The sequence below is a fragment of the Sturnira hondurensis genome, unplaced genomic scaffold (assembly GCF_014824575.4).
Source record: "Sturnira hondurensis isolate 20B ecotype Veracruz unplaced genomic scaffold, ASM1482457v3 Scaffold0016284, whole genome shotgun sequence".
Classification (NCBI taxonomy): Eukaryota; Metazoa; Chordata; class Mammalia; order Chiroptera; family Phyllostomidae; genus Sturnira; species Sturnira hondurensis.
In genome coordinates this window covers 3566331-3638419 of record NW_028088915.1, presented here as the reverse complement: position 1 = coordinate 3638419, position 72089 = coordinate 3566331, and the positions used below count along the sequence as shown (strand labels likewise).

Genomic DNA, 72089 nt, shown 5'->3' with positions numbered 1-72089 from the left:
CCTTGTGCTAAGCTGTTACAACACTGATAGTCAAGGTTATAACCATCAAATTAGATAATTACTTAGAGAACACCTTACTCCTTTAAAAGACAAGATCTCAGAAAACTACATTTTGGAAGTGCTACCCAAGAGGAAAAACAACAGCAGTATTGGACAAACTCCAAATCATGCACAAGGCTACCAATGCGCAGAAATCCTTTTGCATAAAAAACAGAAGGCAAAGTAAACACAACAGAACTGGAAGGAAGCAGAGAGGACACTAAAGAGCAGAAGAAAATTGAGTAACTAGAGCAGCCTCGGAGAGGTAAAAAGAAATGTATCCATGAGGGAAAAAAACAAACAATCCAGAAAAACAATCCGGTAAAACGAAAAAGAAGGAATATTCAAAATAACAGGGAAGAGTGCATGGAGGTTAAAAATATGGGAACAGAAAATTAACAATAAATATAATAATTATAATGTAAAAATAACACTTAGGACTTCTGCAAGAAAGAAGAATAACAAAAAACTCGTGGGAAACAGCAGAGAGAAGACAATAAGAAATAAATCCAGAATATGAAATATCTAATACATAATAGGTGCCCTGATAGAATAATAGAATGAAATGACTAGTAGAAGTTCCAGGCATATAGAAAAACAGAGAAAAGACAAGTGAGAATAATATTTAATATAAATATAAATCTTCTATTAGTATTATACATTTTATATATTACTCTTTATATATAAACAAATTTACATATATTTACATATAATCTAGATTACATTAAATATATATTATTAAAAATGTTAAAAGCTCCATAAGTTTAGAAAGGTCACATACCAAACAACAGACATCAGAACAGCTTTAGACATATCAAGAGCAATCCTCAAAGCCAGAAGCCAGAAAAACATGTGCTTTCGAAATTATACTTAAATGTTATCTCTAACTTAGAATGCACTACACAATCAAATTATTAGGTGTAAAGAAAAAAGATAAAGCCCTTATGGTGTGAAAAATGTTTCCACAAATTTACCACCAATATATCCTTTTTCAGAGAGCAACTACATGATATGACCTATGAAAACAAGATAGTGAAAAAAAATATGTTTCAACACTGGAAGGAAGTAGAAAAGTTTCCCTTTTTTTTTCAATGCACAGCTTTTATTGCAGATTTAAAATAGTGCAAATAAATGTAAGGAATATCTTAAATAAGTGTGAGGAATCATTTGGCATCTTGCTGTTTCTATAGCTGGATAACTTGGATCTTATTCATCAGTTTGCTGAAATGATCTTTTTTCAGCAACTTAGATAACATTCAAGAATTTTCTGATATCCTTGTTTTTCATCGATGTTCCTTGCTCAATCAACAAGTTCATTCTTATTTCCTTCAGGAATCAACTCATCTTTCTGGGTTTGAGATTCTGAATAAGCCACACCCAACTTTATCTGATTCCTGCACATGTAATTTTTGCCCAAGAAATTCCTGATTTTTTAAATATATTTTATTGATTATGCTATTACAGTTGTCCCATTTCGCCCCTTCATCCCCCTCCACCCTGCACAACCTCTCCCTCCCATATTCCCCCTTTTTAGTTCATGTCCATGTGTCACAAGTTCTTTAGATTCTGCATTTCCCATAGTATTCCTGCCCTTCCCCCTGTCTATTTTCTACCTACCATCTATGCTACTTATTCTCTGTACCTCCCCCCCTTCTCTTCCCACTCCCCTGTTGGTAACCCTCCATGTGATCTCCATTTCTGTGGTTCTGTTCCTGTTCTAGTTGTTTCCATAGTTTGTTTTTATTTAAATTCCTGATTTTAACAAGAGAATGATTCTGCTTGATAACAACGTCGATGGGGAGGTGAGCGAACACAGACCTGATCTTGTAACAGAGGCCCCGCCTAACGCCCTTGATCCCGTTCAGTACCTGGCTGCGTGTAGAGTGAACAGCAGCAGCCAGTCCCTTCCTCTTTCACCACTGTTGTCAACCCAGAGCCTCTTCTCTCTTTTCCAAGGAGACTGAGTTCTACACTGAAGTCACTCTGCGGGGTGCCTCTAGGGCCTTCACAATAACTGGGAGGTCCTTCAGAGTGATGTCATCATTTCCTGGAGTGTCTACAGTCCCATTGCTGAGAATGGTCTTCATCCTCATGGTAGATGCAGCAAAGAAAGTAGAAAAGGTTTCGATGATGAACTCAAAGCTGTCCCAGTACAAACAGGTGTGCAACAGGCCTATCCTGGAGTAGGGGGTTGAGGGGGCGCAGGGACGGGAAGAATGTCATCCAGGCACAGAAATGAAAGGGAGAAATGTCTTGCGTGTTTGTATTGAAAGGGTTTATGTAGTCTTCTAACCAAATATGGGAATCAATTAATGATACTTAGAAACCCAAACAAATGGAAAAAATGAGGCTGTCACTCAAAAATTATAAAGGAAATATAACCTTGACATTTTTGTTACTCAGCTTTGTATAATATTTATACAGTCACAGTCATGTATAGAAAGAATGTTGATTTAAGCAAAAATTGCTATTTTGGGAGAATGGGGGAGGCAATACTAATGCTCAAGAACATTGCTGTGTAACACAAGGAAGAGGAAGGAAGTATAAAATATTTAAATGCTTGCTTTTTAGTAAGACTTCAATAGGTACCAAAAACTAAAAAGTTTAACAATATTTGTATAATAATTTGAAATGTGGAATCTACTATTAAAAGAAACAACTGAAACAATTAGAATAATTGAAGTTTTTTTTTTTTTTAGGGATCAGAAATCAAGAATGGAAAAGAGTGAGGAAAGAAATCTGTTTTATACTACAAGCTCTTGCTTTATTAAACAATGTACTGGTTTTATGAAGTCAGAAACAGAAAAAAGGCAACATTTTGAGAATAGCAGCCATGATTTCTTCGTGTATAATAGATGGGCTACTCTTCCTATTAAATTTAGAATCAAATACTTTAGTAAGACAAGAAAGGAAAAGTTGGTAAACTGTGGCCGATGGGCCAAATGTGGACCACCACGTTTGTGTATGACTCACAAAATAAAGTTTTAAATGTTTAAAAAAATCAGAAAAGCAGTATTTCATGAAATGTCAGAAATATATAAAATTCAGTTTTCAGCCTCCATAAATAAAGGTTTTTGGAATGTAGTGACAGTTGATTATTTCTGCACTGAACATGGTTGCTCTCACAGGACAATGGCAGAGTCCGGTCGCTGCAACTGCATGGCCTGCCAAGCCTACAACGTTTACTATTTGGCCCTTTAAAGAAAAAAGTTTGCCAACTCATTTGTATTGAGTTACTTAGGTTCCTCCAAAGTTCACGTCCACTCCAACCTTGTGAACATGACCTCATTAGGAAATAGGGTCTCTGCAAATGTAATCAAGTTAAGACAAGGTCATATTGGAGTAGAGTAGAGCCCTGAATCCAATATGACCTTTGTCTATATAAAAAGAGAGAAATTTGGACTGAGAGACATAAACACAGAGGGGAGAATGCCACATGAAGACAGAGGCAGAGACTGGAGTGGTATTCATACAAGCCAAGGAATGCCAAGAATTTCCAGCAAACTCCAGAAGCTAGCAGAGAAGTGCAGAACAGATTCTCCTTCAAAGACTTCAGAAGAAATCAACCTTTCCCACACCTTGATTTGGACCTCTAGCTTCTAGAACTGAGGGAGAATAAATATTTGCTCTTTTAAGCCACCTAATTTGTGTTTTTCTTTAAAGCAGCCCTTGGAAATAAATACACCCTGCAATGAAGACTTGCAACAATCGGTACATATGACACAATCATGCTAATTTTGTATAAAAGCATGCCCTATACGATTCAGTTAGCCGTCACAAAAAATTACAATCAATTCTCCATTGACTAATCTTTTGCACATAGTAGCCTCTAACTTCCTTGTCATGCTTTGATAAAACTGCCTTATTAAACTAATAGCATGGAGGATGATGACAAGGCAAGAGGCAAGCAGGGCGGGTGAAAAATGCTGGGGGGAAAAATATTTAAACTAACAACAGAGAGCTAGAAGACACAGATTGGCACAATGATAAGCAAAAATAAAATCGATGATGTCCGTATCTGTGGGATTCTAAAAAGCAACACAGAGTGCATGGACTGGGTAACCCCTGCGCATTACACCTGGGGTAGACAGGGCCCTCACGCCTCCTTAGAGATGCTGCAGTGGCAGGGGAGGTGGCCCAGCTGACCCGGTCTGTCCTCTCCGGCTCCAGTTTCTCATTTCTGTGCTCCTACCATCTGGCACAGAACAGAGTTATTATTCCTGCAACTCTTTCTGCAGAAGGAGAGAGAGGAGTCTGATGCCTGAATGATACGAGCATCTAGTAAACTAAAATATTGTGGGCTATAGGCTTAATTTCTGGACAAGAAGCAATAAATAAAGATAAAACATTCATTTCCATATTCCAATAGCATCTATGTGCCAAGGACCAGACCATGGTGTTCATACCCTTCTGGATTTGAAGACAATTATGTGTTTTTATGTTTTGGCTTTAAAGTAAAAAAAAAACAAAACTAAAGTCAAAAAAGTTTTATAAACTTTACATTAAGATTTTTGAAATACACAACTAAGAAAGAGCAATTTGACTTGGGAACTTTTTCTATTAATACATCCCCCAAATCATAGAACATAAAACTGTAGATTTTCAGAGTTAAAAGATTCTCTGCATTAAATTTTGAAAATAATCGTTTTCCCCATACATGTTCTCCATTTATCTAATTCTCTGTCCTTACACAAGTAGACAGAGAGTTTGCCTTGTAATGTTTTTTTTCAATATTGCCATCTCACAAGGTTTCAAAACTATCTAAAACTGAATCTGATTTTTCAAGTTAAACTAAAAATTGCATATTCTTGCCTATGAAATAAAATGTTACAAAATGAGTGCTTCTTGATGTTCCACATACCTTGACAGTAGGCTATGAAGAGAACCCACCAAATATTTTCTAAGTTATAAAGTTATTTAAATGACATGCCACATTAAAACTATTTACTTCGGTGGCTAGGAAGGTCTCCTTATTGCTCATGATGACTTCAGAGTTGCCCAGAAAATTGGTTCCCACAGTTCTATTTCACTAATGAAGTCATACAAACCACGAGAAAGGTGGCACCGTTGACCCTTCTGGTGCCGTATGCGTAATTTTAAAGGTAACATGATAACAGTTTTGGATATAGAAACAAAGCCAGCCTATGTGTAACCACATAACCAGGGAATGACAAACAAAGATGCTATAGAATGGAAATAGATAATTTCAGACAAGAGGAATGTAAAGTAATCCTCTTGCCCCGTTTCCTGTAGAACAGCACGTTCATACCTTTCTGTTCCCCTTCTTTCCTTTTTCACCTTTAAAGGCAAATAGAGAGCTTTGTTTTGTAACATGGAGTAAAAGCACATTAAAAATGTTACTAATTCCTCCAATTTTCAATACAATGAGACGTACAAGAACCTCAGTCTAGGTTATAAAATTACACACAATCCTTGAAAGAAATATCTGGACCTAAGATGCATTATTAAATGTCTCATTAAGCATTTATTTACTCTTATTTCAACTAAGAAACAGTTCAAATCGCCATAATAGCTTTTTCGTAGTTGAAAAACCAAGAAAATAATATAAAATAAAAACAGACTCAAATGTATAGGTGGGAAATATTTCACATGAAAATGCTTTCTCTTAAAAATGTTAAAATGTACTTAGGAGTTCATATAAGTATATTAAGATATTAAAATACCTATTATTCTTTAACTACACAAACATATATTCCAACTTACATTCAAAAATCGGAAAACACACTGCAACTATTTATGAAGAATAAAAAACAGCTTTGTGAAGAAGGTAAGGAACAGGTAAGCATCATTTTTTTCAGGACAAAATGCAGCCTGAAGTGAAACAATTTCTGCCTTCTCTACATATCGACAACACTTAGAAATCAAGATCATTTTCCTTGTCCATGGATACTCAGTTTGTTACTCATAGCAAGACTGAACCAACTGAACTAAATAAATGTTTGGATTTTACCACTGAAAAGGGGAAAGAATGGCTTTCATGAAAAAAAAAAGGGTAAAGAGAATAATCTAAAGTCTAAAATGAGTGTGTTCATTCCACATCCATATATAAGCAGATGTTTTTGTCACCACTGGGGAAACAGAAGTAAGGAAAAGCAAAACAGGAGTAAAATATGCTACAGTTAAATTGGTTCAAAGGAAGGATTAGAACAAGAAAGTAGAGAAAATATAAGTATAGAAAACAAGTCAAGACTTGTCCTTATCCAACTTATCCTAAGGTGGTTTTTTGTTTGTTTGGTTTTTTGCTGTGGTATAAAATCAGCAACTATAATAAAACAAAACACCTTTGATCTCATTAAAGCCACCACAACCACTACTGGAGATGAAGTTACAATAGTTGGATATGGATTTGAAGGCTACCTTTCCTGGTAACATGGAAAGTATATTTTCCTCATGTGTAAAATGGAGATATAGGATAATTACCATCACATGGTAATTACCATCACATGGGACTGCTGTGAGATTATAGGTTGCCATTTATATACTGCTTACCCCTTGACCAGCACTTTTTATCCATTCCACATGTATTAACTCCTATGATATCAACAAGAATACTACCCAGTAGGTACAGCTATCTCCTTTCTATAGTTGAGAAAACTGAGGCAAGAGGGGTGCAGTAACTACCTAAGTGGCCCAGCTTGTCAATGGCAGAGCCAGGTTAGACATCAGACAGTCTGTTTCTGAAACCTACACATGCAGACATGGGAAAGAATCGGGTACACAGTAGGACTAATAAACTGCTGTTTCCATCCCCAAAACATCTTTCACAACCAAGGTAAAGTTATTTTCAGAGGATCTGTATTTATAAATTATATCCAAATGTTACATGAAGTGACATGATATGAAAACACTTGCAATCTATAAAGTGGCGTGTACATTTACACTATTACTATCAGAGATGATTATTGGGAAGAGACCTTACCTTGGAATGATGGGTCACTTGTAGGAAGTTGTGATATCTTACAATAAATCCATCCATCTATAAATAATAGGCTATTTTCATAGCACACATTAGTTATGGTTCACTCCAAATCTATGATCTCGAAGGATATGTTTTGTTTTAGTGAGATGTGTGAGGGGAGGTTTCCTGTGCAGATCATGTTGAAAATAGTAAATGATTCCCTGAGGACAAATTAAGCACGATAAATCTCAAGTTGTTCCTCATAAGGCAAGAGAGTAGGCAACAAATTGTTTAAAAGTTGTTTTAAGATCTTGCTTTCTTACAGAGTTAATACTTCCCACAGAAACTGTGGCACCACAATTTGATATAATTTGAGTTATTTTTATAGATTGGGATAGATCTGTCTTTATCACAAATTCCCATCCAAAAGAGATTAATCTTTGGAAGAAAATGGAGATTGTAGATAGCTATTATAGGAATTCTGTGAAATTGAGACATATTAGTTGTATAATATCTCTCAGGGTCTCTGGGAAAACAAAGTTTTCCTAAAGCAACATACCATGAATCAACCAAGTATTTACTAAGTTCCTAGTATATATTTAACTTTTACAAAAATACCAAGGAGACGTTTGACTTTTACCTATAATATGGGAACAAAAAATCATATAATCAAGAATATTAGAAAGTGCTACATAAGTGGTTCATGATCATATCATCTTGAAGACATCAGAATTCATCAGAGTATAATTAAATCCTCAAATGTGTCTTATTCATCTTTATATCTCTGGTGCTAGGTTAGTGTTTTTCATGTAAGCAGAACTAAATTTTACAAAGGCTACTCAACATTTTTATTGAGTGAATAGTGGGTGGGAATGTGCAGACACGCACATTTTATTGAGTGAACCATGCGAGTGTGCACACACGCACATGTGTGTGTCTTCCTAATGAACACTTGAGAAAATAAAGGGGAAAGCAATAACATGGTTTATTTTGGGTCTAGAAGGACGGTTGGAGAAAAATAACTTTTCTGTGGAAAATGGGAAACACATGATTATTTCATTGTTCTAATTGTGTCATTGATCCACTGGTGACTACAACAGACATAATTGAACCTATAACAGAGGCAGTGAAGATACTTCCTCTAAGTCTAAGATCTGAAAATATATTATCAATATTGTAAATAGGATCATAAGACCTCAAGTTTCACCCTATGTATAGCCTATTTTTAACACATAAACTGGTCCTTGCTACACATTACCAAATCCTTCCATTTAAAATTGCCTTTTACTGTTCTTGAGGCTAGCAAACAATTATTTATTTGCAGCAATTCTAATATTTATCAATAAAGTGATTTCCCAGTAGAAACGGCATTTCTTTCCCAAAATTTCACCAACATCATAAGAATGAATCTCACTGGACTGTCTTTGACCATCCTTGAGCATACTAGGGAGTTGGGTGGGGAGAGAATGCTGATTGTCTAGCTTACCTGACACTCTCACTCTTTCCTGTGGGACTGGGGAAAGAAAGCTGGGAAGAGACACAGATAGCCTCACCAATATCCTATGGCTTACAAGAGAAGGAGGTGTGATACCTCAAAGACAAACCAGGGCACTATTTCATGAGGAGGAGGAATGGATGGTATTCAGGCACATGCCCATTTTGTACATTCCTACATACTCACCCTGCACTGCCTTATTTGTGTCATCAACCTAAGCATCTAGGTCAGCAAATGCCTGTCAAGAACCAGACATCTAATTGTACCGAGTAGAGAAAGAATGTTTATAAACAGTCAGGATGGCCGAGTGGTCTAAGAAAGAATGTTTCTAATTTGCCCTTTGATCTCCATTCCAAACACCATAGGTTTAATTCAGGTTCAAGTTATTGCCATCCTGATCTATGTAAATTGACATTGGTCTTAGCAACAATATTTTAGATTTAACACCCAGAGGAAAGGCAACAAAAGTAAAAATAAACAGGTGGAACTATATCAAACTAAAGAACGTCTCCACAGCTGACATAAAGTACATGCCAGCTGAGCAGTACTGATGCAAAGGTAGTAAAAACCCTGAAAGTAGAAAGCAGAGGGTTCCACCGTCACTTCAACATCGGCCAGCTGAGTAACTTCTCTCCTTACTTTGTCTCACTGGATCTTAGTATAACAGCAGTGTTACAAGAATTAAATATAACAATCCATATGAAGTGATTAATACATAATTTGGTATACATTAACTACTTAATACTTGTTAGAGGCTGTAGCTGTTAGCATGGCCACTGAAGCTGTTGTTGCTTTAATTATTTTAACCAAAGAAACTGCACCATCTAAATAAAAGGCTTAGTAAATGGTGAAGAATATTCTGACTTAATTGAATAAAAGTTGCAATCTATTTTGCAGATTCAAGTGTAAAGTTATAAATTTACTGGAAGAAATGTGATTTTATCTATCTATCTATCTATCTATATATAATATATATAAAATGTGTCTATATATGTATATATATAGACGCATTTATAACCCATGATCAAACAAAAGAAGCACTGTAACAGACACAGTTGTATTTCTGCTTGCCTGACTTGGGTATTACCACAAAGTAATAAGAAAAATCATAAGTGCAAGATCTCCATTTAATAAAAGTTAAAGACAACTGCATCCCCACACTGCAATATCTGAATGTAACTTCAAAGCTCCTCAAAGACAATAGACAAAAACTATCCAAATAATTGTGACCAAAAGGAGTGAGAAGTGATCTGACCTCAAATTTCTCCAGAGAAAAATAAAATTCTGGCAAACAGAGGAGCTCCAACACAAAGCATGCATGGAAAGAGAATGTGGACCAAGGATTTTATAAACAGTCAAACTATGACTCATATTAAAATATAATAATAAAAATTAATAAATACAATAAAACAAAAAATTAAGATTCTATAACTCATAATTCCTTCCTAAAAAAACGACTACTGGACAAAATTCAACTAAACAAAAAATGACCGGCAAAACTACTGTCCAAGAAATGACAAAAAATGTGATTTATTTTACTGTAGGGCAAACTAAAACAAATATGTTATTGATGGATAAATAACAGCCTTAATAATGCAGAAACCATATAAAGTTTGAAGGAAAGGCATAAGGAAAGTGGAAGATAGTGTAAAGATACAGATTTCATCATAATTCACATCAAGGAGAAAAGTAATATCAATTAAAGATAATAAATTAGAAGATATGTTATGATAAGCCTCGATAAGCCTATAGGTAAAGTGTAAGGAAGGTATTTCATATCCTAAATTAGACAGGGAAACCAAGGGAGGAAAATGAAGGGAATGCAACCGTATTCCTGGCATTCTTGCTCACAGTATAAAATTAGTATAAAAATATACTAATTTTATGTAGTATAAATTTATGTAGTATAAAATTATGTAGTATAAATTTATACTACATAAAATATAAATTTGTGGGTAAAATATAAAATTACAGGTATTTATGAAGATTCAATACAATGCCAATCAAAATTCCATTTGTTTTTCAAAAAATACCAGCATTATTCTAGAATTTGTGCAGAAGTGCAATGGACCAACGACTGCCAAAGGAATTTTAAAGCAGAATTTTTAAAAAAACCTAAAAGACTTAACACTGGCAGATATTGACTCACTATAAAAAAATAACGTGGTATCAGCACATCACTGACTTGTTGGCCAATGGAACTCAGTGGTGAGTCCTGAAACAGACAGGTATGTGTGGTGATGTTCAAGGTGGCACCAAAAGGCCGTAGAGAAAATAGTGTATTTTTCAATACGTAGTTTTGTGTCAACTGGTGCATTGGTTTTATATGGTGCCACATGAAATTGTCACACATTTAGTGGTTTAAAATAATCGAAACGTATTACTCACCATTCCTGTGAGCACAGGTAGGTACGAGTAAGCTGGTCTTCTGCTCGGCTGCACTGAGTGCTCAGGGCTGCTCAGGGCCAGCCTGGCTTTGACCATCCTTGAGCATAATAGGGAGTTGGGTGGGGAGAGAGCTGCTCAGGGCTGGAGGCTCCAGATCCTCTCCTGGGCACGGGGCTGTTGCAATTTATTTCTTGCAGGTGTGAGACTCAGCTAATAGGGACCATCTGTGGTTCCCTCACACATGGGTCGATCTTGAAAAATGGACGTTTACTCTGTCAAAGCCAACAGAAACATTTCTCTCATGCTCTGAATCTCTCCCGTCAAAAAAAGCCAAGATCGTCTAAAGCAGGGGCACCAAACTCATTTTCACCGGAGGCCACATCAGCCTGGAGGTTGCCTTCAAAGGGCCGAATGTAATTTTAGGACTGTATGAATGTAGCTACTCCTTAACTAGGGGCAAGGAGCTTGGCCAGATAAAACAAGGTAGAGGGCCAGATTCAGCCCAGGGGCCTCGTCTTTGCCACTGGTGTTCAACAGGTCTTGCCTGATTAGATCAGATCCACTTAAGATAATCTCCCTTTTAATTAAAACCCAGTCAGCTGAATGGGGGCCTTAATGACATTAGAAAAATTACTTTAACTTTGTATTATAACATAACCTAACCAAGGGTAAAATCCATCATATTTGTAATTCATACATTCTAGGGGAGAAGACTACACTAGATACCAGGGGAGGGAAGCTCAGAATTCTCCCATCTCCACGGTATCCATAGAGACATAAAGGAAGCTAAATCCCTACCTCACTGCATACATGAAACTCAATGAAGTCTCATCTCTCTGTATAACCAAAAAATCAATGCATTGAAGATTTAAGTGTCAAGAAGAAATAATGTTTTAACAAAAATGCAGGACAATGCTTCAGTGTTCTTGTTTTAGGCAAATATATCTTAAAAGGGAAAATATGCTCACTAAGAAAAATGGTATTTCGGATGATTTCAAAGTTAAAAACTTTTGTTTATTAAAACATAATAAAATAATATGAAGGTAAACCCAAAGCGTGAGAAGACATTTGTAATGTATATATACAACCACCAACTGACTCAGATTTACAATATATAAAGAACACCTACAGATTACTATGAGAAACAAAGTTCAGTAGCACACTGAGCAAAAGACTTGAAATAGTGATTGAAAAAACATACAGAAATGACTAATACATATGTGAAATGTGTTAAACTTGATTAACAATCAGAGGAATGCAAATGAAAAACAATAACACTTCTCAATACTCACCAGAGTGGCTAAAATTTAGAAAAGGATTAAAATGCTAAGTGTTATAGAGCATAGGAATGTACTGGGAACACATAAACAGTACTGGAAACTCGACCAATCCCACTAAAGTAGGGTAGATGCCTGTCCACATGCGGTGACCCTACTCTCAGTTTATACCTAGTAAACGTACAGACACCCAAGCATACATTCACTGTAAGACAGAGCAGCATGTTCCTCACAACAGCAATATTCCTAATATCTATAAATCATAAGCTCCCCAGCTCCCTGAACACTTGATGAATCCTGGTATATTTACACAACAGAGAAATACTCAGGATGAGAGTGAATGAACTATAACAATATATAACAAGATAAATATCCCAAATGTCGGATTTGGCAAAATAGGAAACACAAAAGAAAACACACCCTGTTTATATAACTTATGTATAGTCAAAAATAACAGGAGAAACTAACTCATGCTACTAGAAGTCAAAATAATGTAACTCTTAAGAGTGAAAAAAAGGGAAGCATGAACAGATTGTTGAGGTTTGAGTGAAAAAGGAAGTATAATTTAAATGAACAAAATCATAAAAGAACTAGCAGAAAGTGTGGTTTGATGCCAGAGTAGAGACTATCTTCCTAAGTGCAGTTGATAATTTAGAAGACATAGGAGAAAAGCTAGATGATAATACACATATACACAAAATCTTCATAACCAAAACCACAGAAACTAAATGTCACAGGGATCTCTGTTAAAGATGGTGACATAAGAAAATCCTGAACTCATCTCCTCACACCAAATTCACACATACCAAATCCATAGATATGCATAGAACGACTTCTTCTAGAAAAACAAACAAACAAACAAAAATCAGTTGGTGATACCTAGGCTTTTTGGAATCAAGTGAAGCGAGAAGACCCACATAGAAACAGGTAGGAGAAGAAAGGCCGGGACACAATCTCAACACAAACCTCCCAGCCTGGCGTAGTTTATAGTCTGGAAGGAACTCAATCCCCAAGCTGCCCCTAGCAGAGTGAGGCATTGAACCCCATATTGGGCACCCCTAAATTTTAAGACCTGCACCTGAGGGTCAAGCCCCCCAAACACGTAGTTTTGAAAACCAACAATAAACCCGCAGGCTGGAGCAACCCACACACCTGTGTGCACCAGGACACAAAGGCAGGGGCAGCATGGAGGGGCTGATGTAAGGGATGGTCCACAGAATGTAGGCCTGAGAGAAGGCATCTGGGTGACACATCTGGAGCCTGCTGGGGGCACTTGGGAATAGAGATGAGCCGGTACCATCTCCCTGCGGTGGTCCCTCAAGAGGCTCCATCTCCCTTCCTTGATTTCTAGTTCTAGTTTTTCAAATCTCTTTTCTCTTGTGTTCTTCCTGGGAGCTCTATGTGCTCCCTCTGCCTCACTTCAGAGTGCAGCATCCGGAACAGCCTGATGCCCCAATATTTGCAGACGCTCTCAGGACACCTCTAGGTGGTCTGGCTCTGGTGGCCAATAAGGGGTTTCATTGAGGGTCCCACAGGAAAATAATCCCTGGAGAAAGGCCTCTTAAGTGATGACTGCCTGAAATCCTCTTCAGAGACCTCAGAAACAGGTGCAGGACGAGGACGCTAGTCTTGCGAGAGGGTACTATTCTCATACTGGCTAGGTGCTCCCTCTGCCAGTCTCTGAAATCCAAGTTGTCTCCCTGAAAGGATTTTTTACACCCTCCTGGTGCTCCTGCCTTTGCTGCAGCCAGCAGGAGATAACCCTTGATCCCCTGGCTCTGGTGGCCATGGGCTTTTACCTGGGTCATACAGGACTGTAACTACCAGAGAGAGAGTTCTTGGCAGGTTACCACCCCCAGGGTACTACAAAGACAGCCAGCTGAGACACATCCTCAGTCTTTTCACAAAAGAAGCCTGTTTGCTTGTCCTAGAGCTTCAGCTTGAAGCCGGCCTCAGCTATGCCACACATCTAGAGGCCTACAGATTTCAAATTCTACTACAAAGCTGCAGTGATCAAAACAGTGTGATACTGGCATAACAACAAAAATATGACTCAGTGGAACAGACTAGAAAGCCAATAAATAAACCTGCACCTATATTGTCAATTAATTTACAACAAAGAAACCAAGAATATGCAATGAGGAAAGGACTCAAAGTCTCTTCAATAAACAGTATTGGGGAAATTGGACAGCCAACTACAAAAGAATGAAACTTGACCACTATCCACACCACACACAAAAAAACCTAACTCAAAATAGATTAAAGATTCAAAGGCAAGACCTGACATCATAAAACTCCTAGAAGCCATAGGTGGTAAGCTCCTTGACTGAGTCCTGGTGATGACTTTTTGTATTTGACACCAAAAGCAAAGGTGACAAAATAAAAAATCCCAGTCAGACTACATCAAACCAAAGAGCTTCCACACAGCAAAGAAAACCATCAACAAAAATGAAAAGGCAGCCTAGTGAATGGGGAAAAATATCTTCACGTCATCCATCTAATAAGTGATTAATATCTAAAATATATAAAAATGAATTCAACTTATTAGAAAAAAATTCAATTTAAAAATTCACTTGAATACAAATAGACATTATTCCAAAGAAGACATATGGCCAACAGGTATATAAAAAGATGCTGAACATCTTTAATCACCGGGGAACTGCGAATCAAAACTCCCGGAGCAATCCACTCTAAAAGGGGGCATTCCCGCTAGGCCTAAATCACTAAACTCTATGAAACTTCATTATCACTATTGATTATTCTCCATGTCTCATGCCTACATTATTCAGGTTTTGAAAGTTAGTTTTGCCCTCAAGATGAATACAGATTTGTTTTTATATTTTTAGGACCAATTTGCATACATACTTTCCTTTGTCATTTTTTAAAAGATATGGTTAAGAATAGTTTAAAGATGGAAATGAAAATTTGTCATATGAAAAAACCAAGTTCAAATAGTTCAAATAAATAGATCAACTGAAAAACTGATTTGTGAGGTTTTGTTTTTGTTATGTTTAGTTTTGTTTTTAGAAGTCCCTTGGACTTGCTATTGATAAAATTTGAGCTAAAAAAAAATCAAACCTTTTGTCAAATTTTATTTTTTCCCATTGAACATGTAGTACTTTCTTATGGCTCACTTTCTGACAAATACTAGGTAAATACTTGTGCAGAAAGTCTCTGTTTTCATGGATTCTTGGTTCCTTAGACATCCGATTTTGGGAATAGACTTACTTGAGTTACGAACCATAAATACGAATGCAGTGGTGTTCCCCGATACCTAAGAGCTCCTCGTATCAGTGTTGATGCCTGTCTCCACTCGTCAGTAGCCGTGTAATCTTTGACAAGTGACTCAGACTCCCAGATTCTCTCTTTTCTTATTTGTAATTCAGGAATCAACAGAAGCAAACTGTTCAGACATTGTAAATAATGAATAAAAATGTATATGAGGGATTTTTAATAGCCCTGGGCATATTTTACATGCTCATTGTGTGTTCAGAGGAAATTAACCCGTGAGATTCTTCTCAAGAGAGGAACTCTCAGCTCAGAAGCCACTGTGTAATATACTGCCATACTTAGAATTTCAGAACAAACACAAGCTATGAGTAGTCCTGCGTCACAAGAGTCCGTTTAACTCTTCAAGACGAGTGCAGCCCTCCCAGTGTATCTGTGGACCTAGAAATGAACGCAAAACCTGAATTCTTAGTGTTTGAGTTTACATTTTCCAAGATACACATGTGGATAAGTATGATTACAGCAATTCCACATGTAAAGATAGAGATGTAAAATAATGATCAGTAGTTTAACATACCTATCTAATCTCTCTATATTCACCTTCTAAATACATTTTTCTTAGTATCTTTACAGGTGCTGAAATTGTAGTGATTGTTACTCTACAAGACGAACATTCTTTCGAAAGACATCACTCCCAGTGCTTTCTTTCAGGTTTCATTTCAGATATTGAGTTTAACATCTTGACTTACATCAAAATGCCATCCCATTAATTGTCAGTCCTGTCTATCAGCATTTCAGATATCTGGGTTATTTTCAGTAGATACTGGATTGCCCTTTTCCCTCCGTAGTGTAATATGACTTTCTTTTTACAACCAAATGTAATTGTAGGTGAGATGTAGAACAAAACTGTGGTCTCTGGCCTTTTTTCCCCATCACAACTGTTACAAATATTCAAAATCACAACTCATGCTATTAATTTCAGCTGATATTTTCAACTCGCTTAACCCAGCACTTACATCCGACAGCTGTAAATGCTTTCAGCCATAATAAATCTCTGCCTGACTTCCCAAAGCAAACAGTGTTGAGGAGAGTGATCTCTCCAATAACATTTTGTCAGCTCAAATCACCACCACAACATAAGTGATTCAGACAGTCTGAACTGACTCCAGGCTTCCCAACCTCCGGTCCTTATTTCCTATTTTCTTTTACTTATGACCTGTGCTTAATATTCCAAAGATTCTGAAAATGCACTGTTCACTTCTCAGGACTGGCTGAATGCCCATGTAATGAAGTTTTGTTTTTTTTTTTTTTTTCTCTCTCTCTCTCTCCATGAGAGGATTCTGCGTTGTGGCCTGCCTAGTCTGGTTCATCTGAAAGTGAAGTTTATTGAGGTCTGCTAATTTTGAAAAATAATTGAGTAAACTATAATGCTGTAAATTAAAATTTTAGTAGTCAATGTCTATTTTTGTAAAGCAAGTGAAACAAAGTTATTTCCCTTGATGTGCTTAAAATTATTCTAGACATTGTAATGTCCATGCAGTATATTCCTCTCACTCATTCATGTCATAAATGTTGTGTGGGGTGAATTGATGAGCTTCCCTGGGGTTGAGGACCACGCACAGAAGCCAGGTCAAGCTCTGTGAGCCTTGTAGAGACATGTATACATTATCTAAAACTATGTTTTTCAAATAGCTAGGGATGTAGCAAAAGCACAGAGACTCTGTGTCCGACAGATTCATCTTCAAATCCTGCGCCTGCCTCTTAGCGGCAGTTTGACCATGGACACATCGGGCCTCCATTGCCTCATGTGTAAATGAAAGGTATTATTACCTGCCTAATAAAATAAAATAAAGTAAAATAAAATAAAATAAAATGTGTTTTCTTATTATTGCTGTTAGCAGTGTCTGTGTTTTAAACCAAACTTTGCTATTGACTTGAGATGAGGTGTTACCCTGAAGCAACCACAAACTAAAAATATGATATGACTCCGACACTGTAGATCTTTTCTGCCCCACTTTTATTGAGATATAACGTTGCATTAGGTGAAGGTGCACTGCATGACTTGATGTGTGTGTGTGTGTAATGTGAAATAATTACCACAATAAGTTTAGTTAACATCCATCATTTGACATAGTTAAGATTTTCTCTTGTGATAGAATTTTAAAGATTTACTCTCTTCAAAAAACTTTACTTTGAACCATTCTGTGTAAAAATGAGCATCCTTTATCTTTCTCATTATAGGCTACTTTGGAAAACATATTATGGCACTATTTACTATTTTATTTAAATCAAATCTCACAAGGATACCTATTATTTTATTACTCCAAACACTAAAATCATTGCATTTATTAAATTATGATATATTATAGACACTACCTTACTTAATTATTAGATAAACAAAAAGTTAGGTATTACCTTTTATAAATAACAGTGTTAAATAGCGCCCAGCTTTTCTATTACTACTACAGAAAAGATCGAGATGGATTTCATACCTGGCTCAATCAATGGGAAAGCCTTTATTTTTTTTACTATTACTCAATATTAAGTTTGAAACTGAAAAATCACTTAAGGGTGTAGGGAGGCATCGAGTAAGATGATTAAGAATCTGAAAGAGCTCTTGCGCCTGAATGTGTGGATTCAAATTTCCCATTCTGTCACTTACTTTACTAATATACAGGTTATTTAATCCCTCTGGGCTTGAATTCTTTCACCTATACATTAGAGATAATAACAGCATACATATCAGGATATTTATAGGACTTAATGAGTTAACACACTGCTTATACCAACACAGAGCACAAAAATTGCTCTCAAACTGTTGGCATTATTCTTAGCATAGGAGGATACTGAGTACTAGAATGTTTACTGAAGCTGCCTACAGTCACACAATTAGTTAATGAAAGAAGCTGCATTGTACTCAAAGCATCAGAGCCATATTGCATTTACTGTTCAACGACAAATATATGTTGTTTGCTATAGGCATCATGCTAGGGACTGGAAAAGCAACGATGACTCAGATTATGTTGTTAGATCCTACTGTCTCATTTTGGAAAATATAATTACATAAGTGATATCATATGTATCAGCATGCAACTCACAAAGGGCAAAGGGACACCTAGAGAGGACCCACTCCAGCATCAGAGAAGCTTCATGGAAAAATTACCTCCAATATACAAGTGAAAGACTAAAGGGATGGCCAGCATTAGGCAAAATGGCCAGGACCTTCCACTTCACTGTTTTAAGCTTATCACTAGTTTCCACATGTAGAAAAACATTAATGAGCATGGATCCAATGAAAAATGGTGAGCCCATGATAATTCTATAAACAATATTTTGAATAAAATAAATACAAAGTGCATAACCTCCTGACATTTCACCCCTGCTTCCTCTCCATCTCTCTTCCTCTCTTTCTCTCTCTCTCCCTCTCCCTTTCTCAAGGATTAATGGCTGTTTATAGAATTCTGAGCAATACCTTTTCAAACTCAGGCCATCTAAGTGCAAAGTGTGATTAATAACCCTGTAAAGCTAAATGTTTGATTATATGGGGAAAAAAGAAAGTTGCTACTGTTGGTACAAATGGACTTGGAGTGTAACAGAAAAAACATTGAGAAGTAAAGACAGACACTATTCCTCTTTTGGTTCTGGTTGTTGAAAATACACTCCATCTTTTTTGTTTGTTTATTTGTTTAGAGAACAAGCATTTCTGTTCTTCAAATAGTTGAGAATAAGCATCAACTTGTTTTCTGACACCTCAACTTTATTGGAGCTTTGAAAAGTATGAGACAGAGAGAGAAAAAGTGAGGGAGGGAGAGAGAGGCATATTAACACTTGGCATTGACAACTAGGAGAAAATAGTAATGCTAAAGATGGTTTCGGTGATAGACGTAGACTCATCTTTCAGTAACTGCAGTAGTCCCCTTTTAACTTTAGGATCCTATTCTTTTGGACATGCAGCCCATCAGACAAGGCAATAATTCTCTTAAAGATATCTCATTTGGATTTTCACATAGTACTGAGGGTAACAGAAGAATTTTCATCACATTCCACATATGTAAATACACTAGGTAACTACATAATTGAATCTGGTTTCCTTCAATTTATTCTCTGTATGTCAGTGTATACTTGCTCAATGATTTCTTTCTTCCTAAAATTCATATGTCATTTACAGAATGTATTGTTGTTCTATGATGATTATAAATAGTAATTAAGTTTATGCCAAGTAAAAAAAAATAATGAGACCGCCCAAGATGCTTAAATAGGGAATAGGGGATAAAATCTTTGCCCCAAGCAACACTTGTTTCATAGGGTGCCGCTGATGTTCAAGGCTTTATCCCACTCCTCAAAATTCTTATTACATTTCCATTACCTGTTTCATAAATTCAAAGTCATACATTAAATTATATATTTAAAATCATGGTGAAATATCTGTAAAAAATAATTAATCCTTACTTATACATCCAAAAAGTTTAATAATAATCATGCTTCCAAACATAAAGTGTATGCTGAGATGTTTTAGCCTGTTCCTTTTATTCCTTTGTTTATAAAATGACCCAAAGCAATAATAACAGAAGATTTAATGCTTATATGGCCCTTATTACATACCAGACACTATTCTAAGTACTTTGTATGTAACAACACAATTACATGCAAGTGCTTAAAATAGAATCCCAGAAGTAGATACTATTTTTATCCCCACTTTACATCTGAGTGAACTGAGGCACAAAATGACTAGATACGTTGACCTTTAATGTAACCTGTAGTGAGACTGTAGGCTGCTAGTATACACCTAACACACCCATACATTTTTTGGAAGAATTATCCTGGAGTTAAATACACTGTGGGACTCGGGGTTTGACTGCTCAGTGAAACAGTGACAATACATTATTCAAGTGCGTCTTATAAACACGAGCTCACCTCCTTCAGCTCTTTGTTCATATGTCGCCCCTGAGGGAAGCCTCTCATGATACACTCTTTAAAATGACAACCACGGTGTTCTCAGCATACGTACTCCTCTTCTATTTTTGTCCTAAGTCTTTACCATATAACTGTTAGATAATTTTTTCAACATTTAAAAAATTTGTCTGTATCTTTTACCAAGATACAGTCTCCAGGAAGGCAGTATTCTTCAGCTGATGCCTTGCACAGTGCCTGGGTAAATTGTAGATGCTCCAAAAATGTTAGAAGAATACATAAATAAATTAATATATTGTTGATATTTCCTAATCCTATAAATATTGTAGAGATTATTTACATATTGTATTTGTTAGATGTGAATAGCTATTTGCTTCAAGTAGCCAGGATTTCATTATTTAAAACTGCAGATATACTTTTTTAAATTTAGTGAGTATTTCTTATAAACAAGTTGGGAACCTCAGTTTAGAATTTAGTTTATTTCAGTCATTGGAAGAAGTTTGACTTTGTAAGTGTTTCTTGAGTCTCTGGGGACATTCTCTGCCAGTTCTTTGCTGGGATCATGCTCTCCTGGACAACTTTAACATGTCACCCTACTAATAATAAAGGAAAATGGGAGGGAAAAAAAGACTGTTGATCTGTGCCTAATAGCCCTTTGCCTTGTGATATACATATATATGGTTATATATTTATATCTCTATATCTAACCAGCTCTTACTAATAAAATTATAGCATAATGATGTTCTACTGTCAAATGGGTCCTGTGATGCTGCAAGGCTGAAGGTCTTATCAAAAAATTGCTACTGGCTGCTTAAGCAAATCACAGTGCATTACATGCCTTCAGAAAACCAGCTTTGACAAGCAAATGCATTATTTTGCTCAGGGCAAAGAGGGAAAATGAGAGTGAGAGCAGAAGCAAGAGATGGAGACGCATTCAGTGAAAGAGTAAACTTAACAGCTATGCCAGTGTCCAAAAAATGTAGTGACTCAGGCCCACATGCTTAATAAATAGTTCACATTTTTGGTTAAGTGTTGCTGGAAATACCACCAAAACTGTCCCTTGTTCTCCTATTCACCTCTTCATCTAAATTTTTTTCTTTTTTTTTCTGTAATTGGTCTTTATTTCTATAGATCTGCCTATAAGGTTGTATTCTCATGACCCCAGTTTTTTTCTAGAATATCTATGACTCATGTTAGACTTTCCTAGTTCAAAACAGAGCGTTCCCTTAAACAGCTCAGAGTTCATAGAGGAGATATATGCTTCAATTTCCAAGAGGGTTCCTGGACAAATTGTGCAAGAATCTGAAAGCACAAATAAGACCTCAAAGATTATTGAAAAATGCAATCTGAGTTCTTATTGAAGTCCATCTGTCTGCCTCCTATGGCAGAACAAAAGAAAACGGGGATGACTTCTGGCCAACATGGAGGATTAAGTAGACACATTTCACCTCTTTGGACAACCAAAAGAAGGATAACAACCGATCTCAAAATAAAATACAACCAGCACTGCCAGGAAATCAAACTGTTTAGAAGTTCAGCAACCAAGGGCTTAAAGAACAAATATTCATCCAGAAGGATAGGAGGGGCAGAGGTGGGGAATCAGGGCAGAGAGGACAGCAGTGAGGCACCAGCAGAGGCCAGTGGAATGGGCGGTCCCACATTCACCTGTGGTGGATAAAAAATCGGAGGGACACCAGGGGAGCGAGCCATCCCAGCCCCAGGCAAGACTGTGCATCCTAGGGTTCCAGTGCGAGGTAAATAAATCCTCATAACTTCTAAAAACCAGTGGGCACTGGGGAAGCAAAATAAACTGCTGCTCTTTCAGGAGAGTCCATTTAAAAGACTCACAAGGCCCTAGAAAATATGGGAACCCACCCATTCTGGGATTCAGTCCCAGGGCAGCAGCTAGAAGGGCAACAGTTTCATATGGGCAACATTTCTAGACTGGGAACAGGGCAAAAGCTGAGCAAGTGACATTGCTCTCTCTCTGACCCCTCCCCCACAGACAGTGCCACAAAGCAACAAAGTTGGTTGACCCACCCTGGTGAATACCTAAGACACCAAGCCTTACAACATAACAGGTGCACCAAGATGGAGTCAAAGCAGGTTTACATAATACACAGAAACAAACACAGGGAGGTTGCTAAACACAGGAGACAAAGTATGGCCCAAATGAAAGAATAACTCACAAATCCTGGAAAAGAACTAAGTGGAATGGAGATAGCCAACCTATCAGATTCAGAGTTCAAAACACTGGTGACAAGGATGCTTAGATATTTCATTGAGTATGGCAAACATATAAGGGAAGAAATGAAAGCTACACTAAGTGAAATGAAGAAAAATCCATAGGGAACCAATAGTGAAGGGAAGAAAGCCAGGGTTCAAATCAACAATTTAGAACATAATGAAGAAATAAACAGTCAACCAGTATGGAATGAAGAAATAAGAATTTAGAAAATGAAGAATGGAATAAGAAGACTCTGGGACATCTCAAACATACCAACATTGAAATCATATGAACGCCAGAAACAGAAGAGAAAGAGCAAAAAATTGAAAATTTTTTTGAAAAATAATTTTAAAAAACTTCCCTAAGTTGGTGAAGGAAATAGACATACAAGTCCAGGAAGCACAGAGTCCCAAACAAGTTGAACCCAAAATGGGCCACATCAAGACACATCATAATTAAAATGCCAAAGGTTACAGATAAAGAGAGAATCGTAAAGGCAGCAAGAGAAAAGCAGAGTTACCTACAAAGGAGTTTTCATAAACTGTCAGCTGATTTCTCAAAATAAATTTTGTAGGAAAGAAGGGGCTGGAAAGAAGTATTCAAAGTGATGAAAAGCATGGACCTACAACCAAGATTACTTTATCCAGCAAAGCTTTCACTTAGAATAGAGGGACAGATAAAATGCTTCCCATGCAAGGTAAATAAACTAAAGGAGTTCATCATCACCAAGCCATTATGAAACGTTAAAAGGACTTATTTAAGAAAAAGAAGATCAAAACTATGAACAGCAAAATGACAACAAACTTACAACTATCAACTGACTCTAAAAAAAATAAAAACAAAAACCAACAAGCAAACAACTAGAACAGGAACAGAGTCAGAGAAATGGAGGTCATTTGGAGGGTTATCAGTGGAAAGGGGGAGTGTGGAGAATGTGGATAAAGGTACAGGAATAAAGAAGAATAATTGGTAGGAACAAAAATAGACAGGGGAATGTTAAAAATAGTGTAGGAAATGGAGAAGCCAAAGAACTTATATGCACAGCTCATGGACATTTAGTAAGGGAGGAGTTTCTTTAGGGAAGAGAGGTACTGAGTGGGTGGGGGCTAAGGGGAAAAATTTGGACAACTGTAATAGCATGATTATTTAAAATATACTTACAAGGGGGAGGGATTTAGAGGAACATATATAAAGGATACATGGACAACAACTGAGAAGGTTAGAAATGGGAGGGAGGAGGGGAGCATGGGGGGGTGGGATGGGATGGGAATAATAGACAGAAAACTGTACTTGAAAAATAATTAAATAAATTTTAAAAAATGTAAAAAAAAGAAGATATGCGACAAGCTATTGTTTGACTGATGAAGGATAACAATGCCACTGACAAAAGTGAACTGAGGTATATATGGGAAATTCTCTACTCTTGGAAACACACTCAAGTATTTAGGGATAAGGAGCCATGATGCTTGTAATTTACTCTCCACTGGTGCATAAAAAATTCTGAGGGAGAGAGAATGAGAGAGCACGTATATGAACAAGCAAGTGATAAAACAAGTGGGGCAAATGTTAACATTTTGTCAATTAGTCACGTTAACAATTGGGTAGAGTATACAGATGGTGTTTGTACTATTTTATTTTTGTACCATTAAAATCTTTGAAATAATTTCCAAATAAAAATTATTTAAAAATGAAGAAAACGAGGACTACCAGGAAGAATAAGAAGAGACTATGGATTGAATCTTTGTTGGGTGCTTTATTCAGATGGCCAGTGATCTGAGAAGATGGTGGGTTTGCACCCTAACACCATCTTAAACTCCATTTTAAACTGACCCTTTTTATAAAGAGAAGAAAAGTGCAGGTAAGAGGTTTCAAATTCAGGTAAGTTAATCAGATAAAAGCTACAGCATTATTTCTGTGTTTCAGGCAGTGGATGTCTCACCCTGGAGTACAATGGCTCAGATACCATCTCCAGCACTTGCAGTCCTCCAGAGGCACAAAGGTGGAACTGCTTATGGTCTCCTGGTGTCGAGTTGGATCATACCTTCAGTTCCTGAAACAATAGATTTTTATGTACATTGATCACTAAGCCTATTAGCTATTACCTAACTAAAATTCTCCAACTCTTGAGTCTCTCATCAGTTAATAACAGTGGCTACAGGTGTTATTCTGAGTATTTTTATGGTTTTGTTTGTTTTCTCCCACCCCCCACTATTAAATAAATAAATAAGGGGATTGAGAGTGAGAGAGAGAGAGAGAGAGAGAGAGAGAGAGGGAGGGAGAGAGAGAGAGAAAAGGAATGCACTAAGGCAATAGAGGCTGATCAAAGGCAAAAAAAAAAAAAATAGAGAAAGTGCTCATTACAGCCTATCTCTTTTTTCCAGCGATTTCTGTGTGTCACTGCATATCCCAGCCTGCATCTCCTACAAGCAAAGCTTTAGTAATCCTCAACTTCTGTATCTTCATCCTTAAGCATTCTGTCTTTGAGACTTGGTCTATGCTTTGTCTAGGATATTAACACAAGTTTATGATTTTGTCTGTTTTTGCCAACATTACCTTCACCGAATTAAAAAAAAAATGTGAATAGCCTGACAAACAATCAAATAGCATTTCCCCTTCCTAGAATCCCTCTTACTCTCTCTGAGGCAAATCCTTACAACATTAAGTTTCTGTCTTTTCTGATCAGAGCACCTAGATTCAGCCTCCCCATCTCAGTCTGGCCATTCACACTCTTTGGTCCATGGTTACTTTCATTGAGACTCCAGCGAATAACTTTTATGAATTGCTCTCAAGATTTTTCACATATGTAACCCCCGTTCTGAGGGACATTGTGAGATTTTTAGGAGGCTAAAAAGACATACACCTTTATGTGTGTCCCTCAAAATATCTCAAACAGATTGGGGCATGTAGGGGATTATTTGTAGATGTTTTTTGAACAGTCTCAACCATCTATGTAAATATTATAAGAGGTATGCTATCCCTTAGTCTCTGTGTTTTTATATTTAAAAACCATACTATATAACAAAATCATTTATGTTACATTTACTTCTCTAGATCTAGTTTAAGTTACTTCATCTCTCAATTTGTGAAAAAACTCTAACAAGCACAATTCTAATTCATACCAAATCAATTATACATTAACTAGGAGAAGCACTTTGTACTTCCTAAATGTGTTAATTTTGTATTTCTACTTTAGCTCAGTGGGGTTTACATTTAAGTTAGTGTAAATTTTCTAACTATTGTTTGATCTTTAACTCATTGATAATTTTTCTTGAATTTAAACATATTGTTATTTATTTTCCTCTGGAGATATAAATTCATCTTTCTCCTTTCAGCTTTCTCTTCTTTCTCATTCCAATCTTTGAGTTTTTGTTTCCATTTATTCTCCTCACCCACCCTAAGGTCTTGTTTTTTTCACAAAGCATCATGAAATTTCAATTTTTCAAGTGGTAGTACATGTAGATTTCCTCCCACTTTAATTAATTTATGGATTCATAATAGCTTTCTTCCAAACAGGTTTAGTTAGCTTATTTCTAAAAATTATCTAAAGGGCTAATCACCTCTTTAGGATTTGGGGGAAATGTTGACAAAATAGACATTTCCATGGAGAAAGCTTTATATAGATTCAATGTAATTTGTATTAAAATACCAATGACACATTTCAAAGGTCTAGAACACATATTCCAAAAATTTATATGGAACATAAAAGGACTCCAAGTAGCCTTAGCAATTTTGAGAAGAACAAAAATTGGAGGTATCATACTATATAATGCCAAACTATACCACAAGTTTACTATAAACAAAACAGTCCGGTGCTGGCATGAGAACAGGCATATAGATCAGTGGAACAGAACAGAAAGCCCAGATATAATACTGTGCCTTTATGGCCAATTAATATTTGATAAGGGAGGCAAGAACATTTAATAAAGGAGGCAAGAACAGAAAGCCCAGAAATAAATCCATGCCTTTATGGTCAATTATTATTTGACAAAGGAGGCAAGAACATAATGTAGTGAAAACAGTATCTTCCATAAATTGTGTTGGGAAAATTGGACATGTACATGCAAAAAAAATTAAACTAGATTGCCAACTTATCCCATATACAAGATTAACTCAAAAATGGGTAAAGTACAATGTTTGTTGTATAACCATAAAAACCCTAGAAGAAAATATAGGCAGTAAAATCTCAGACATCTCTCATAGCAGTATTTTTGCCAATATATGTCTTTGGGCAAGGGAAAGAAAGGAAAAACAAACAATGAGGACTTCATCAAACTAAAAAGCTTTTGCATAGCAAAAGGAAATGTCATCTTGGCTGGCTTAGCTCAGTGGATTGAGCACGGGCCTGTGAAGCAAAGGATCACAGTTCAATTCCCAGTCAGGGCACATGCCTGGGTTGCAGGCCAGTTCCCAGTGGGGGACACATGAGAGGCAACCACACATTGATATTTCTCTCCCTCCTTCTCTTCCCCTCTCTCTGAAAATAAATTAAAAAATATTTTTTAAAAAGGAAATGTCAACAAAATGAAAATGGAATCCACTGAATGGGAGAACATATTTGCCAATAATACATCTAATAAAGGGTAATTTCCAAAATGTAAAAAGAATTTAGACAAGTCAACATGAGGAAGACAAACAACCCAATTAAAATGTGGATGAAAGGCCTATATAGACACTTCTGTAAAGAGTACACACAGATGGATGGCCAATAGACATATGAAAAAATGCTCAATGTCACTAATCATCAGAAAGATTAAAATTAAAATCCCAATGAGATGTCACCTCACACCTAAGAGAAAGGCCATCACCAATAAATCAACAAATAACAAGTGCTGTTGAGGATACAAAGAAAAGGGAACTCCAGTCCACTGTTGGTGGAAATGTAGACTGGTGCAGTCACTTTGGAAAACAGGACGGAGTTTCCTCAAAAAGTTAAAATGGAGCTGCCTTATGACCCAGCAATCCACTGCTGGGAACATACCCTAAGAAACCTGAAACGCTAACTTGAAAGGATATATGCGCCTCTATCTTCACTGCAGTTTTATTTACAAGAGCCAAGATCTGAAAACAGCCTGTGTCTAGGACGTAAGTGAATGAGTGGATAAAGGAGCTGCAACAGATTTGCACAATGGACTATGACTCAGCTGGGAAAAAAACCTGAAGAACAGAAATCTTACCTTTGCAACAGCATGGATGGACCTAGAAGTTACTATGCTAAATAAAATAAGACAGTCAGAGAAAGATAAATGCCACATGACTTCACCACATGTATACGGAATCTAATGAACAAAATAAACTGACAAAGTAGAGACAGAGGCAAAGATACATGAAATGGACTGATGGCTATCAGTGGGGAGGAGAGTTAGGCGAATGGATGAAAGAAGGTGAAAAGTTTAACCAGAAAACATAAATACTTAACACATAGACACAGACAAAAGTGGCATGATGGCCAAGGGGAGAGGGGAAGGAGGAGGTGGGCGAAGGAGGGGAAAATGGGGAATAAAAGAGATTTCGCTCGGGGTGAGGGGCTCATGACGCAGTGTGCTGATGATGTTTGAATTGTACACTCGAAACAGGTATGGATTTGGAAACTAATGTCAACTCAATATATTCAATTTAAAAAATAAATAAATAAAGAGAGAGAGAGAGAGAGATTATCTAAAGGTTAACAACCTCTTTAGAATTCAGGGGAAATGCTAACAAAGTAGATGCTTCTATGGAGACATTTTATATAAATTTGTAATGATTGGAAAACACTTTAAAATACATGCATGGGAGATTTATTTACTCAACAAATATTTATTAAATAACTATCATGGGCATTTTGCTATGATAGAAACATTTGAAGTAAAATATTTTTAGATATTAATTTTGAAAATATTGTACAGTGTAGGCTTTTGTTCAATGAACAGTTGCCAAATTAAGCCTTTTCCCCCACATTTTCTTCAATATGTCATACTTACAATTATATTAATTAATGTTTTTATCTTTAATTGTGATTTAAAAACACCTAACAAAATTTATCATTTTAATTATATTCATATTTTTGTGCAACAGAACTCTATGACTTTTTTAATCTTACAAACTGAAACATTCTGACACTGAACAAACTTCCCTCTTCCTCTCCTCCTACACCATGCCAACAACTATTCTACTTTCTATGAATTTAACTACTTTATTTTTTAAGTATTTTATTTTTAAAAATTTTATTTATTTAGTTTTAGAGAGGGAAAGGGAGAGAGGGAGAGAAACATCAGTGTGTGGTTGCCTTGTGCACGCCCCCTACTGGGTACCTGGCCTGAAACCCAGGCATGTGCCCTAGACTGGGAATCCAACTGGTGCCCCTTTAATCCACTGGCCAGCACTTAATCCACTGAGCCACACCAGCCAGGTGAATTTAACTACTTTAGATAACACATGTTAGTGGGATCACATAGTATTTGTCTTTTTGTGACTGGCTTATTCCACTTACCATAATATCCTCATAGTTTATCAATATTATAACATGTGGCAGGATTTCTTTTCTTTTTTCAGGCTGAGTAATATTCTGTGCATTCTATGCATAGACCAAATTTTGTTTTTTCATTCATCTGCGGGTGGACATTTATATTGCACCCATGTTGGGCTACTTTTTACTAATGCTTTAATAAAATGGGTAAAAATATCTCTTTGAGATCTTGCTTCAATATGTTGAATATACACCCAGGAGAGAGATTGCTGGATCATATGGTATGTTGTTTCTAATTTTTTGAGGAACTCCATACTGTTTTTCACAGCAGTTGCACCACTTTACAATTCTACCAACAGTGGGCAAATGCTCCACATTCTCAACATTTGTTATTTTATGTTTGGGGGGTTGTGTTGTATTATAATCATGGCCATGTTTATACATATGAGGTGATACCTAATTGTGCTTTTTATTTACATTTATGTTATGATTCATGATATTGTCCATCTTTTCATATGCTTTTAGGCCATTTGTATATCTTTGAAGCAATGTCTATTCAAGACTTTTGCCCTATTTTTAATTGGGCTAGTTTTTATATGATTGATATTTAGAAATTATTTATTTATTCTGAGTGTTAATGCCTTATCAGATATAAGACTTACAAATACTTTCTCCTGCTCAATAGGTATATTGCCTTTTCACTCTATTGATTGGTTTTTATGGTGAGTAGAAATTTTGAGTTTGACATACTCCCATTTGCCTACTTTCTTTTTTTGTTGCCTGTGTTTTTAGTGTTAGACCCCCACCACAGAATTATTACCAAATCCAGTATGATAAAGCTTTTTTCCCTTATGTTTTGTTCCAGTAGGTTTAGAGTTTTATCTCTTTTTTTTTAAAGATTTTATTTATTTATCTTTAGAGGGGAAGGGAAGGAGAGGGAGAGAAATATCAATGTATGGTTGCCTCTCATGGGTCCCCTGCCGGCAACTGGCCTGCAACCCAGTCATGTGCCTTGACAGGGAATCGAACCTCGATCGTGTGGTTCGCAGGCCTGCGCTGAATCCATTGAGCTACACCAGCCAGGGCTTAGAGTTTTATCTCTTACATTTAAGACTTTAATTCACTTTGAGTTAATTTTTATATATGGTATAAGATAAGTGCCAATTTCATTCTTTTTAATATCCAGTTTCCTAGAATCATTTATCAAAAAGACCATCCTCTTCTCACTGTGTATTCTTGTGATACTTGTTGAAGATCACTTGATTGTGTTTTCATGGCTTTATTTTCAGGCTCTCTGTTCTATTAGTCTATATATTTCACTTTTTATGCCCATACCACACTGTTTTGGTTACTGTAGCTTTATAGTATATTTTGAAATCAGGAAGTATGAGGCTTCCAGCTTCATTCTTCTTTGTCAAGACTGATTTCAAAGCCCAGATTCCTTGTGATTCCACATGAATTTTAAGATTTTTTTCTCTTTTTCTGAAAAAAAAAAACAGTCATGGGGAATTTGATAGGGGTCACACTGAATCTGTAGATAGCTTGGTAGTAGGGACATTTCAAAAATCTTCAGTCTTCCAATCTATGAACAGGGGATGTCTTTCCAATTATGTATGTCCTCTGGAACTTTTTGCAGCAGTGTTTTATAGTCTCCAGTGTATAACTTCATTTAGTTTATTCCTAAATATATTATTCTTTTTGATGCTATTGTTTTTTAAAATTTATATTTGGATTACTAACTGTTAGTGCATAAAATGCAATTGATTTGGCATCTTGAGTTTGTATAGTGTAACTTTCTTGAATTTGTTGTTCTAACAGCTTTCTGTGTGGAAAAATTTTGGATTTTCTATATTTAAGAATCACATCATCTGTAAATAGAGATAACTTTATTTATTTATTTTTATTTTAGATGCCCTTCTCCTCCCCTACTTGCCTAATTGCTTTGTGTGTGAATTTCAGTATTATGTTTAATAGAAGTGGCAAGAGTGGTCATTCTTGCCTTGTTCTTCATTTTCTTCAATAGAGTTAAAGCTTTCAGTCTGTCACTATTGAGTATGATGTTAGCTGCGGGATTTTTATATTTGGCTTTTGTTATTTGAGGTACTTTTCTCTTTTTTTTTCTTAGTTTTCTTGAGTGTTTTTACATTAAAGGGTATTGAATTTCATCAAATGTTTTTTCCGCAGCCATTGAAATGGTCGTGTGGTGCACTGTAGTCACAGGTAGGTGCTATTATCATCACTATTTCAAAGAAGAGGAAATTGTGGCTGGAGGCCTTAAATCTCTTTCCTGGGGTCACGCAGCTATTGTATATTAGTGCAGGGCTTAAACCCAGGCCTCTCACTCACTAATTGTTTTTACTATGCTGTAATGTTCACAACTTCACAAATTTGTAAGTGCTTAGCATAATCTATAGTTAGTGATTCTTCACTCCTTTCTCTGCTTTCCCCTCTAATTCTTCTCGTCTTCCTTCTCCTCCTCTACCTTCTTCTCCTTTTTAAAAGCCATATTTGAAGATCCATATAATGTGGCACCTCTGCTGTCCAAAAAAGCTGGGCAAATATTAACATCAAGAGACAAAATATTCATGACAATTATTCAATGAAGTAGATTACACTTTTAGTGTTTTCTGTTCTAGCTCTGGTGTTTGACCCTTACTTTATTGAACTACTCTTGAGATTATTATGTTTGTTGTATCTGGGGCCTCAGACCATTGGAGTTAATATTCAGTTTGCATTTATCAAGTGCCCATTATTCCAGGTTCTGAGTAGGCATTCCACAGCCGTTGCATTATTTAAATGTCACGCCAATCATGGAAGACCTCCAAGCCAAAGACTCATTCCTTTTATTCCACAGCACTCACCTGTGTACTAAACCACTTAAAAACACCCAAAATAACTTTCAAGTCTTTTTAAACTCCTGGACAGTGTTTCCTTTTTGTGCACTTGCAGTTCTAACACCCAAAGTAGTATCTCTTCAAGAGTTTGGTATACATGTATTCCACAGTTGAAGTTTACATTGTAAAAAAGAAAAGACAATATTCCATCAAAATTCTGTTTGAAATTTGACATGAAAAGCACCACATTGCAATTAAGAGTCATAGAACTTCAATATTTTCTCCAGCAATATTTCTTGGAAAAGACAAACCTTATTCTTGCCTCTCACAGAATAAGTCCATAAAAAAACAAGATTTGATATAGGAAAGTGTGATCATTATGGAATACAGGTTTGTTGTTCTCAGGTGAGCCCTCAGGAAAACACTGACTCAACCATCTCTAGGAGGAAGATATCACCTCTAGTGTTAAATGCATAAACGCATTTACAAAATGATTCACCAGCACATAACTCACACTCACTTCAAAGCCAGACACTTCTGTGAATCCTGGCAAAATTCAGGGTGTGGCCTGGGTTTGTGCAACTGTGGCAGGAGGGAGAGGATTAGTGAAAAAGAGACAGACAGGCAGAATGAAAGTACCTGCAGGAGATCTTATCTTCACTGAGGAAACCTTCCAGCCTTCAAGCTCCCAGAATATATAAGCATAGGTTAAGGGCAAAATGAAGGATGGGGCAAGACAAAACAAAACAAACAAAAGACCACAAACAAACAATCCAAATTCATCAAAAGATGGGACTTGCTGTAAGGCTTCAGTATGAGAAATAGCCGAGAGTCCAATCCCTGAAAGCGAAAGTGGTTTTCTTTCAAGTTTTGCAAACTCTGTGAGGTGATGACAGCTTCCTGCAGCTTGGCCTTTAGCTGATCAGATTTCAGCAGCTCATTCAGCTCCAAGGCCAAATTCTCAGCCTATGTAACAGCAGAGGGTTCAGCCGAGACAAGGTCCCATGTGGCAAGTTCTAGTGTACAAAGGAACTCGTCCTCACGCCACCCTCCCCATTCACTCTTTGGGCAACCAGGGCTGGGGCGGGGCGGGGGGGGAGCATCATTTATGGGGGCCTAATTCTGAATTTATTTTAAGCTTTTCCTAAATGCAAGCCAGTATTTATAAATGCAACGGTGCACCGAGACAATGTCCACAGTATTAAGGTGTAAAATCACCTGGCAGCAGTAGCAAATCCCTAAACAATGACTTTCAACAAGGAGAAACAACTGGCTTTGAAACTTTCATATTGTAACTTAATTTATTCAGAGAAATAGCAAACTTTAGTGCTAGAAAAGTCAACTTTCCATGTTATTTCTCTTGTGAATAAGGGGGACCCTCCAAAATCCAGAAGTTATTTATAAAAAATTGTGTATTTATTCAGAAATGTTTAAACTTCAGTCGCTTTCAAAGTACTTTGCATTTGATGCAATAAACCTTTTGAGGTGTTTTCTGCTACTCAAGACACTTTTTCAACACATCGATTTTGATGCTTTTTCGTGCTTCTGCTGTTTTTTGTTTTACTTCTTCCACACTGGCAAAACGTTTTCCCTTGAGGACTTTTTTCATCCAGGGAAACAAACAAAAAGTCACTGGGTGCAAAATCAGGTGAATAAGGGGGGCAGAGCACAGGGGTCATGCTGTTTTGGGTCAAAAACTGCTGAACACTCAGCATGGTGTGGGCATGTGTGCTCCTAAATCACCCGTCATAAAATGGGCAAATGCATTCAAAGAGTCTTAAAAAAAAACCACCAAAGCTGAACACAACCTCTCACAACAATGCCAGCTAGTAGACTGATGCAGATTGGTTTCTAGAACACTCACCTAGCCCAGGAAGCCTGCACTACAAGGGGCCCATCCTCCAGATGATAATCGATAATTCTGGCTTTGGGGGGTGCCCCATTGTATTGTATTGTATTTCTTTTATACAATAACTAAGGAAAATACAACTGCAAGAAAAAAATCCTGGAGATTCCATTTTACTTCATGCAACATGTGATTTCTTTTTATTTCTTTTAATACTTTATTTATTTATTTTTAGAGAGAGGGGACAGGAAGGAGAAAGAATGGGAGAGAAACATCAATGTATGGTTGCCTCTTATGTGTCCCCCACTGGGGACCTGGCCTGCAACCCAGGCATGTGCCCTGACTGGGAATCGAACCAGTGACCCTTTGCTTCACAGGCCCACACTCAATCCACTGAGCTACACCAGCCAGGGTGCAACGTGCGATTTCTTGACAGGAGGAAGAGAGAGAGTGAGAGAGAAGGGAATGTCTGAGTAAATGTATTTTGCATGTCTGAGTCATGTCTTTCAAGACCCCGTATGATGTTTCCCTGCTTCTAAAAATTTCCAGGGTTGCCATCCAGAGTCAACACATTATTTAAATTCATAGACCATCATCACCATCTCAGAGCCAAAGAGTGCAGCAGTCACAATTATTTAATATTACCAGTGAAGCCTTCTTTGGAAATTATCACTCATAGGCAAGAGTCCCTGCATCCCAGGGCAAATCCTCTGAGCTTCTCAGTCTCTCCTGCTGAAACTTCATCTTCCACTGCTGCCTCGGGGTCATTTCCAAACAGCAGGGCACCAGACAAGCTACCTTATGAGGAGCCATACCTAAGTCCAAGAGGATGGAGTTTCACTATCGGCTCAAAGCCTTTTACCTTGGAGACTTCACAGTAAGCCAGGACCTGGCAGTAATATGATCATTTGTTGCTTTAGAATGTTAATCGCTCCAGAGTTATCTAGTTTTTTAAAAAATAAAATAAGAACCACATTAAGGTAAATTAACCCGTCTTTCCTATGCCATGTCAAGAGTTACAAAAATGATTCGATTACCAAATACATGGCTAATTCTCTTCTGACAGCTCAGGGATTCATGTGCAGTGTTGAGTCAGGAATTACATTTTGCTTGATTTACTGTAATTCTCTGATTGTGACTTGACTCCCATTGTGCTCATGTGCACATCACAGAGGTTGCCTTGGATATGGTCGTTATTATTGTTACACATATGAAGATGGAAGCTGCTGGTGTTTTGACATCAAACTTGCAATGTCATCATTGCAGCTGGTGAAAATGAGTGGAACAGCGGTACCCACTTGCTAATTTGATCACACTGACTGTCCCTGTCTATTTCTTTGGCCTGGCTTGATACAAAGAGCAAAGAACAGCATTAATTCCCAGGATACGGAAGGGAGATGGGGTTTGGAGCTCTCTTTATCTTCAAACCTTTACAAACAGAGTTGTTGAGACTGTAGCACTGGTCAGCAGGACACGCTGCTGGTGTTATTCTCCACGACCGGACTTTATAATCAGGACACTGTGGGCTCTTTGGTTTCGTTTCTTTAGAAGTGAAAACTAGTACTTTTTCTGTGGCACTGTGAGCAGAAAAAGCTGAGAAAGGAACAGTGAACTGGCCAAAAGAAAAAAATTAATTTATTGTCAACCATAATTTCTTTGCCTACAATGCAGTTTTTTCTCCTGCCACTGAAGAAACACTTCATTCTCATCCCCACGTGGAAGATGTGGATCAACCACGCCTGATTTTGGCTGAGATGAATGAAGATTCCTGATTTAGAAAGTGTGTGTGATGGTATTGCTGTGTTAATCATGGCACTCTCAAAACAAAATGTAGATTCTTACTCTAAAGAAATTAGACATTTTTCCAACTGGAAACATTAAAGTTCTTATGAGTGCAAAGCTGAAAGTTTGGGTGATAATAATACAATTAGGGGGATGTACTCTAAACCACTAAGTAGAGTAATAACTTACAAAACCTGGTCAAGATGGAGACGTAGGCAGACATGGTTTGCCTCTTCGCACAACCACTTCAAAATTATGACTAAAATATAAAACAACCATCACCCAGAACTGACAGAAAACATGTTGAATAGAAGTCTGACAACCACAGAATTAAAGACACCGCATTCATCCAGCCTGGTAGGAGGGGCACAGATGCAGAATGCCCTGGTCCCCAACCCATGGGAAGAATATCTCATGGGAAGGATATTCCCAGACCCACACCAGGCCCCCAGGCCAGGGTTCTAGTGCCAGAGAGATAAGTCCCCACAACTTCTGGCTTCAAGAAGCATCAGGGATTGAGTTGGTAGAAGAAACTGCTGGAGCCCCAAGAAGTTCCTCCTAAAAACCCCACATGTGGACTCACCTACTTAGACTCCCTCTCTCTGAACTAGCAGTGCCGGGACAGCACCTTGAAAGGCACCTGGGTATATAGGGAGGAACTGAAGTGTCTGGCATCAAGGTGAGCAGAGGTCATTGTCCCTTTTCTATACCCTCTCCTTACAGAGCTGGCAAGCTGGTGCCACATCTGAGTGTCCATCAACCTGTCTAATACTGTTTAACCCACCTTGGAGATCCCCAGAGACTCTTTCTACCCAACTTACAGGCCCACCCAAACTGCTTTACCGTATGAATGGCTAGCCTTGGCTTATGCTTCACAACTCCCTAAATCCTATCAAATAAAAAACAGCTGGCCTCAGTGAGATCCATGCCCAACACCAGCAGCAACCAGCCTTGGTTCAGAGCTTGGCTTCACCTGGGAATTTCCAAGCCCAGTACAAGTAGCAGCCACCTCAGATTGCTTTATAGCTCATGCAGAGTGGCCCTGGGCAAAACATAGGTGGGGGCTGACCTTGGTCTGCACCATCCAGAAAACCCCAGGGTCAGTGTACCCAGTGCACAGCTATAGACCACATTAAGGACCACCACCCTAACCCTGCAGAGCTGATCCTCCATGGAGGGCAGAGGTTGGTGGATAAGTGGATACATCCAATCCTTGTAGCTGACTGGACTGGGTAAATATCTCCGACTAATCTGCCAACAGCAACCAAGGCTCAACTACAAGTGGAGAGTGTATTCAGCCCACAAGAAGGGCACACCTCAAATGCCCAGTTTGGCTGATTGGAGAGTCTGTGCCGCTGGACCCTATAGGACATTTACTGCATTAGGCTACACTACAAAGACACGGAGTCAAAGCAGCTCTACCCAACACATAGAAGCAAACATTGGGAGGCTGCCAAAATGAGGAGACAAAGAAACATAGCACAAATGAAAGAGCAGATCAAAACTTCAGAAAAAGAATTAAATAAATGGAGATAAGAAATCTATCAGATGCAGAATTCAAAACACTGGTTATAAGGATGCTCAGGATGTAAGTTCCCTTACTAAGGGAACTTAGTAAGGACCTCAACAGCAGAAAAAAGATCCATTCAGAAACAAAGGATACATTTCTGAGATAAAGAACAATTTATAGGGAAACAACAGTAGAGGGGATGAAGCTGAGAATCAAATCAATGATATGGAGCGTAAAGAATCAAAATACAATCCATCAGAACAACAAGAAGAAAAAATAATTAAAAAAAAAAGAGGGTTGTATAAGCAACCTCTGGGACAATGTCAAGAGATTATACACTTACATCATAAAAGTGCCAGAAGGAGAAGACAAAGAGCAAGAAATTGGAAATCTATTTGAAAAAAATAATGAAAGAAAACTTCCCTAATTTGGTGAAGGAAAACAACATGCAAGCTCGGGAAGCACAGCTAGTCCCAAACAGGATGGATGCAAAAAGGCCCAGTCTAAGACACATCATAATCAAAATGTCAAAGGTTAAAGATAAAGAGAAAAGAACAGCAATACAAAAGCAATTAGTTACCTACAAGTGAGTTCTCATAAGACTTTCAGCTGATTTCTCAAAAGAAACTTTGGTGGCCAGAAGGGATTGGCATGAAATATTCAAAGTAATAAAAAGCAGGGACCTACAGTCAAGATTGCTGTACCCAGCAAAGATATTATTTAGTATCGAAGGGCAGATAAAGATCTTCCCAGATGAAAAAAAAAAAGCAAAGGAGTTAGTCATTGCTAAACCGTTATTACATGAAATGTTAAAGGGACTTATTTAAGAAAAAGAAGATCAAAACTGTAAATAATAAAATGATATAAAATACAAATCCATCAACAATTAAGTCTAAAAAAATAAAACAAACGAGAAGAACAGAGACAATCATGGATATGGAGAGTGTTTTGGTGGTTGTCTGATGGAAGGGGTGGGGACGGGAAGAGTAAAGAGGTNAAGATCTTCCCAGATGAAAAAAAAAAGCAAAGGAGTTAGTCATTGCTAAACCATTATTACATGAAATGTTAAAGGGACTTATTTAAGAAAAAGAAGATCAAAACTATAAATAATAAAATGATATAAAATACAAATCCATCAACAATTAAGTCTAAAAAAATAAAACAAACGAGAAGAACAGAGACAATCATGGATATGGAGAGTGTTTTGGTGGTTGTCTGATGGAAGGGGTGGGGACGGGAAGAGTAAAGAGGTGAAGGGATTAAGAAATACAAGTAGGTAGTTTCAGAATCATCATGGGGCTATGAAGTACAGTATAGGAAATGGAGTAGCCAAAGAACTTACATGCATGACCCATGGACATGAACAACAGTGGGGGAATTTCCTGAGGGACTAGTCTGTGCTGGGTGGAGGGAGGGCAAAGAGGGAAGAATCAGGACAACCTTAGTAGCATAACCAATAAAATATAGGTTTTTAAAAGATCAAAAGATAAGAGAAATAAAAACAGGTTTACTGCATAAATAACGTAACAAAATAAGTAATTTTATGTTTCTCCATAAATTATTAAATCAACTAAAGCATGTATGTTAAATATGGTTTTGAAAATATTTTCTTTAAACTTACCATGTAGGAGAGTTCAGTCATATTTTAATGTTTTTCATGAAATCGACAGTGATAAATTGTTCAAGAAGTAAGAATAGAGCATTGGGTGCTGGCTTTTGAACCTTCCTCCACTGAGTCACTGTGATCACTGCTCACTCACCAACTTCTGTGCGACACCGAAAGCTATTTTCTGCTAATATTTGCTGATTTGAATGTTAAAATATACACATTAATATCAGATTGATTATCTATTAACACCACACACATCTATCTCACTCTAAGTGGTTTTATAAATGATATTCAGCCTCTCTGTTGTTACTAAGTTTAAAAACTCCAAATATTTGGGTTTACCCTACTGAAAACAAGCCATAGTCTTATGTAATTGAAAAGCTAAAGATAATTCAAAAAGCAACCGGATGCTGCCACACAACTTCTTTTTAATTTTTTTTAATTTTTCTTTTCATTCATGTACTTTCAAACACTGAATCATGATTTGCCTTCTCAAGAATTTGGCCAGCTCCCTACGAAGATAAGAACAGAATGTCTTTGTATTTATTTAGTGTCATGAAAGAAACAGGCACAGTTTGGAAGACTATCAAGATTTCTGAAACTTATCAACATGTTCAATGAAAATGAGTAGAGTTCTTTGGCTCCCTGCTGAAGGTCCCGAATTGTTTCATCCTGTGTCTCCATCAGTTAATCATTAATATCTTCAGGAGCCTTGTAAAGTCTGAGAGTCCCACCTATTTAAAGGAGATAGAAGCTGTAATTTGATAATACCTGTCGTAATTGCTTGAGTTTAAAATAATAGTGTATTTCTCACAATATAATACAAAAACAGATTAGGAGATGCCATAAATTCACAATGTTGAAAACTATTCATGCCAATAACTTGAGCTGAATACTGTCTCTATTTTTGAAAAAAAAAGTTAATATTAAACTGGAAAGAAGCTTCTCTTTTTTCTTAAAAATATCCTATTATTTTTAGAGTATAGTAAATAGATACATATTTCTTACAAATGAAATATATCTATTTATTCAGTTTTCTTCTAGTCAGAGATATTCTGTTTTAAAAACTTAAATCATACACTTGAAGTTAAATGAACTACAAATTATCAACTACCATAGTAAATAGAAATTACAATATAAAATAGAATTTATTTTATTTTTTTGTCTAGAAAAAACATAAAATATATAAAATAGAGGGAAAGATTTTGATGGCTACTATTCCTTCTCCTTTATGTTCTTCTTTTAAAACAGCATTCTGTAAGGAGCACTATCAATTTATTCATTTGCATGTGTTTTTCCTCTGGTTTCCACAAATATAAAGACTTAAAACCTCATCTTAAATAGAACCTTTAAAGGTTCTATTTCTGGCTCTAAAATACATCAACTCCATTTCCTTCATCTCAGGTATTCCACCCATTACATGTGGTTATTCTCCTAATTAGTTAATTAACACATTTTTATTGTTGTTCAGTTATGACTGTCCCCATTTCCCCCATTACTCTCATCTGCACTACCTACCCATCACCTTCCACATTCAATCCTCCCCCCTCCGTTGTCTTTGTCCATGGGTCCTTTATACGTGTTCCTTGACTTGACCTTTCCCCTTCTCTCTGCCCCCTTCCCCTCCCCTCTGATCAGTGTCAATTTGTTCCTTACTTCCATGTCTCTGTTTCTTTCAACTGAGTTCCTTGTTTCTCAAAATAAATTCTGAGAAATAACATTGTCAGAATGATCTGTGTCATTCACTGTAACTCCTACTTCCCATCTAAACCTAGTGAATCAGTATTTCTGGGATGGGTCATTGAATCTACATGTTTCACAGGCTCTTAGAATATTGAGAGTTATTGATCTATCCATTTCAGTCCATATGTAGCAGTTGGTCGATAAAACACTAGACTAACTCATTATGTCTGTTGAAGCCAGTATTTTATCATTGGTGCTATATCCCGTTTTTCTTAACCTTTTTGTGTATTCTCATACAACTTGTCTTTCCTTAAACTTGACTTTCCTCAAATGAGTCAATATGCTTCAAATCCTTTACCATAGAGACTTCACTTTTCGGTATTTTAGTGAGCTCTGTACAGCTGACCCTTTCACAATGTAGGTGGTTAGAGGACAGAACTCCCACTGCCCTGACACACAGTGGACTGTCCACGTGTAATTTACGACTCCCCAAACCTTAACTACTAATAGCTTTGTTGACCTACTCATAACATAAATAGTTGATGAACACACAGTTATGTGCATTATATACTATATTCTTAGAATAAAGTAAGCTAGAGAAAAGAAAATGTTATTAAGAAAATCATAAGTAAATGAACGCGTGCAGTTCAAGCACATGTTATTCAAGGGTCAAGTGTAGTTACTATATATGTTCTCTGATTGAATTCAGCACTCAGATAGCAAAGATTTTGTCAGTCTTGTTTGTTTCCATATGCTTGGTGCCTAGAAGAGGGTCTAGCACATACTAGGTAGTGACAGTTGTCGGTGAATGAATGAATTTATTAAGTAGAGATCTTACTCTTGTTTCCTAAGTGCTTCTTCTATAATCTTATCTTTTTACTTCAAATATACCACTGACTTATACCACATCCCTCTTCCAATTTAATTAAGTGATAGGCATTTTTTCTAGGCACTATAGATATAAAGATGAATAGGGCATACTGCCTTGTGCTTGAAACTTCAGAATTGAAAACAAAGAGCTCATTACCCCTCTCAGCTTCTCCTTTTCTTAATTCAGCACCTGATTTCTATTTTCTCTACTACATCCTTGAACAGTACTCCCAATGACCTTTCTGAAAGCTTGAGCTTAGTCTTCTATGAGTCTCTCCCACCCAGAGACAGGATACAGCTCGTGCAATTCAATCAAATGTGTAACTGCATCCCAAAATCACAAAAGAGGTGTTCCCTCACTACAGACACAATTTATTAACTCAATTGATTTTATTTTTTTGCAATAGCTTTATTATTTTTTATTTACTTATTGTTCAAGTACAGTTTTCTGCCTTTTACTCCCATCCCAGCCCACCCCCCACAGTGCTCCCCACCTCCCTCCCATTTCCACCCCCCTTAGTTGTTGTCCATGTGTCTTTTATACTAGTTCCTGTAAATCCTTCCCCTATTTCCCCTGAAATTCCCTCCCCTCTCCCCTCTGGTCACTGTCCCCCTGTTCTCTATTTCAGTGTCTTTGGTTATATTTTGCTTGCTTGTTTGTTTTGTTGTTTAGCTTCCTGTTAAAGTGAGATCATATGGTATTTGTCTTTCAACACCTGGCTTAAATATTTATTAAGCATGCAGTATTTTAATGCATTGTGCAAGAATACAGAATGAGAATCATACATACTATAACACTAAAATCATTATATGTATATACATACATATACACTCACAGAAGTGGGCAAAGGTAGGCTTACAGTTATAATACAAATAAATAATATAATGATTAACAAATAATACAAGAAAAAACTGTTTTGTGTACTCAGAACTGTAAACCTACTTTTTCCCATCTCTGTGTGTCTGTCTATATACAAAAACCTGGAATGTAATGGGCTTACATAAAATGTCTTATGTTATCCGTAGAATAGCCTTACTTCATAGATGGTAACCCTTATTGTTGGGAGTGATTGTGGAACCACAGTGCATTTTTCATTATGTGATTTTTGTCCCCTTTCTGATACTTTCTTTCTCTTTCCAGCCCAGCTAAACTTTGTGAGACACACCGTATTAAAAAATATATCTGGGGTATAAGGTGCTCTTCTGAGTTACTCTCCTTTCTTCCTGGCTTGTATCACCTGGTTATCAACTTCACCAAAGCCCTGGCCAATGTGATCTGTTAATTTTCCACTGTGGCGATTCTCAGATATAGTCCTGAGTTTTTCGTACCTATGGACTTTAGGGTACAGCTAATCCAATGAACACATTTATTGAAAATATAAACTTTTGGAATTCGATTGGACCCTTTTTATTACAATAGTCCTTTTGTTCATCCCTTGCTTATTTTCTAGTGGAATTACCAATTTATGACTCTCAAAACCATCTCTAGGTCTCTTCAGTTCTCCATTTTTAGGTTTCTTATCTTTACTTGCCTAGTAAAAATGCTACTAGGACATAGCATTTTTAATTCCATACACTTACTCTCCCACACTGGTTTCCTTTCCCCATCCTTGTTCCTACCAGAGGCACTACTGTGCTCTCATTTACTCATTCTCAATTTTGAGGTATTCCTTTCCAAGTTGTTTCTTTAATCATTCCAAATTTTCTCCATTACAAATCTTATTTCTCAACAACTGCCTCTTAGGTCATATTAATTATCTTCACAGTGATACAAGCCAGGAATTATAGCATTATTTCATAACTGTTAAGGATCTATTCTAACATCCTAACTCTAAGACAGAGCATGAAAATATATGTTGAATAAATGAGTGCCCTAATGTATACATGTTTGATACTGGGATAAATTAATATCTGAGATGCAATTAATTCTGCACCTTCACCTCCCAGGAAAATTGTGACAGTTTTATGCTGGGATTTTTCTAGGTAGAGGCCACATCTTAAGACATTTTTCTATTTTATTCCCCAAAATCTGAAGAAGCTCTCTTTCTAGGCACTCAAGAATTTTATTCTGATTTTAGCAAATGTTGAATGACCTTGTAGAATGAAATATATTTGGAGAGAATATTTATTAATCTCAAAACAACAGAGAACTTATGTATAAGATAAAATCCCAAAGACCTTGAACTTCTTGTGGTAAAGAAACATAAATATAAGAAAGTTAAAAACAACTGATAAGTGTCTTACATTGAGTACATAATGAATATTTGAGAAAGAGGAAAACAAAAAATTGGGTCATGCTTTTGGAAAACACTTAAACTCATCACAAGGGTGTCTGAAAATCTCTCAGGAACTCTTTAAGAAGTTCCCACTTTTTTCTTTCTGAGATATGAATTTTAATATTTTTCTCTAAGTATAATCACATTTAAATATATATTATTTTGCAATCCACAACTCTAATTAATTTCCTCTTTTCTTTGTCCTTTCTTAAGAGCTGTATTTTAATTTTCATTTAACAATTAGCAGGTTCATATGAAGAGTTATTCAAGTATCTCAAAATCAAGAAAATGATAGTAAATATTGACTAAAAATGTAACTTATTCCATTCCTTTTTTTTACTACCAGTTACATAGCTTTGCATCAAATCAAACCTGACTACTATAAACCACATTCCTGAATAGCTTACTATTTTAAGTTATTTTACATTTTTTTTGCAGAAATAAGAACGTAGACCTCTTGACTCTCCAGCATTCTTTCACCCATTCCAAACTGCAGGGTTGTGGGTAGTCTTTGAGTCACTAAAAACATGCTGTATGTGTGGGTGGTTTTTTCTTTCTCTCTTTTTTTCCCAGAGACTGGTAAAATTGCACTGGCTCCAGAGTGTCACCCTCATGCCCTAGCAGTAGAGGTCATCAGTAGCATGGAGTCAGTTTGGGATATCTCCCAATCAGAAACAAATAACAGTGACTCCTCTGGGAATCCATTGAGACCATTACAGACCTTCCAATGAACAGTTAAGCTTTGTAGTGTGCCTCCTTGAGAAACAGCTGTTTGTCTAACCTTTGAACTGACCGATACATTAATCTGAAGCATAATTTAGTTCTGTCTGAACTTCTGGCTATGACATGAATAGCTAGCTGGCTTGCTTACATTCTACCAGTCTCCCAAATAATACTTTTTGTGCTTAAAAAGGGCATTTTTTTCCTTCCCAATTTAATTATGTATGATTATTTGATAAGGGGATGCCAGTGCTGGTGTATAGTTCCTACCCTCCTACTTTGAAAACTCTCCCTCTATCTATCCTTGATCCTGCTGTTAGTTACTGATACTCATCAGAATCTGTAAAGCAGCTACTGGAGCCTCTTTTCACACCAAAAAGAAGTTGCCCTCAGGGCTTTGCTCTGGTGAGGAGAGGTTAAAAGGAGTGCCACTTGTGTCTAAGCTCCCGCATTGTGAAGTGGTGTGCTTGTCAAGTGACATGGTGCCATTGCACATGGAAGTGCTGGTTGGAGGCAGCCTCCCGTGGAGTCTCCCTTTGCAGGCTGGAGAAGGTTTACAGCACAGGAAACCATCAGATCTTGTAATTCCTTTATTAGGACTAGATTCCTATCAATTCAATGGAAAGAATGGGAGAGACACCCTAGCAACTGGGAAGATACTGAGGCCACAAATGTGTAACTCGGAGACTACAAGCCGATCCTTTTGTGGGTTAAGCCAAAAGAAACTGTATAATCAGGGGGGAAAAAGCTGCTAACCAAAACAGCTTAAAGTTAAAGTGCAAACACTGTAAGCTACTGGGAAACCTCAAAGATGAAATGGTCTCAAGGAGTCATGAGGTTGTCTATTTGCTTTTAAAGAAAACAAGCAAACACCACTCAATACAACTGAAAAGCAGCTGATAACTGACTCATAAGTACAAAAGAGCCCACAGGTCCAGAGCATCACAAAACTATGGAAAGATTAAGGGGAGGAGATTTGGGAGACTTCCTGCAGCCTGTTACGTTTGAATCTCAGCTCCTTTGCTAATTCTGGAACACTAAGAACCTCTCTCAACCTCTTCTGCCTCATATGTGTTATCTGTTAATACAATATTGATTCGCTTATCTTATAGGATTGCCATTGGTATTATAAGAGGAAACACATAAAAAAAGAGACTAGCATGGAGTAAATCTCAAAATGCTAGCTGATTAGAGACCAACTGCATGGCTGCACAGAAGGCATTCCATGTTTCTGTGATTCAATTGCTCCATACATAGCATTAGGTGAAGGGACTAGGTAGTATCCAAAACAACTTCTAATAGTAAACTGCCTTGATTCCTATGAACTTCAGATAAACATATTCACCCTATACCATGAGGAACTAAAAAAAAGAGGGGAAAAACTAAGCCTAGAGTTAGTAGAAGAAAGAAAAACATAAAGATTATAACATAAATTAAATAATAGAGAGTGAAAAAGCAAAAAAATCAATAAAAGTAAGATTTGGTGTTTTGAAGATCAACAAAACTGACAAACCTTTAGCTAAATACCTAAGAAAAAAAGAAGAGGTCTAAAAATAAATAATAAAAAATGAAACATTACTCTGATGCAGTAGAGTATTCAAATATGTAATTAAGAGCATCTTCTTAAAGGCAGAAGGAAATTTGAGGATGATGAACAGGCTGCCACCAAAGGGAAAGAAACTATCGCAATGTTCTAAAGAGAAATGACACTGTCCGGGGACTTGGGATAGTGGCAGTCATGGTGCCACCCATGAGGTACTGCATCCCCAGCCAACATCGGTGTAACTCGGAGAGGGCTGCCCAGACGGAGGCACGTATACACCTGGCACCGCTACGTCTTTTCATGGCTTGCTGGCTGCATGACAAAGAGCAGCAAGAATGACGCGTGTCCTGTCATGTCTGTCTGTGTTAAGAGAAACGGAGTCCTAATCCCTGCCAATTGTGGGAGCTATTGGAACCGGTGAGATCTCTCGATTCACTTGCTGCCAAAGTACATGTCCTGTATGTGGGGTCCACGCCACTTAACTCTTTTCGAGGAACTATCCACAAGAAAGATGCCTGAGCTAAAGACAAGGCTGAAATTTATGAGTTTTTGCCTAGGTGACATTGTTTTGGCCAAAGTGATCTTCCTAGGTGATGCACGCAATCCAACTACTTCCTGACCACTGCCGAAAATGAACCAGGAGTGAGTCAGGTGTCCACATGGTTCTAATTGGCTGGTGTGAAATGCAATGCTCTAAGAGCCATACTAAAGAATACCAGGAAGTGCAAGAGTGTAACTTGAATTTTTACAGGCCTAAGAAAACACATTTTACCCCAAGGAAAGGGTGAACTCTTTCCAAGAGTATGTGTGTGAAAATAACAGAAAGATGCCACTGTCTTTATTCAAATACCTGGGGTCAACCAGCAACCAGCTCTGGAAAAGTGTGCTCGAAACTAACTCTGTTGGGGGGATATTTTTATTGTGAACCTTCTAGTGGATTTTATTTTTTTGAATGATTCTCTTTTGGGGGCTTCAAAAACCAAGTATGTGATATTGGAAATAGCCTATTCCTTCTGAAAGACTTATAAATACATAGTTTTGCTGTGAAAAAAAATGTTAAAGTCTGATACGGGAATGACAGTGGAGCCAGAAACAAAGAGAATAGATTCTAGTAGCACTAATAAAGAAAACATCAGAATGAAATAATATAATGAATATCCTCTATGTCTTTAGTGAAGGATAATACTGAGGAGAGAACACGAACAAGACCAAAAAGGTCTAGGTCTGACTTTCTGGTGTGGTAGAAAAGAGTAAGCACGTAAGTCAATAAATACACAAGAAATTACAGATGTTGAAAAAGTCCATAAATGAAATGCATAGGGGAGTATTACTGTGAATGAATACACACAAAAATACTGAAGGTGGATTATGTCAAAGAAAAACCAGAGCTGACTAGTACTTAAAGCAGTGAAAACAGGTTTTATCCAGAATTATTGCAATAGGAGAAAAGAGAGCATCATGCAGAATGGGCTCAACTCCAAACACAGCATGGGCACGTGGCAATTTATAGTCAAGGTGCAGTGGGTGGAAATTGACTGAAAGTTATTCTGGCTGAAATGGCCTAACGGGATTCTTGCTGAAGAGGCCAGGTGATTAGACATTGCCTAGGGGTTGGTCGGGGATGAGGAACCTGGTCAAATATTGAGGTGACTAGAGATAGAGGATGGGCATTCTGGCTAAACTGAATTAGCAGGATTACTGCTAAAACAACACTTGACTCCACTCAAAGAAGACAAGCAACCCGATTAAAAAATGGGCAAAGGACTTGAACAGACATTTCTCCAAGGAGGACATACAGAGGATCCAGAGACACATGAAAAGATGCTCGATATCACTAGTTATCAGAGAGATGCAAATTAAAACCACAATGAGATACCACTTTACACCAGTCAGAATGGCTATCATAAACAAAGAAACAAACAACAAGTGCTGGAGAGGTTGTGGGGAAAAGGGGACCCTAGTTCACTGTTGGTGGGATTGCAGACTGGTACAACCACTATGGAAAACAGTATGGAATTTTCTAAGAAAACTAAAAATGAACGTGCCTTTTGACCCAGCAATTCCACTCTTAGGAGTATATCCTAAGAACCCTGAAACACCAATCCAAAAGAACCTATGCACCCCGATGTTCATAGCAGCACAATTTACGATAGCCAAGAGTTGGAAGCAACCTAGATGCCCATCGGTAAATGACTGGATCAAAAAACTATGGTACATTTACACAATGGAATTCTATGCTGCAGAAAGGAAGAAGGAACTACTACCCTTTGCAACATCATGGATGGAACTGGAAAGCATTATGCTGAGCGAAATAAGCCAGGCGGTGAAAGACAAATATCATATGATCTCACCATTAACAGGAATCTAAACAAACCAAACAAGCAAGCAAAATACAACCAATGACACTCAAATACGGAACAGGCTGACAGGGTCCAGAGGGGACAGAATCATAGGGGAAAGGTGGATGGACTCACATGAATAAGTATAAAGGACACATTGACAGTAATTAAGGTGGGGGGTGGAAATGGGAGGGAGGTAGGGAGCACTTGGGGGGCAGGGCTGGGAATATAAAACAGAAAACTATACTTGAATAAGAATTAAATAGAAAATATACAATTAAAAAAAAAGAAAAAAAGAAAGTGCCCAGATGGGCCTAGGAGAAGGTTAGGAGCTTGACTGAAGTTTGGTCAGGCAAAGAATCTTTGTCATTTATGAGAATGCATGTTGTACTTCATCCTTAGCATAACTCATTAAATTTAAAAAAACTTAAAAATGGACATTTCTTGATATAATAATAAAGGAAGTATTATTTTCATTTTGTAAAAAAATGAGTGAAAGAGAAAGAGAACAAGAAAGAAGCAACTAATTCAAAAAGTCTACCTGCCTTTCAAAACTGAGTGTTTTTATACCTGTACAATAGTAACTGAGGCCAGGAATTCAGTACACTGTTACTTAAACATGTCAGATCAAATATATATTCACATAGATTAAGCTTGCATTGATTATCATATACTGGCAAATTTAAGAATTTAAAATGAAATAATGATGTAAACATAGGAATTATCTAAATGTCAAAGACCAAAAAAAGATGAAGAGTTAGACAAAAGGAAACCGAAATGAGTTCTGACAACCAAGTGCAGTGCATAATGATTTATTGGACTTTGGATGATCTTGGACACATACAACTGTCAAAAGCATTACACAAACAAGAGAAGCTTGAGTATGGACTATACAGCAATGCATGTATTATATCATATTAGGTATACAATATTATTTCTTGAGTGTTATCATGCATGATGGTTTCCAAGGAGAATACTCTTATTCTTAGGAAAAATAAACTGAAGTGGTTAGGAGTCAAGTGTCATGGAATATGCATGATAATCTGAAATGATTCAGGGAGAAAAGCAAATATGGAGACAGGTAGGTAGGTAAATAGATAGGCTGATAGAACAAAAGGAGAAAACAAATGTAGAAACTATTAATTGTAATGGTTCTAGATAGTTCATATACAATGTTCATTATACTATTTTTGCAACTTTTCTAGAGATTTTAAATAGTTCAGAATGAAAACTTGGTTTAGAAAGTAAAAATTATTATATTTCCCCCCCCAAATTTGAATGACAGCTAATATAAAATACTTGGCCAGTCACAATACCATTATTTCTCCTGAGCACTTTGAAAGTATTACTTCATTTCTGTGCAGAGGCTTAGTGTGTTGTCAGTCTAATTGTGTTTTTTTAAAGCAGGTAATCTGTCTGTTTTTGTTAAAGCTTTATGATTTTTCTCTTTGCCTTTGAAGTTCTCCTTTCACTCTGTTCTTGCCAGGTGTGTGCTGGTTTATATTAACTCTGCTTGGGGCTTGGAGTAGCCTTCATTTGATGAATTCATTTCTTATGTTAGAGTTATAAAATCAGGAGTGACTGTCTTAAAGTAACCTTTACATTTATACCTATACTCCACATACTACAAGGTTATATATATATATATATATATATATATATATATATATATATATACACACACACACACACACACACACACACACACATTTGCCTCTATTTGCCTCTGATGTGGTGCTAGGGAATTTATCAATCTCCCACCAGTTTTATACTGATTTTTAATTTATCAGTCTGAGATAGGGTTATATATTATGTGACTTTGGATCCCAAGCCTTCCATAGCACCAGCTGGATTTTCTTTTCTTTGAGGGGGTTCCTTTCCTTCTGCCCAGTGCCTGAGGCAAACCACAGGTTTCTTTGTAGTATCCCCAGATGGGGAGAGTTTTCTAGTTTCTGTTTGGAAACAGATATTTTGCAACCATTGCTTTATGTAAGAAGCTCAGCTGCAGAGCCTCGTATTTCTAAGTGCTAAGACCCTGACTTCCATTGTTAAGGGTTGTGGAACTCCATCCTCCATGTAATATAAGGAGCTAGATTCAGAAAGCCATGCACAGGAAAGTAAGTGAGCAGATGGGGAAGTGAACAAAATGAGATCTATAGAAAAAGGTAAATGCAACAAGATGATCAAATAAAGCAAATTTATTTTTCTAAAAGCATTTCATGTAGATGATACATATCACCAATATATATTACTTTATGTATTATCTATATGTACACCTTTATTGTTTAAAAGATCTTACTTATTTATTTTTAGACAGAGGGCAAAGAGGGAGAAAGAAAGGAAGAGAAACATCAGTGTGTGGTTTGTCTCTTGCACGCCCCCTACGGGGGACCTGGCCGGCAACCCAGGTATGTGCCCTGACTGGGAATCGAACTGACGACCCTTTGCTTAACAGGCTGGTGCTCAATCCATTGAGCCACACCAGCCAGGGCTATACAATGTACTTTTATATTCCTTTTTTGTTACTGCACTTTTGGGGAACAAAGGAAATAGAGTTTAATTATATTTATCTAAAAAGCTATTTTTTTTAGTTTATAAAAATCTCATTAGAAGTATAATGCTCTCCTCCCTCCTAAGCATTTACTTCTATTTTCCAACAATAATGTTAATATGGGATTTTTTTGAATTCTTAGGGATATGTCTTCTTAGCCATACTCCGTTGATCTGGGGTATAGTCACTTTAATTGGGCCTTTTTCTGGAATTCTTTAGAATTGCTGTTAGTTAAAGGGACCCAAGCCCTTCTTGGAGGTAAAACTGTGAGAGACACAAGCCATTTGAAAAAGACTAGAAAATAAGAACTAAGGGAAAGAGAGAGATGGATCAAGGGCCACATTGGTATCCCACTGGTGAGTAACGACATGGTCTTCAAAATGGATTATCCAGCCCTGCCCCAGCCCACATCACGTGGTTTGGTGAAGAATGACCCAAGTCAGCTCTCCCAAATTCCAGACCCACACATCACAGGCACAATGGCTAATTTAAGGAACTAAGACTTGCAGTAGTTTGTTACACAACAGCAGATAACTGGACTGCTTCACAACCACACAATGACAACAAAATAAAACACTTAAGAAATAGCTATTTAAGATGAAAAGATACATGAGCTTCTTCATATCTACTGTTTGACTCATAACTACAAAAAGAGTCAAGGTGACAGCTCTTAAACATACTGCAGTCTAGTGATATTTATTCAAAGAAGTGCTGTAAGTGACAAATGAAGACATGTCTCATCTTATTACAGGCCGAGGAGCTCTCTGAATTGCTCAGAATATCTACCACACCTGGATCCTGAATCCAGTTTGAGGCCTCTCAGCTCCAGACAGTTTGGAAGAAGTTCAGAGGAGAATGATCCCAATTCTGACCCACACCTCCCCCAATTAAAAAATAAAAATTCAAAAAAAAAAAAGCAGAAACCAATAGTCTACCCCACACATAAAACCACAGTGATTAAAGAAGGAAGGCCTGGCTAGAGATTAAAGACAAAGCCTGTAACTACCAACATGAAAACATACCTTGAGGCCAGCAACTGGTAACTGCAGGAGAGGTATGATCTGAGGCTAGAAATATTTGAGAGTCATCTTGTACCAGCAATAGAACCAGTCTTCTTAAGGTTCTACTAATTGGGAAAAAGAATTATTGTTTGTTTTATATTTATTCTTCCCACCCACCCAAGTCTACCTTAGCTAACTTGGAACAAAAATTGCTAACTTGTGGGAATAACCGATGTTACTGAGAGTTAGAAGCGAGAAAGGTGTATCTGTGTTATAAAACCAACAAGCTCATCGTGTTTCCCTCTAATTCCTAGACAGAATTTTTCACAGGCCCCAACTACCTCCAATCTGCACCGTCTCCATGTTTCTCCTGACTTGACCATTGCCCCCACCCAACCTAAAAAACAATTTTTAAAAACTCTGCTTTTAAATTGTACACAGCATTTCAGTTCACCTGCCAAATTTCTGTGTTTCTATCTTTACATATCTACAGACCCATTAAGGTAATTGGCTGAAGTGTTATCTACTTATTTCAGGTTTGAATCTCTGCCTCTTTCAACAGCCAACTACAAGGAGCTGAAAACAGATTTGCTGAATGATGGCAATTTCCTTAAATTCCAGAGACTCCAGTCAATTTTTGCTATTAAATACCTTTCTTTCCTTCCTTCTCTCCCTCCCTCCCTCCCTCCCTCCTTCCCTTCCTTCCTTCCTTCCTTCCTTCCTTCCTTCCTTCCTTCCTTCCTTCCTTCCTTCCTTCTTTTCTTTCCTTCTCTTTCTCTCTCTCTCTCTTCTTTTCTTTCTTGTGAGTTTGTAACAAGATTTATGTTTCAGATGTCTGTTATGGAGTTTCACTTGCATCAATAATTCAGGGCAGGGTCGGGAAAGAATTGATAATTAGGAGAAGGTGCAGAGCTTACAGTCCAGTGTTCTCAACCAGGGACAAACATTTGACAATGTTGGAGACAATTTTTATTTTTGCGATGGGGTGGGGGTAAGGAATTGCACTGGCATCTAGGGGGAAGAGGATGAGGAATGATGCTAAACATCCTATAATGGATGAAATAGCCCTCTTAAATTTTTTTTCAACCCAATATATCAATAGTGCCAAGACTGAGAAACTTGGCTTTAGCTGACCCCCAAGAAGTACTGTGGAAGGAACAAAAATGACTCATCAGAATTGTCCCAAATTTGACCAGAATAACTGCACCTTTCTAGCCCCACCTCCACCAGTAAGTGAATACAGGTAGGAAATCCTGGAAGAGGCTGACAGCTGAAGGCGGTCCAGCAGCTACGCTCCCGGAACCGGAAAAATCACCTCTTTATTGAAAAGGGATCCAGTTAGCACATCTCTCTTCCTATGGTTCTCTGCTATAGCTGTGTACAAGAATACGGAGAACAAATATTTCAGGGTACTGTCCTGTGATGCTGAAAATAAAAAGAAAATGTACTCCCGAATGGTCAATTTCTATTGGGACATAACTAACTATACAACTATTTGTTTATTGAGTTTTAGCTGGTATGTAAGATACTCTATCTGCTCTATCAGGCTTTATGTATTCTTTTGAGGAGGGGCATTAACAGAAATATTGTTTATTTAGTATTTTGTAATACAAGAGATAGTTTGTTGTTTTTATAAACATTATACATTATGCCAACCATCCTAAAATCTGATAATGACAAAACTGATAAGATTTCCTTCTCTGGCCAATTCAGTATTAAATCCAATGAAAGCAACATTCATTTTATGTAATCAAAAGCAAAATACAGATTTTTCCAACTTTGGAAACCAAAGAAGATACCCCAGTGACCACGCGGTCCAGTTTTGCGTGCAACCTGCACAGGTATCCATGTACTCATGACACCTCTAGCAAAGTCTGATATCCCTAAGTGTCTGTAATGAAATGCAACTTGCTGTATCAAGTGATAACTCATCCCAATTTAACAATATTTTTTGTTTATATCAAGCCCCACAGTTCCTATCTACAATTTCTTTTCACTGCTTGTAATTATGCCTATGGTGACTTATTCTCTGTGTGAACAATGCTGAGAGCTATTTTATTTCCAAATAGACTGTTTGCAAATATATTCTGTATCAGAATATTTTACAAAATAAAAAATATATATATATATATTTTCCTTATATATATATATATATATATATATATATATATATATCCCTATGTGCTTCCCAAGGTGCTGTGCTCATGTTCCCAGCTCCCACAAATTCTGAGAAGATGCATCTACATTATCCAATACTCATTTGTCTTCCTCTTCACAGAAAAATTTTGCCGTTTGGTTCAGAAAAAAATCCTGTGTAACATTTTCTTTGATGAAACAAATCATAGATTGACAAACCAACCAAAGTTCCTTATTATATAATATCATAAATTATTGTTCAACATCATTTACAGAAACAGTTAAATCACTGTGTTCATTTTGTAACATCTTTATTGGGAAAATATTGCCTGAAAAATAACAAAGATAGACTCAAGAGAAATAACGAGAATTTTGTTTGTCTCATTATTTTTATTAGGTCAGTTTTCAAATTTCCCTTGAATATGTTAGTTATTTCTCTGATATTTTAAATGATTGAAATGCAAAGCATATAAATGATATTTGAATGTAATGAGGTTTTTCTTCCTGGAATGTAGTCCCTGTTATAAAAATATGAATGATAGTAGTAATGAATAGAATATGTTAATAATTATTCATAATGGCTAATTCTAAGTTTAATAATTAACATAAAATTGCAAAAAGAAACATTTGGTCATGTATAATATGTACCTTGTAAAATGACATTGCATAATCAGCCCAGAGGAAGTTAATGAGTGTGCATTTGAAACCCCTACTTATTTATGTTTATGCTGATTAGTATATAATAATTAATACAATATTTGGTGATAACAAATGGTGTATGTAAATAGTTCTCCATATATGTAAGCCCCCAGTGATGATATTTTTTGGAAAATAATTTTTATATGTCTCATTTTTAAGAGGCCAAGTTTAGTACATCCATTTCAGTCACCAGAATTAACTTTAATGGAGTGGATTGAGGACTCTCATTTTCTATTAAAAGAAATAAACATGTATCTCCTCTTCGTGTTTAAGAGAGTACTAGCAACAATGAGTGACATAGAGATCTTTTCCTCTATGGTTCTCTACATTTATAAAGTTATCTCTTTTGCTCTAATCCATACCTACAAGAAATAAAAACTAATGTTGACTTTCAATGAAAACATTTGAGAGAAAGATACAGGATCGGCCAATTGCTAAAATCAACAATCCCCAGGTCTTACTAGGCTCACCTAAAATCACTTTACTTCCTGACTATGACGATCAAATGCAGTTTGTTGTGGAGGGGAAGGCCGTCCCCTGGGGCCTCGAGGTCTTGCATTTTATGCTGAGTGGAAAGTCACACGGTAGATTTTCAGGATAAGGCCGGGAAATGGCACGCATAACTTCCTCCCAGGTGACTAGAACTCAGTCACCAAATGCAAGGGAGCACAAGAATCTGGCCACAATCCACGACAGGGAAATGAGATTTGGTGAACAGCATTATCTCGGCCCCAAACAAATTTTGGGACAATTATTCCCTCACTTATTTTTTACTTTAACTTCATGACCTAACTCTATCCCACACTATATTCCTGATTCTGCACTGTATTATGATCTTGGATTACTTTAGCCTCCTGATGCCCAGTCATCTTGCAAGGAGAGAAAAGAACAAAGAGGACCTGGCAGGCCCCCTGAGGGCTATCCTGAAGCAGCAGAAGGGTCTGCTGGTTTTCAGAGAAAGTGGCCCTCTTGCTCCCCAGCGCTCTCCTGGCCATCGTTAGGAAGACCACCATGCCCACAACTGCCGCCATCCTGCAGCCCACACCTCGCGTCTCTGTCAGGTTGCCTTGCCTTTTTTAAACCTAGCACACAAATCACTTTATGTATGAAGTATGAGTGAGCTAAAATTTTTATTATCTTAGGTTACCTGATAACCCAGATGGTAAGTGAGACAGAAGCAGAGGAAATGACTTTGCTCGAAGAGGAAGAAATTGATGCAGTGCTTAGTCAGAACGGACTAAAATTCAAAAGAAAAAATGACAGAATAGTTATTGCTCAGAGGAGGTAGGCATATAAACTCTCATTCAATTTGTCAATCTAAAAGACCTCCAAAAGAAGCGAAGGACAGACTAAATAGATGGCATTTTAATATGACTTTTTGTGATGTTTTGTCCACACTGGCTACTTTGAATATAATCTGTGTCAAATGAAAAAAAGAAACATGTATAAGGCTGAATTTGTATTTTTTCATACTGAATAACTTTGACCCAATGAACATGTGATATAGTCCCAAAATACCCCCACCTTTTTTGGCCAAAGAGAGGTTGTCTTAATATTGTCCTCTGCATATTGCCTAAGGCATGGAGCAAAGTGTTGATGCTATCCAGAAAGCCCAAGCCCAGCCTGGCAAGGATAGGCAGAAAGGTGGAAGTGACGTAGAGAAAAAGCAGTCACTACCGTGATCACAGCTCTTTCCACACAACTTCTTTAGACAGACACAGCTCCTTGTTTCAGCACATGTGTTTGCTTGGCAAGTGGAACTCTTCTAAAAGATTTGCAATGAGAAATCACAGGACAGTCCAGGAAACACAAAAAGAGGGGAACTTTATTCAATTTCTTCTAGTCTTCCATTCCCCATTGTCAAAATTTACACTGTGGAGGGCTTACTCACAATTTCAAAGTGTGTCACTCAGTCCCTTGTCAGGGCCTCAGGCACCTAAACCTCATACTGTGTGTTGGGACATTTCGTCCGGGTGTAGTAGAAAAGAGGAAAACCAGCAGGATAGGTTGTTGGCCCAATGAATGGCAGAAAAGAGGCAGCTAAGGGAAACCTGGAAGGTCTGTAACACTTATACCCCACCCAGTGCCCATTCAGGCAACACATATCCATCTACGTTCTCTCAACACATCAGCTCACTGGGGACATAACTGCAAGGTGAGCCCATAGACCTATAAAATAACCTCAAGCCAAAACTTCATTTATCACTCGATCTTCGCCCCACTCTAACTGGTGAACTGTGGTGGCATTTCCAGTCTCCTGGTATCAGTGTCATCTAGAAGCCCATACCTAACATTCTCTTAAAAATATGCATATTTCCTATTCACTAGTACACAGTCATCTCGGCCAGTGGCTATGTGATTCTTCAGAAAAAAATTGGAGGAATATTTACTGCATACACATGCTGTGGAATTGCAGGGTCCCCTGCTCACGGGGACCCCCCTCCCATCAGGGCATTGGGTGTCTGGCACAGCTTATATTTGGAAAGTAGGTAAGTAGCTATGAATTTCCATTGCAATAGTTGTCATTACACTTCTGCTAACTTGTTTTTTATTTTTATTCTAATTACATAAAACATATAGCAACATTTTCAGTTGCCCATCTGTCTCATTGCCATGGGAATATCATGCTCTGTTAGCTGCAACCATAGATCTTTGTGGGTCAAGGTCCTCTCTGCCCCTTTGTCCCTACTGCCTATTTGTGATTGATATAGTTATCCTGGTGCTAGTGATTAATTGCTGCTACTTACCCTATGCCTTTCCAGAGCCCCCTTCTTATTTCTAAAGAGAATTAAGAGAGCAGGCCAATGGCTGGATTCCATACAGACAACAAGAAGCCAAACAACAAAACTCAGCCTACAGAGGACAGTTACTACCAAACTATCAAAGATTCTGGTATTCATACACACCTCCAAGAGTAATTTTTTAAATTCCTGAACAGTTTGGTCATGTGGTGGGGTCCTGAACTATACATAAAACATTAAAACATTCCCATATACTGGAAATTTCTAATGGCTAACATTTTGCCAAGAAAGCTTTTGTACTCCCACTTTATTTAGTCCAGATTTTAAGGGACAAACACAGTAAATGATTAAAGTGAACATCTGTAGTCCTTTCTAGAACATGAAATCCTAATTCATGAGGTTTCGAGCCTATCCAGCCTTGTGTTTCATCTGCCTTCCCATGCTACCAGCCTCCAGACCCAGATTCACACGTCCCCTTTGGTTTCTTGGCCCCACACTGCCTGGCACAACCAGTATAATTTCCAGTAGAGGTTATTTCTCCCTGGAGTATGGATTTGGTTTTCCATTTTGAGGCTGTGTTGGGACCTGACTTCGGTTATGGCCTATAGGCAATTGGGGCGATGGGAGCACATCTGGAGAGTAAAAGGAGAGTAAGTATTTTATTGCAAGACACCTGTCTCATGTGATATCATTACGTATACTCTGGATAAGAGGAGAATGAAGTATATCCTCTTGTAACAGAAAGGGCTAAAACTGGGGTTCTGTTGTCATCCTCGTCCCCCCATTTTCCTATTTCAGGTCTCGGTGTGCTATTCTTTCACCCTGAAAGTGCCGAGTTTGTCATAGAAAAACTACCAAGGTTGCAAGTTCCGTAGTATGCTCTGGCTTTCCGAGCATGTATTAATTTGGAAACTTTCTTCCTCAACTCTTTTAATCAATTGTGCTATTGACAGAGTTTCTTCACATCATAATCCTAACAAATAGCAAAGTTTCCCAAATTACCAAGTTCCCTTCCAAAGCCTGTCCTCCACCTACACATCGTAATTAGCCACAGGTGGAGGCTTACCTAATGTTGATATCATGCAAGGCCAGCAGTTTTTGTCTTCGGGGAGCGAAGTCACTAACTCCAAAGGCCCATTGAGAAAGACCAATTGTGTTGGCTTTGGCACTCTAGAAAATAGACCCTGGGACAAGGAATAAAGTGTGACAATTTGGGAGAGATTTTCAAGCTTGAGGCTCAAAGAAAGGAAAGGAACATAATTCAAATGAGTCAGGAAAGAGACAAGCAAAGGAATGGAAGAAGCTGTACAAATATTGTAACCCAAAATTTAAAAAACTATTAATTAAAAATTTAAATATTTAGACACATTAAATACACTTTCTGTGCCCATGATCTTCTTATGATATGAATCAATACAGTTATATTTTGAGTGTATTATTTTCATTGCTGTGTTTACATGGTGTGAACAGAAAACCTACTTACACAGGAAAGTAGCAGGTACCACATACTTAGAAGCAAATTGTCTACCACTTGAAACAGGTATAATGTATTCTAGGTTGTCTAAATTAGAAGCAAAAATAGTTCCTACCTGTATAAGAATAAAGATATTTAAACTGCCAAACTATGTAAGAAATGTCTATATTCATAATTTACTTAAATAATAACATCAGAAGTGAGATATCCATAAATGCGGCACTTTCAACCTGGTCCTATCATCTTAAAAATCTATTTTAAAACATCCGTCTTTTGGGAAACTTGCCTCCGGTAGGACCAATCGCTTCCTTGCATGCATTCACATAGCACATGCTGCATCATTTCATGCACTTCTTCCCTCTCTCCCCAGCTTGAAAATCAGGCATGGCATTTTACATCTGCCCTGATGCCTAAAGTAGTGAGTAGTATCTGCAATGTTTTGATGAATGGGTGAAGAAAAATGGCACTTTTGTTTTTAAATGCACCAAGCTTTTGAATCTTACGCTTTTTGAGTTGTTCAATCATTCCCCAGACATTCCTCCAGATAGGTATCCTATGTCCACATACTCTAGCCTGTCAAAATATTCTCTCCAGAGTAGAACTGAACTTAGTGTCACTAAAATGTAAATGAATGAGAAGTTTAAGTATAACATAATACACAACAAGTACAGATTTCTCAATTTGAAATCTAGTACTATTTCAAATACCTTAAAAATGCAAAAAAAAATCTAAAAAGGAAGAAAAAATTTAGTTCTGAAAGTATAGACATATATTGCTTTGCATCTTAGTGAGGGTGTGTGTGCACATGCATGCCAGGTGCCTGGAGAAATTAGCTTTCCCCTAAACTGGAGAATTAGAATGTTTCATGAAATTAATGGATAGAGTATCCTAGAAAGAATAAAGAGAGGCCTGGATAAATTAAAGATTTTATCTGCAACCAAACTAGAGTAATTGGCTAAATTAACTTGTCTTAAAAAGACACGTACTGAGACGCTGCAAAATAAAGGAAAGATAAAAGGAAATTAGAGAATGTAATATGGCATATAAACAGCAATAGTTAGAAATAAAGGGGAGACTGATAATTGACTGTGGAGGAGAGAAAATATCTGCATATACATGTGACTAAGTGAGCTAGTTCATTATGTGAAGAGAAACCTTAGCTTCTTTCGGCTGACGTAAGGACAAATGTCTCGCATTCAAATTTTCTCCCAAATTCTATATGGAAAAAGATTAAGATAAAATTAAAAGTTAAAAACATATGACCATAAGAAATGGTAACTCCTTTCCTCTTAGCCTATTCAAATTGCCTAAAGATTATGTTGCTTGCAGACATTTGTATATAAATGTGTGCATAGTAAAATAGATTTAGTAGAAAACAGTTTAAAATTCTTGCATTTTTCAACCATTGCCAGATGACTTTGACCCAGTTTTTTTTTTTAATCTTGAAAACAGAATTATCATACAGTTCTCCAGATTCATTAAGGAAAGGGCACTATTTGGCAAAAACTGAAGTGGTATTTATGAACCATAAGTGACAGAGTAGACTGCTCAGTGATATTTAATATGTGCTTTTCTCTGTACGAATCCAACAGAACAGAATGGTTATGAAAACTCAAACTCATTAAAATTGTGCTTCCTAACACTACTTCATAACGATGATTCAGCATTTCTTTTGCATTTGAACTATTCCATGATCTTAAGATCAGGTAATGTCTGTCCCCTAAATGTAACAAGGAAAAAACAACGAAAATTTCAGTATTTAGTGATTGCATCACTACTTACTGCTCTTAATTGACAAATTAAATATACCCTTCTTGACTTTATTAATATTATTATTGACTGTAAATACATGAAGTTATATTTAGATTTCACAAAAACATTGGATTTCACACACCTCAAAATTTAAAAGACAAAAGCAATCTTAGTTATTTCAAAAATATGTGCCACAAACTTAAAACATGAAGAAATGAAAATCATAACGCATTTTTCATTGATCAAATTAATTTAACATCTAGGTTTTACCTGCACTGTTACCAGTCTAATAATCATGCTCACTCCCTACCCTTTTACTGATGCTTGTTACCCATGGACATGTTCCTTCCTGGCAGTCTTCCCAAGAACCCTATCATTCCTGTGTATTTCCCCTGTGCAGGTATTACAATGGTAGCTTCTGGAGACAATGCTCCTGCTTTGCAATCTAATGCTATTGTGACTCTAATAATGAGAATTTCAGTTAAAGGTGGTATCACGGCATAATGGTAAGAAAGCTAACATGACACTTTTGTTTAGGGCTGGCCTCCCAGAAGAAAACCTGTGAATCGAGGTATTGTTATTACGATATGAAATATTCCTTCTTTCCAGTAGAACATAATTAAATGTAGCTTATAGAGTTCATACAGTTACCATCTGCCAGGATTGTATGATGAATAATGGATTGCAGAGTCATATGGGGAGAGTAGAAATTTGTATGGATAACAAAAAATTTGCAGCACCCGTTATTGTACCCTGGATGCAGCAGCATCCGACTCACCTGGGTCAGGGCTGCTGTGATCCCACTAGAATAGGCGAACAACCCCGTTGGTGGTATTAGGGACATACCGTAAGGACAAAGCTTTATTTTTTTAATTTTCAGAATTTCTTTCTTTTTAGCCAACCTAAATATTGACTTGTCGGCAATGATAATGGTGTTTCTAAGTCACTTCTTATTCAATTTTGAATAATTCATTTAAATTCTTCTTGACCTACTCTGCCTGAAGTTAGTATGTAAGCAAGGAGATTGTATTTCTATCCTTAAAAGGGGAGAAATATCATTCAAGTAGTTTACACATCTCTCATGATACTGTGAAGGGTTTTGATTAAAATGAGGCTTAAATATTCTAAAATATGTTTAGATAATTATTTTTCACGTGGACTGGGAATAGTCTTGTCTATTCTCTTGTATATTGATTACATTTTATATCGTGAACTAATTGACTTGAGACATAGTACAAAGACACTTGAAGTGTCATGAAAGCCAGAGTATGAACAGAGTAGTGTCAGCAGGGCAACTCTTCGTGGAAGAAGCAGGCAATTCATGTGGATGCTGAATGATCACCCAGATTTATAAGAGTGGAGGTGAGGGCGGATAGAGAAAAGCGTGTGATTGTGGACATGGGGTTGTGATTCTATGCTTCAGGCATGGTTATAGTTCAATATTATGTGGTCTTTACTTTTTTCTTTTGGATTGTAATCAGAAATGTTGCATATTAAAAAAGGAGTCTAGACCTTAAAATTCTCTACATGTCTGTCCAGGACAGTAGCCATTATTATTGAATAAACACAGATAGGAATCGGGTTTGTTTAACATATTTTCCACTGTGTTAGGAAGAAAATAAATGTTTAAATCTCGATGTATATATGCATTTATTTGTTAAGGCAAAGATGATAATTAACATAACTAAAATGTACTATTCACTAAATGCTTCAGATGAATCTTCTTCTCTAACATATTAAGTACTATTTTCAGCTTCATTTAAAGAGGAAACAAGCAAAAAAAAAAGAGTAACAATTTTTTCATGGCGACACAATGCCAAGTTTCTGGCTGACTGAAGGACCCCCACTCTAACATACTCCCTCATGTGCGAATGACAGTATTTCTGCATTATAAAGTTTCATACGCTGATGCCTGCTTCCCTTTAACTTACCTTACACATAAGATCATATGGTCCAACGATGTCAAAGACACAGGACTGAAATTAGAATTCTGGCAAGAAAGGCCCTCAGTTAAGGCCAGGAGAAGTGGAAGGACCTTTCTTTATCCATGTGCCTCACTAGAAATCCGCTGATTAAAATAACAGCAACAAGTCTAGAACAGGGTCTTTCTCACTCAGTCAAAGGCCCAGTATTTGCCACAAGTTGTAATGAAAGCCATTTGCTTCCATTAAAGACCACTGCAGCTTAGAGAGAATGCCACCTTAGGGCAGCACCAGGAACACTTGCTAAAATCAAAATTCAACATCAGTGAATTCTTAGAAACGTAACGGATGTCTCCCTACCTTCATGTAACATTAGTTTTGAAATATTTCTGGTGAATGTTTTACGTGTATAATTGTATGTATATTTTTTGCAAAAGCAGAAACAAATTATATGATGAAACAATTTAATGAATTGTTATATATTCTATCTCATTGAAATTTTACGCTGGAATAATTAAATTTTGATTGTTTTAAGCTAAACTTTGTCTTTAACCTTAAATTTCCCAAGGTAATTTAACAATGTAAATTTAACAATTGCCTCTTTTTACATAAGAATTAACTTAAATTCTGATGTATCAGTAAGCTAGGGAAAAACACTTTTCAAAGAATATTTAGATGATACAGAAAAATCACTCAGGTGCCAACACTATAATAATAATGATCACATTGCGTTTTGTTGAAAACTTCTAAGTAGCAATTAAGATCTGCCTAATAGTCTTTACTTCATGGATAACAAAATGAGTTATAGATCCTTGCAGGATTTATTTCAGTGTACTATGAAAATCAATGCTAGAGTGGAAAGGACACTCAACTGTGGGTTTAATGGGATGGCCTTAGTTTGAAGAAATTGAAAAGCTGGGTTTATACTCAAATAAAAGATTACAAACATTGTGTAATTTTAAAAAAAAATCCTTGCTGTTGTATTCACTGATTATCTGTTATCATCAGTGTAGCTAGTGGACCAAAAAATATATTTAACATTTTTTCCATTCAGCTTAAATGAATGATTCTTATTGTTAACTTCTCAGGTCATAATATCGCATCCTTTTGCTATGAGTTTTATAGTCTAGAATTAAGTCATTGAATACCAGACTGCTGAAACTCTTCAGCGATAGAAATTAGTAACATTAAAACCATTGGGGTGGAATATTGAAATGTAATCTTGGAACATATGGTGTCAATTCTTAGCTCTAACATTGTTTAATAAATCCTTAGAACTATTGAATTTGTTTATAAATTTCTTCCAAATTTTAGCAATATATACCCTAAGTTACTGTTCCAGTGTCATTTCAGGTATATTCCCTTTCTTTTCAGAAAGTGCCCTGGGTAGCCCAGAAAGCCCTTTACACTATTTTCATGACTCTTGTCAACTGCTGGTTTATTCTGGTACTGTAATGGAAGCCTCAGAGGGCACATACTAACCTGTGGTTCTCCATCATGTCGAGCACGTTCACAAAACAATGTGCTCGGTACATCTTTTAAATTTAACTGAAATGAAGTAATTGTGACCTAAGTGCATGGAAATTTTCCTTAACCACTGATAATGAATAAGACACCAAAAGATCATACTTGTGACTTAGCTTTCAATTTTATATTTGGCCCTAAAATATGATCGTCAGCTTGGAGATATTTGTACCTGCCTAGGAAGGACACACTTCCACCCAAGGATGCCCAGGAAGTGTCACAACTTCACCCCCCAAATAGTGTTCATGTTTGTGAATAGATGCAACAGTTTTCCAAAGGTTCTGATGTTCTAATGTTTTGGTTTTTTTCAGCAAAATTTTAGCCGTAGATAAACAGCTACTGTGTGTCACTGCCTAAATGGAAGACATAAAGTGACAGCTGTGTGGCATGCGACCCAATAGAACTGGTTCAAAACCTTTACCTTAAATGAATCCGATCACTTATTAGTTAAATGGTAAACCTGTAGCAACCCTGCCAACCAGATAGCACGTGTTTTTGTTCAGAGAAAATATAAAGCGTGTCTAAATTAATTTAAAAATTAAATAATATTGCATATGATACTGTTCTGCTCCAGTTTACAACTTGAATTTACGTTAGTGTGTACATTAACTATGTAAATGGAATCAGTCATGAGATTGAACTGCGCTCACTCACTTTATTTTGATATTCTGTGGAAAGTGCTTGCCATATGCTTGTTTTTTTCATTCCCTTTGAATTATATATTCTTTGAAATTTACCTTAGTATTAATGTTTATTACTTTTATGTTTGTTTAAGAATATTGCAGACTGGTACAGCCACTGTGGAAAACAGTATGGAAATACCTTTAAAAATTAAAAATGAATCTGCTTTTGGACCCAAGGATTCCACTTCTGGGAATATATCTGCAGGAACCCAAAACCCTAATTGGAAAGAACAGAAGCACCTGCATGTTCATTGTGGCACTACTTCCAGTCGCCGAGATATGGAAGCAGCCCAAGTGTCCAACAGCAGGTGAGTGGATGAAATAACTATGGGGCATTTACATAATGGAATGCTACTCAGCTGTAAAAGAGAAGAAAATTTTACACTTTGCAACAGTGTGGATGGACCCGGAGAACATTATGCTGAGTGAAATAAGTCAGGAAGAGAAAACAAATACCGTATGATTTTACTTCTATGTGTGATCCAGTGGACAAACTGAACTAACAAGTAAAACAGAGACAGACTCATAGATGGAGAACATATGACGGCTAGTAGCAGAGGGGAGGTTAGGGGATGCAGGGATTGAGCAAAAAGGAAAAAGGACTCATGGACACGGACAACAGTGTGGTGATTGCTGAGGGGAAAGGGGTAAAAGGGGGTATAAGGGGACTAAGTGGTAATAGAAACAAATATAATAAAGATTAAGTTAAAAATAAAAAATAATATTTTACTATGTATAAAATTATTCCCTGTTTGTTTAAGCATATTTATTTTGGAATTCTAGCTTGCATTTGGTTATGTTATAAAAGCAATTTTCATAATGAAAATATAATAGTGCCTTTTCCCAGAACCTAATAGCACATATACAAATGTAACAGGTATTTTTACTTCATATATGTTGCAATCACAAACAAATTAGCAAGATATTGTAAGTGGGGAGATTAGGGTTATAATTAATAATAAAAATATATGGTCCACACAGAGAAAATTTTGGTACTGTAAGAAAGCACTATTAAAGTTATTCAGAGGTGACATTTGTTAATACAATTATATAGAATTCAGGGGTATAGTTCTATAATAAATGATCTGTATATTGTATCATGTGTTCATCATACCAAGTCAAGTCTCCTTCCATCACCATTTATCCCCCCCCTTACCCTCTTCTACCTCTTCATCCTCCTCTCTCCCTTGTGTCAATAAATTCAATAAATATTTTTTAAAATTATTCAGAAAAAATAAAACAAGAATGAACTGGGACCTGTTACTCTAATTACAAACTCTAATTTTTATGTTGTTATAGAGTGATAGGAAGCAGGTTAATTTCAACAAGCCTATCAACTTCTCTATGTTTATGGTCATAGAAATACTCTGTCTTTAATGTAACAATTAATAACATAAAACTGAAGAAAATATATTCTTTGGTTTAAGGCAACGGTAGAAAATATCAAAAGAAAACAAAATAAAAGTATGTGTTAATTTTCTGCTGTATGATGAAAAATTAATAAGGCACTGTTAAGCTTTCTTTCTTTTCTAAGATCATATAGTACTTTTAAGCAAAAGTTAATTATGACTGCAGCATAACACCCCCACCCCCCAAGGCAATATACGTCTTGTGATCAGAGTAAATATCCAGGGCACACAAAGTAATTTAAAATGCAAATAGTATTATCATTAAATACTAGTTATGCATTAGTAAAAAGAGTATTGGGAGTGTTGTTTAGAAATGGAAAAAATTATTTCTCTTACAAGATACATCTTCTACCTACACAGTATTTTTCTTAAAGTAATTTAACACTTTAAACCTAACAGAGTATTTACATAGCATTCTTTGGGTGATATTGTGTACTATTGTCTCTTATTTTATGGAGTAAGAATATTAGTCTTAGCTTAAGGCCACTGCCCAAATCAACAAATCCTTCTGTATAATAGAGCAACCTCCAAGCTACTCTCCACCAAATACAGTTGAGGCATAAGTTTAAGTTCTACCCATGAAAAAGATTTTAGACAGGTTTCTTTCCGATAGGTTTTATCTATTTTAATAGATATGTAAGTAGCTTCACAATAAGACATCAGCCCTTTCCTTTGTGTAACTCAGGACAGGTGGGTCTTTGTAGGCTTTGGGTGTAAGCACCCGGAGGGGACCCTTCCAGGTAGTTTAAACTGCTGTAGACAAGAGGGACTGAATGGCTGGTAATGGCCAAGTAATTTACATCTGACTAACTCTTTTGTGAATACCCCATTGACAATACTAATAAACCCTGGAAAATAGGTTAAGATCAGCTATGGTACCACAGACAGACACAAACCTTTGCCCCTTGAAGAAAAGAATGTGCACTGGGAAAGATTTCAGCTCATACTCTTTACTTCAGTTTGGTAGAGTCCCATTCATTTATTTTTGTCTTCACTCCCCTTGGCTTTTGGGTCAAATTCATAAAATGTTCTCTAAGACCAAGGTCCATAAGTTTAGAGTCTGTTTACTTTTATGTAGTTTATTTTTCCAGGTCTTAGTTTCTGCACAGTAAAGGAAACTGCCGATAAAACAAAAAAGCAACCGACCAAATGGCAGGTGATATTTGCAAACAATAGTTCTGATGACAAGAGGTTCATATCCAAAACATATGAAGAACTCATACAACTCAATGGCAAACAGTCTAATTTTAAAAATGGGTGTTGGTTAATAAAATTATATAGATTTAAATAAGTTCAATAAAAATATGGGCAGAAGACCTTAATAGATACCCCTCCCAAGAAGACATACAAATGGCCTACAGATATACAAAAAGATATTTAACTTCATTACTTACTAGGGAAAGGGAAATCAAAACTATAATGAGACAACATCTCTCACCTGTTAGATTGGCTATTATCAGCGAGACAGGTATAAGTGTTGGAGAGGTTGTGGAGAAAAAAGGAACCCTCATTCACTGTTGGTGGGAATGTAGACTGGTACTTACTGTGAAAAACAGTATAGCAGTTCCTGTAAAAATAAAGAATAGAGTTACTATATGACCCAGCAATTCCTCTTCTAAGTATCTACCCAAACAACTTAAAAACATTTATTCACAAATATATATACACCCCTATGTTGATTGCAGCATTATTCATGGTGGCCAAGACATGGAGATAACCTAACTGTTCTTTGATAGAGGATTGGATAAAGAAGATGGGGTCCATGTATATAATGAAACACGACTCATCCTAACAAAAGACAGAATGCTGCCATTTGCAAAAACATGGACAGACCTTGAAAATAGACTAAGTGCAATAAGTTAGGGAGAAAAAGCTAAAAACCATACGATTTTACTCATATGTGGGGTATAAAACCAAAACTCATAGACACAGAAAACTATATGGTTGTTACAAGAAAGAAAGAGGTGGGGGTAGTAAAGGGTAAGGGGGTCAAGTACATGGTGGCAGAATATGATTTGACTTTGGGTGGTGGGCACACAATGCAGTATGTAGGATCATGTATCATAGAATGGTACACTTGAGACCTATGTGATCTTATTAACCAATGTCATCCCAATACATTTAATAAAAAACTAAACCAAATGGCATGATTAACATGCATAAGCTCTTTCTATCTTAAAATATTCCCAGATCTTAACCTGACCAAACTCAGTCAGAAAGCTGCATTCTTGTTACTTTCTGGAATCTAAGAACAGCATTCAGGACCTGCAAAGTGCTTGATGGTTAGTGTGTACAAGGGCATAGAACATAGTAAAACAGAGAAAGTGACCCTAAAGTCCTTAGATAAACTACAAACTGAATTGTGAATACATGCATAGTGGAGAGTACAAGGCCAAAAGAAATAAAAAACTCTAAAAGAACTTAGCAGAGATTTTAGCTGCTGTCCAAAACAGGGGAAATCGAGTTTGACATTTAAGTACAAACATGTGAACTGACTACTAGAATAAGAACCACCATTCTTCAAAAAGTGGAAAATAGAATACAAAGCCTCTGTATCATATTAGTCATAATACTCAGTATGTGATAAAGTTTTCTAGACGTGCAGATAAGAGCAAAAGTGACCCTACTCAGAAAAAAAATATATAGTCAGTAGAAATAGATTTCAAGATCAAATAAATGTTGGAATTAGAAAAAAAAGACTTTTGCAGCTTTAAAAATATGTTTGAAGTATTAAGAATATCATTAATGATGGTGCGGAAAGGGAGCCTCAGCAGAGAACTTATATCTAAAAATATAAAAATTATAAAACTGAAAATTATAATGTCTGAAATGAAAAACTTACTGGAAAACATTTAAAGACAGCAGTGAAATTTGGCAATTTTTCAGATCCCATAATAAGAAAAGGCAAGATCAAATAAGGACAAATACTATATGATCTCCCATATATGTGGAATCTAAACAACCTGAACTCATACATACAGAGAACGTGTTTGTGCTGCCAGAGGTAGGGTTGGAGTGGGAAAATGGGAGAAGGTGGACAAAAGATACAAATGTTTAATTGACGATACGTTCTGGGAATGTAATGTACAAGATGGTGACTAAAAGTAACAATACTGTATTGTGTATGTGAAAGTCCCTAAGAAAGTAGATCTTTAAATTTCTCAGCATAAGAAAATAATTGTATCCATGGGAGGTGATGGATATAATTAAATTTACTGTGCTAATCATCTTGTAATATGTAACATGTATCAAACCATTATGCTGTATGCTTAAACTTATATAATGTTACATGTCAATTATATTTCTATAAATATGGAAAAAAGATAAATACTAGTAAAAAGGAGATAAAATGTTTTAACAAATAAGCAGAGTTTCAAACACCTATTTGACACTAATATATGTATGTTTGGAATATCAAAAGGCCAAAGCAATACAGCAAAAAACATTTTGAAGATAAATTATCAAAAACTTCCCAAACATAAGCAGAGCTCCAAGGTGCATAGTAAATCCAAAATGATAGAAATGCAAACACAACTACAGCTAGGTAGTAGAATTACTGAAAACCAAGATTTAAAAAAAAAAGTCTCCAAAGCACCCAGAAGAAAAAGTCACATAGTACTTTTAGGGGAACAATGATAGAGACGAATGCAGGACAGAATTCAGTAGTTGGACACCTTCAAGTACCATAAAAATATTAACCAGAAATTCTATACCCAGTGAAATTGCCCAACAAAAATAAAAGCAAAATAATAGTTTCTGGGTATGAATAACAATAAATGAGTACATTGCCTCACACAGGACAAAGAAGTGCTGAGTGGCGTTGTCAGGCTGAGGGACATGACAGCACTAGATGGGAATTCTGAGCTGTGGAAGGGAATGGACAACAAGTATGTAAGTCTGTAGGTCAATAAAAGAGATTATAGATATTCTTTTCTTCTTTCAATTCTCTCAATACATATGACCATTTAAGCAGAAACCATACACTGTATGATAGGTTCATAACATTTAAATATAACGTACATGATAACAACAGCATAAAAGAGAAGGGTAGATGAACTGTTAATTTATGTAATCTTACTATTTCTGGGAAGTGATGTAATTTTAAATTCAAGTTTTAAGGGATCATATTGTAAGGTTTATAATACAGAAAACGATAAGTAAAAAATAGTGCAAAATGAAAAAATTTCAATTAAACCAGAAGAAGGTAAGAATGAAGAAATAAAGGGAAAAAGAAAACAGAGGGAATGACAAATTGGTAGACCAAATATGTTAAAGTTAATATGATCTCACTTGTGGAATCTAATGAACAAAATAAACTAACAAGCAAAATAGACCCAGAGGCATGGCAACATGGAACAGACTGACAGTGGCCACAGGGGAGGCGTGAGGGGGATAATGGTGGGAAGAAGGGGAAGGGACTAGTCAAAGAACCCGTATGAATGGCCCATGGACTTGGGCAATGGTGGGAACTGACTGTGGGAGCTGGGGTAGGACGGGGGAGGCAGGCTGAGCAGAGGAGGGCAAAGCGGGGAGAAACTGAGACAACTGTAATAGAATAACAATAAAAATAAGTAAATAAAAGTAGCATTATCAACCAAAAAAATTAATAAACACTACATGAACTGAAAACCACAATTACAAGGTAGAAAGTGTCAAATAAAATTTGTGGGAGTGGCATGGGGGGCAGGGCAGTAGAGAGCAATGGTGCATAAGGTGGGGCAACTGTAATTGAACAATAATAGAAGCAAAGAAAAAATGTTAAAATCAGTGATATGGAAAAGAGACATTTAAAAAATAAATCCTAGTTTTGAAAAAAAATAAAAATAAAAAGTTAGATAGGATTGAAAGTGGGAGATAGGGGTGGGGAGTCGGAGGGTAAAGTGGAGACAACTGTGCTTGAACAATAATAAAAAAATAAAAAGACAGGTTTCTAAAAAATCAAAGTAAAAAAATACAAGATTCAGGCACATAGTTTATAGAAAGAAAATTGTTTTAAATATAAAGTTACAGACAAATTAAGTAGAAAAATATAATATGAATCAAGCATGAATTAAAAAATAGAAGGGGCTCTCAAATGGAGACATCAACAAATCTGTACTCCTAAAGATTGAACACTGTTATTTCAGAATTTGTAGAATGACATAATAAATCACTAAGGATATAGAATATCAGAGTCACATTTACCAATCACCTTGACCTAACTGAAATTTCGCAAACACTAACCAAACAATTGCAGAATACGCATTCTTTTCTGATGCATATGAAACGTTCCCCAATTTAGACCATATGATGGGCTCTAGCACAAGTCACAACAAGGTTTCAAAGATTAAATGCTTATGGATAATATTATGTGACTGCAATGGAATTCATTAAGATGCCAATAATATAGGGATATATATAAAATCTGCAAATATTGGGGAGGCGTGAGTAACATACTTCTAAATAGCACATGATTTCAAGAAATGGGAAGTGAAATTATGAAATGTTTTGAAGTGAATCATGATGAAAATATACTATATTAAACTGTGTAAAATGCAGCTTAAGCGGTGTGCAGAAGAAAACTTGCATGTTTAAATGCTTGTAGTAGAAGGGAAGGAAGGCTTACCCACCGGGGTCTAAATGTCTACGTTTCTAAGTGGAGGAGCTAGAAAAACAGTGCAAATCTAAAGTAAACAGAAGGAAAAATTTATAGAATAGAGTAGGAATTACTAAAATGCAAAATGAACCATGGAGTAAAGTAATAATGCAAAAGTGGTGGTTTGAAAAAAACTGAAATTGATCAGCTTCTAACAATAACAATAAGGGAAATAGAGAAAAATACAGATTTCCAATTCAGGAATGAAGGAGACTATTATTGCTATAGATGCTACAGACATTAAAAGGCAAAGTTAATACATATAATTTTACACTGATAAAATTTAAAACTTAGGTAAGAAATGATATCATTTGATGGAACAAGTGGACATGAGGTAAAGAATTTGAAGTAGACATATATTCATTAAAGAAATTGAGTTTTTATGAAAAAAATATGGTCACAAAAATTCAAGAAGAAAAACCCCAGGCCCTGATAGTTATTCTGTCAAGCACTTAAGAAATGAATGATACCATTTTTACACAATGTTTTTATAACATAATTTTATTCACTGAAGAATATATAATGAATAGCTTTTGATTATAGATATCTATCTACAGCACCTATAATAACTGAATGGTATTTTACTACTTTTTAAATTTATTTTATTTATTTATTTTTTTA

General features: G+C 36.6%; 1 pseudogene; it reads left to right on the top strand.

Annotated features, from left to right (window-relative positions):
* The first annotated feature begins 45797 nt into the window (after positions 1 to 45797).
* On the top strand, positions 45798 to 46390 carry LOC119000791 (exosome complex component CSL4-like; annotated as a pseudogene).
* Positions 46391 to 72089: the final 25699 nt, after the last annotated feature.